A 52,354-nucleotide genomic window follows, 5' to 3' on the forward strand; every position below is an offset into this window, starting at 1 on the left:
GCTGCTTCAGAAGGCTTCTAGACAGTCCAGCAAGTGCTGCTTAGCAAGTTCCCCCTTTTTTCCCCACTGTGTATTGCTTCTACAGACTGTAATGCTACAACATTAATGTAACAGTTTTTCACAGAACTTTTTAATGTTCTTGTCATAATTTCCTCTTGCTGTCTCTTTACACTTGCTTTCTCCTTAACCAGCTTCCAAATGAGTAGCCCTGCTCTCATCATCCAATAAGCAGAAGACAGAATTGAAACCTTAAAAAAAACCATAATAAACTAAATCTGTGAATAGACTTTTTTTTTTCAGGCTATGTTCACATCCAGAAAAATATCAGAGTGCTAGTTTTTACTTGTTTTCTATTGATCAAATGACAAGAAGCCTATAAACTTGTCTTTAAAAGACAGTTTCCGACCGTGCATAATGTCAATGACATGATTACAACCACTACACCAACATGTTACATGTTTGCATTTTCCTTTTTGAAAAAATAGAATACAAGACTTCTAAAATCTCCCATTTTTCTCCTAAAAATAGATTTAGTTTCCTGAAAAAGTAATGCCTTAATCTCTCCATTGCTGAGCAAACCAGCAATTCAGATATGTGTGTGGTATATCTGTAAACCATAAGCAAGCTATCAGTTGATAGGAGGCAATGTCTTGCTTCATGTGACAATTTTTCTTATAATTTTTTGCCCTGTAGATATTACAGATAGGTCTATAACAAATTTTCTTATTGGGGGATGTTACCATTGTCAATGTATGTTCTTACTCCTGCACTTTTCCTATGCAATATTCTCTTTGCTTTTCAATTTGTACTCCAGGTTTGGGGCTCCTTACATTTTAGGTGGTGTTTTGTGGTCCTTGACAGTGGCCTGTGCAGATATTTGGCAGATCCTCCTGATCTAGACTGTCTGTAAAAGCAGGAAGCAGATCCCAATGACATGGATTATCACTTAAAGGTTTATTTGGCTGTGTTGCTTGGCAAGATTTTCTGCAGAATGTAAAATCATCTCTTGCAGAATCTATCAGTATCTTTTTTTTCAAATTAACAATAATCAGAAATTGGTTGCATAACACAAGGTTTCAAATGGATATTAAAAATGAATTATACAGATTTAAGTAGTCTCTCTGGTGACCTTCAATTGTCAGGTGATCTTGCACATTTCCTGTGTTATTAGCAGTGAGTGATAAATCCTTCTTTCTGATAAATTAGGTCAGAATTCACCCAATGTAACCTGCTGTGGAGCAAGCTGCCAGTCTTAGATGGAATTTTTCTATATGCTCTGTTCTGATCCCTGGTCCTCAGGCTTCTTATGTTTCTGTGTGCTTGGGGTGGTCTCATTACTGCAGCAAGGATCCATATTTTAAGTCCATAAACTCTATACTTCACTTTCTGTTGTTTGCATAATGCACAACACACTGCAGGATTTCTTCTTGTCTTTACTGCCCATTTACAGTATCCTCAAGCACCTCCTGATACTTTAGAAAATAGAAACCCTACAGATAACCAGTTTCCAATGTTACAGACTTGCTGGTTTATTTGTGCTAAACAGAGTGGTGACTCACACTTCCTTAACATTGTTCTGCAGTTTTACTTTCCCTAATGCAAATTAGACTGAATGTTATGCTGTTATTCCATTAAATTCCCCACTGGGTCAAAATTACAGCCAAGTTACTGGCGCATTAGGTAATTAAATCCACTTATCAGGATGGTAGTGGAGAACAGCAGAGCTATTACTATGCAGGGGAACATATTTATATGCAAATGACTATTTGTATTTGCAAACAAATGTTTCCAAATTTATTTCGTATGCTCAAAGCAATAAGCTGTAGGCAAGAAGAAACTGACCTCAAGGAATGCATTTTGTGCAATACAGTAAAAAAATTGTAATAGTCTCTAGCTTCAAGACACTGAATCAGGCCCAGTGATTTACAATTTGTTTTTAAAAATATTTTCTTGAATTTCACAAATGTAATAGATGAATTTCTGTCCATAATAGTAATATTTCCACTACTTACATAAAACTTGGCATAATAATTAAATGAAATTGTAAATGTGTAACAACTGTTAAACCTAGTATTTTATTTAGCCAGTTACAGTAAGACACACTTCTCCATTTTTGTGCCCTTGTTCTGGCTAGGAGAAGTAATTGAAGGATATTGTTCCATGTTTTATTTATATATAAAAGTTTTCACATTCTTATTCTTAGATGTTTAAGATGTTTAAACAGATGTTTAAGGTCTGCAGGTGAATTTGTTAATTATCTAACACACAGGGGACTTCATATTTCAATCTAGCAATATTATAGTTAAAGCCTGATTTTTTGCTAGCAGTTATGGTTGACCTTTCTTTTTTTTTTCTTCTCTGTGAATGGTTTTCTAACTCTCTCTGTTCGTCTTGCAAAGAGAGGGCTACAATGGTACTGTAGACAACGGACCTAAAAAAAGCTGTTGATTGGATTCAAATAGCTGTTGTGTTCACTTGGATTCTGAATGAAAAATAGAAATTTTAAACACCTGTAAAACCAAAGTTTTGTTCTAAGAACATAGAATCATGTTACTTCATCCTATACTTACTACTGAGTTCATAATTTTTGTGTTACATTTGTTACATTTAAGGTTACACAGGTCATATTTACCACTACTAAAATAAAATCTAACATGAATGAGGAAGTCCAAATTATTTGATATTTCTTCTTCAAAAACTTTTTCCAAGAAGTTCTTCCTTAGATACCAGAATCTGGTTTTATAAGGACTGTTACAATTTCTTTGGCTATTTTGCTCAGCAATCTCAAACCTGTAACTAAAATTGTATTATGTTGATTTCAGTAGTTAATAGAACGCAAAGTAAACAAAGTTGTATTAGGAGCAATGTGCAAATATCCTTGAATTCTTCACAACAAAACAGAGCATTGCCAAAATCCCACACAGTTAGGTAGAATAGACATAAGTCGAATCATCTCTGTGGAGTCCAAGTAAACAATGATATTTCCAGAAGGCTCACCATCAATATTCACTGCATTTAAAAGCATGGTCATGATTTGATTACTACCTTGTAAGAGAAGTTAGATGTAGCAATTTGTGTATATGGCTGTTGTGATATACTTCAGAAACTTTTTAATACCTGGCAGCTGACAGTGTCTCCTTTCATTGCATTGAAATTTGATAGGGTTTAAAATATACTTATTTTCATGATGAAAAAAACAACCTAAAGAATAACTTATTGCTACTGTTTCCATATTTATATGAGAGACATTAGAAATAAGTGTGGACAAGACTTGTGCTTGGGCCTTTGTAAAGAAGCAATTTTGGATTAGTAGTCAGCTGTCAGCACAGCCAAATATTTCTTGGGGATGAGGAATTACAAAGTGTGGACTATCTGGCTGTTTTCACAGTTATTTACTTCTGTGCATCTTACCTTCTGTGAGCTCAAAGGGAATCTGAGCATTTAGGTCTTTGAAGCCACAGGGATTCCCCAAGAAAAAAAATCAATGAAAAAAGATACAGGACAGAGATTTCAGTAAATTGAAAGCTGAAATACACCTGTGGCTCTTTTAAATACAGGTTACCCTCAGATTCCAGAGATTACATTCCCTTAAAATCACAGTGGGAAATATTTCTAAAAGTGGTAGGCGTGTCCTAATGTTTGCTCTTTGTGTTGCAAGTATGGTTGTAAATCAAATGATGGAATTTCTACTTTATTATTAAAGTTTGCTGTGCTCACAGTGAAACCGCTTGGCATGGGAGCCACTGTACATGACCTGAACTGGGATATAGATTTCTTGTTGGAAATATACTGCAAAAACATGCATGGCAATGTGCCAGAAAAAGGGGGAGCAACAAAAAAAGGAAGGGATTCTGAAACCAGACAATTAAATACTGTGGGGAGATGCTGTTAAATAGAAATTATTTCAAATAAAAAATATTTAATATGCATGCTTAATTGAGAAATCTGGATAAGAACAAGATTTTAGGAAGGCTGTCAACTTTTAGGGAGAGTTCTTGGAGGTACAAAAATATTTCCACTACACAAGAATATCTAAGTCCTAAATTCTAGCTTCTTTACTGCTTCCTTACAAAAAAAGGCTAAAACATTTAAGAGCAATAGTTATATATACATGAATCCAGTGCTGCAAACATGAAACATTGAGGGACCTCTTTTATAAAATGGTGGCATAATGAGGCACAAAAGGTGAAACATTTTGACCTTCTCTAACTCTGTCTAAAAGGTTAACTTAAAAGTTAGTGACTTCTCCTTTTTCTGGTTCCAGGGTCCTCTCTTTGGGATTAGAATTCCCTGGATGAAAAGTAAAGGCATTGACATAATATGTGTGCTAGTATTGATGCATCCTTGCTGGAGCAGTGGAAGATGCAGTGAAAAGGGTTGCAAATGCTGCCTTTGAAATTGTCACAATAAAGAGAGGAGAGGTAGTGTTTGAACAGGAATCCATCCTAGAGCTGAATTCTCAGTTCTCTAATTTGCCTCCTGGCTAGGCTAAATAAAGGAACCTAACTGTAGTGAAATGAACTTTTGTGAATGCTCTTACAAACCAGAATATTTCAGATACCTGTTCTGCTCAGGGAATGTGACCTATCCTGCAGTAGCAATTGATCTTTACAGTCAGTGCAACACATCAGAAAGGTGTCAAAGCTGATGAGTCAAACCTGTACTTTATCTCTGCATATTCACTGGCATTTTGAATGTTACTTCCAGGTGATAAACACTTTAGTCAGAGCCGCTGCTCTTGGCTGGCTACTAGATATCTTAAATCCCAAACAATGGCTGGAGTGCTCAGTTACCTGCCCAGGTCATGTTCCCAAATTTCATTCACTAACACATTTTTTATTCCACAAGAGGAATTAAACAAAGAAATGCATGGAAGTAAATTCCTTTGTCTTTGAGGTTCGGGAGGATGCTAGTGAACATATTCTGCCTGTGAATCCCCATGTACTCTTTGCCACTTTTGTGTCAACAAAAATCTAATGTAATTTAATTTTTACAACTTGTAAATCAGCAGTATTGACTGAGCAGCCTTAGAGGAACTATTGCATCTAAAATTCAGGTGACCTGCTAGATACTTCAACAGCACAGTTAAACTTAGCCAAATTCACGTAATTACAAGAGAAGAAGCATCTATTCTTGTCTCAGGAGGCACATGCAAGCTAACTCGGTCTGCCACACTGTCGTCCCTTCTAGCTGCCTTGGTGTTGCAGGAAATCCCCTGTCAAGACTTGACTCAGATCTTTAGTGTTCAGATCTGCTCTTTCCTGCTTTCTTTCTCCTGGTAGCTGTGCTCACTTCCAGACATCTTTAAATTCTGTTTCCATGAACCTGTCCATTGCTGCATAGGATGTCTGAATCCAACCACAACAAAAGGTGCTTTCACCTTTTGAGTGGCTGATAGTCATTGGAAGTGTCTGCATGCGTTCTTTCAGTTTAGGTCTTCTCCCTGATGCTTGCAGTGTGACTTGCAGTTTACAAAAACACTGAAGTCCCAGTGTATTTAACTTACCTATGTGCTTTTATCTGAAGATCAGGTAAGATCAGTAGACTTCCTTTTTTCCTAGGCTCAATTGTGGTGGCATGTTAGCTCTGGCAGTGTTCTGTGAGATAGTGCATGTACATCCCCACCCTTCTGTGTTTATAGACCAGATAAACTTAAGCTCGGTCTGTGCAGCAGCTGGTTACTTTGCTCTTAAACATTTAAATGAAATGGCTTCATCCCCAGTATTCTGCCTGACTGGGTTTTGTCACCATTCAGAACCACCTCACTCGAGCTTACCCTGACCTCAATGTGAGACCTTGCCTAATTATTGTGCTGCTTTTATTCTAAATTATTCTCTGGACATGTGGATTGCTTAACTATGCCCTCCATTACGTGCTGTCATGTTCTTTCCAGCACTTGAAGTAAGTGTAGGGCAAAGTAGGCCACACAGTGGAGTTATGGCAACTTGGGAACCTGATGAGATTGCACACTGCTGAAGTAAGCACAAATGTATGCTCTTTGTTACCTGCCTCAGAACTTCCAGCCATATGTGCTGAATCTGCACTGGTTCTGTATGCCCTAGAGCGTATCTTGCACAGTACTATCTTGCTGGCTCTTGTAAATTTCACTGCAAAATGTTTACAAGAGCTTCATTGCTTTGAAATTTTCTGTACTAAAATAAATGTTCTTACCCCCAGTGCAAGAGCTCCAAAAGAGTGGAGATTTTGACCACCCATGTGCTGTTGTCTCCCCGAGTCACTGATATTTTCCTAAGGCTAGAGTGTTGAAAAAGCCTTAGTGGAAAAATGAACAGCTTCACCAGCATTAGATGGTTTTTCTCCATTGTGCCTGGGACAATAGCTTCCTAATAGTCTCCTATGTGTACAGGGAAGAGAGGTTTGAGAAGCAGTAAATTGTGAGGTAAGATCAAAGACCACATTTTATCTGTAGTTATGAGTATGGTGTAGGGAGAGATAAAATACCTGAGAGTATTGCTACGCTGGAATAGTGATCTGCAAAGGTTATTAATTATTATGTTTCTTACCATCAGTGTGATCTTCTATGTTCTAAAGCAGCAGAATTACAACACACAAAGCAAAAATCCTCTTCAGATTAACTTAATGTGACTTCAAATGGCTGTCCTTCTGATCAAATGACCTTATCCTGACATGAGCACACTGGACAGCATGGAACAGAAATTTACTCTTCCCACACCAAGAGGAAAGGGAGGATCAAGGTTTAACTGTGAAAAGGGAATGAAAGGCTTTAGAGCTCCAAAGGATCTTGGTTCTGGTCTCAGTTTGTGTCCCAGCTCCAAGAATAAAAATTAATTTCTATTCAGCAATTGCTGAAAGAATTCAAAGAACAGAAGTAGAGGAAGTAAGGGCCTCAACCTCTTTTGTGGGAGGTGTTCCTGCTCTCCCTTGGGAGGCAGCAACAGTTTAGAAAAGGTTGCCAATCAGCTGCTGCTCTCCACCCCAGAAGAGCTGTCCATCAATGTTTAGCATACTCCCCAGTTCCAGAAAGTTCAGTTGTTCTGTTGTCCCCATTGGCTCCTGTTAGAATACCACTCGTCCTCTGTACCCCGATTAGTTCTCTGTATGTCACCCCACTCTGTCTCCCCCCTTTACCCGTTGCCCGTTGGCTGTTCTGTACCCTAACCACTCCCACTCCTTTGCCCTTAATACCCAGCCCCGCCTTTCCTCGGGGCTCCCGGAGTTCGCTCCCTTTTGGGGAGTTCGTGTCCCTCGTTTCACCGTCCTGTTCCTGCGACGCTCCTGCAATAAAGCCTCTAGGAATAAAGCCACTTCGGAGTCCTCTCGTCCTTACGGTGGAGCTATCCGGGTCCCGCCACCTCTTCCCTGCGGACCAGTCCTCTGAGGGTTTTCCCCCGGACAGGCTGGGCACCCGGGTGAAGCCCGGAGGACTTGTATTTTAATACACTCTTTGTTACCCAGCCCATCTCCCAGCCAGCCTCCTCCACAGCAGGTATGTTGGTAGTCCCAGATTTAGAGAAGAAACTAGCACAAGCTCCCTCCCTCCCCCAAGCTCCTGATGGGCAGGCAGTTAACACATTGCTGCAGGTTATAATTTCAAACACTTCCAATGAAGAATTAAAGCCCAACTTTATTATTTTTTGGGTTAGTCTGCAGCTACCCACTCTTCCCCTCCCACTTAAGAGGGGACTGCACAATTACTTAAAAATGTCAAGTGACCTCAGCTGTTGGTGTGTCCTATGTATAGGTGAATCAGGTCTGAAGAATATTTATGAATGCCAATGTAGTTGAAGCAATAGCACTTCTTATCATGTCCAGAAGCTGGTACTGAGAAAGTCCCCTCCAGGATACTGATGGTCAGGTCCTTTGGAAAGCAGGGACACACAGATTCACGAACAGTATGAAGAGGACACACATCTGAAAGCTCTTCCTGAAACTTTAACTTGGACTTTTAAAAACAATTTGTTGGTTTGTTGTTCTTTTTTAAAAACATAAAATATTTTATTTTCTCTCTTAGAAATTACACATATTACTATTTCACATAATCAAATTCCGTTTTAAAGGGACTACTGTACATGGCTCTGTAGGAAACATTGTTGCTGTTTCTACTTTAAAAACTAATACTCCTATGTCAATGAGCTGTTGGTCAGGATATTGGCTTTTGGGATATGTCCTTGAGGATTTTCAGAGACACTGGAAATAGCCAGGGATATATTGTAACTGAGTTTCAAATAGGATCGTGTGATGCTGCTGCTCATTTGCGACAAATCTGTGTGTTTCAATCCCTTTATTTGCGGTCAGCAACCACATGCAGCAGTCCGACTGTGAAGTTAGGAGCTATCTCCACCCTGAGCACCTCTGAAACCCTTCATCTCAGGAGGGTTCGCTGCGGATGGGGGACCCGTGGCTGCCGCTGCCCGGGGATGCTCATCCCGCCGGCTGCCGGAGCCGGCCCCGCCGCTCCCCGCTCCCCTTGCCACGCCTGGCCACGCTTTCGGTTTCACTTCTTCCGGCTCTGGGCAGAGTGTTTCCTCATGGTTTTCGCGTGTTGAGAAACTAGTGCAGAGGTGGGATGTTTGCAGACACAAAGGGATAAAGCCCACAGAGGTGAGTCGGTAAAATTCTTCACTTCCTAGTAATAAATGTGAATATCGAGTTGCAAAGGCAAAGTGGTGCTTAGGAGTTTGGGTGATTTCCTTGATCCTGGATTTCTCTTCACTTGCAAGTTAGCCAAGTCAATGCCAATTTTTAAAGTTCTTGCTTATAATGTTAAAACTGTATTTCTTTCTTTTGCCCACCTGAAACGCTGTCACTGAAATCTGATAATGGGCGTGTGCTTTCTTCTCTGAACCCCTAAAAAAAAAAAAACACAGACAAAGCTAAAACACCTAAAGCTGGTTCCAGATATCTTGCAATGAAAAAACCAGGAAAAGGCAGCCCATTGGGCCTCGCTGGAAGTCAGCTAAAGAAGCTGTTTTGTGATTGCGCAGTACATTTTTCCGCCTTTCAAATTTAAAGGTGAGCTGGCAACAATTTCTGCAGAGCCCAGCAACTACCTGATCACCCTAAAACAAACCCTGAGAATGATGCTGACCAGGATGCAAGCTTCTGTCACAGATAAGCTTCCCTTTTGTTTTCCTTATTGTTTCCAGCGTTTGGGGTGCAGAGGAAAGAGGTAGGACAAGTGGTCCTTTATTTTTCTCAGCTGGGGACATGGGTTCTGTATTTGGCAGCAGCCGTAGCAGGCCAGGCTGTCTGCAGGACCAAGAGTTTGCTGTCCCCTCCTCTTCCCCATTAACCAGTGGCAGATGAGTGGAGAGCCAGGCTATGAGAGCTGCAGCTTGTGGGTCAGCCTGACACGCAGTACCCAGCAGGAAATTGTTTTTTTATTAAGGTTCCTTTTAAACATCTTTTGTAGTCCTTTGTGTGTGCCTTTGCAATATTTTATGTCCTTCTATCCCTTGCTTGTACCCCCACTCTCACTGGGTTATACAACTGTCTCTCCTTAGATGACCAGGTTGCTCCCAAAAAGGCAGCCATGAGGTTCATCTCTGGCCACTATAATGTGACTTCTTGTCACTGGAGCAGTCCTAATGCATGCCCTCTGAAAGGGCAGGTCAGCTATGGAGTCAAAGTCTGCTAGGGTCTGACCTGCTAAGCTCCTGTTTGGCTGCAGGTTGCAGTGTCAACTCCTTAGAGTGTTTTGTTATGCTAGAAAACATCAGTTATGAAGAATTTTTCCATTTTTCTAGACAAATGTGCTGGTTTAATTTCTCTTCTCATTTCTTGTTTCGTTGTTTGCTGAAGTGTGATACTCTAATGTGCTCGAAGCTCAATCATATTAATTAAACACAGGTTCCTGGCAAAGGAAAATGGGAGCTGTAGAAGTAAGAAAGCTCACACTTCCCATATGTTAGTCTTTTGAGAAGCTGTTCTAGTTTCCTGCTAAGTCTAGGCAGGTTTATTCCCATCTATAGCCTGTTCTGTACTGAGGCACTAATAGCTTTCTCTGCCTGGGAGCCCATCCAGCTGAGACTGAACTAATTGGTGAATTGAGGTTGGTAGGTAGGTTCCAAGTTTGTTGGCAGAAGGCCATACAGATATGTGTGTATCAAGACTGTGGAGACAATTAAAGCATTAGGGTTGAAAGTATAAGCTTACTGTCCTCTGCTACAGCATGAAAAAAACATTCTGGCAAGGGCTCACAAAGTATGTTCTTCCTCTATTAAAGATTAATTCTGTAGAGAATAATATGGAAGATACAGAGGACTTTTGATTAGAAGAAATGCCATTTAATTAGACAAGCTCTATGACTCAGAAGGCTAGTCAAACCCTTCTGAGCTCTTACAGCTCTATTCTGGTCAGAATATATATGGAATTAATTTTCTTCCTTGTGCAGTAAAGTTCATTACAAGATCACTAGGTGAATTTAAATCTAATGGATACTAAATGGAAAATGAACAAAATATGAAAAAGTCTAAGATCCACTAGAAATGTAATGATAAAACAGGTGGAGTCATTGAAAATTAGAGATCAATGTTGATATCCTAATCTAAATGACCAAAAATATGGGGTGGAGTATATAAATCCTTAAATGTGCAAATTTTCCTGAAAGTATTTGGATAAATATATTGAATCTATGGGCAGTGTCTCCTCTACACCTTGGCTTTTCTCCATTTCTTATGAGGTTGTTACTGATTTATTCTCCGTGTTCTTACTTTCTCATATATGTTTCTTTAGCCTGGTATTCCTTCTTTCTCTATAAGATTGTATGACAGGTAGAATTTTGTGTGATTGACTTGTAAAATAAAAACTGGCAAGAACAGTAAAAGAAATAAGTGGTATATTATGTATTTTTACTGCATATAACTATAAATATTTTACATGTAATTAAGCTCAGAGATCAGTTACTAACATTGAGAGGCTTATGTACAATTTGTCATATTTATTGTATTTTATGAATGTTAAAGCAATGCAGAATTAATCAGAAAAGAGAAATTTTCATTGATAATAAAGTTGGTAACTTTTTGAACATACCTATTTTTATGCAAGACAATATTATTGCTTTTAAATAAAAGTCTTTATATAGAGAGATTATTAGGCATAACTCTTCTGCAGAAATGAATACAGAAAAAAAATCATGGGTTAAAAACACTGACTGTTTACTCACTATGAAATCACATATTTTTTAAGCCTTGCTTGCTTAGCTTTCAGTTGAAGATGCAAGTCATGTCAAAATGATTGTAATTTGCAGTGTTCATTTTGCCTTTGCAGATAGAATGATACGAAACACTATTCTTTGGTGGAGCAGCTTATATGTCAGACTGATGTTTGTCTTCTGGCTGTGTGCATCAACTGGAAAGCAATGTCATATCCAAAATGAAATGGCTGACTGCAGTCACCTAAAGCTGACTCAAATTCCCTCTGATCTTCCAAACAATATAACAAGTTTGGACATTTCTCATAATCAGCTAAGACAGCTAGGTCCTGCAAATCTGACCAAGTACAGCCAGCTGGTTTACTTGAATGCAGGCTACAACAGCATCTCTAAACTGCAACCAGAATTGTGCCAAAATGTGCCCCAGTTGCAGATTCTGAAGTTAGAACATAATGAATTGTGTAAGCTCCCTGACAGAGTCTTTGCTTCCTGCACCAACCTGACTGAGCTCAATCTGGGATACAACAGACTAAAAATAAAAAATGATCCTTTCATAACCCTGAAGGTAAGAGTTAGAAATGCACCTTTTCATGTAAATAAAGTATAAATGGGCAATTTACTGTATTTTCCAGTGCATATACAGAACTGCTGCCTTGGTATCTCAAAATACCCAAAATAGAATCTTTCACTGATTTTTGCTGAAGAAGAGGCCTTGTGGCTTCTTCTGTTTTAGTATGTTGGAGGTTCAGTCATCTTTGTGAGTCAATGCTCTCCATTCCTTTTTCTTATTGCATCCCTTTGAAGCACCTCTCCATGCAGGATATGTGCTGAGTGAATAGGAGCAGTAGATGATGAGAATAGCGAAGTGGTTGCTGTGGAATCTGAGCTGCCTAAATTCTCTTGACGTTTAAGTATTCAAACCAGGAAGGCCAGTGCTTAGGCTGAATATATTGTCTCAAAGGACTTAAAGAATTGAGAAAGAGTAAAAATGTTTTTATTGTACCTTTGCTTTCTCTGGTAGTTTACCTGTGGTTAAATATTCTTGTCTGTAGCAGAGACTGGGGGACCACCACAGAAAGCAGCTGCCTTTGCACCAGGCAGGACTCAGGCAAAAACAAGAGCCTAAGGACAAAAAAAGTAAAGAAAAGACAATGTGTAGGTACTAATTGTCACTCGGTGATCCAATGAGTACGCATGTGGTTTTGAGTAGGTCTGAATGTTCCTGCTAAACTCAGCATTCCAGTTCAGTTGCATGAAGTGTACTTGCTTGCATTGTAGGACTGCTGACACAACTATATACAAGAGTGCAGCCAGCTTCATGCTGAGAACTTCACCTTCCTCATTCCATTTATGCGCCTGGACCACACTAAAAAAGCATGGAATGCAATGTTTAGTACTGCAATAGTTGTAACTGCAGCCACCTGTAGGCTTTTGCATTTATCACTTTATTTGAGGCAGGAGGGCCTTCAGTGAATTAAGGAACTTTAACCAAATCTGGTTTGCAGTAGATACTTTAGCAGGTTAATACCATTAATACCATTAAAGTTACTAATGTGAAAGATACAGAATACTTCTTCCAGCAGGAGCTTGAAAGCTGCCATTTCTGTATTACAAATTTATTTTAAGTGTAGTGTTGCAACTAATCGGTTATACGCTAATGAAATATTTCTAAATATTTTTGTATATTAATAAAATAAAGATAAAAAAATATTTTTATCCTTTTTTTTTCTTGCATCTTCTCTCCAGAACTTGAATATTTTGGACCTATCTCATAATTCTTTAAAGTCAGCCAATTTAGGATTGGAGCAACAGTTGGAGAAACTCCATGAGCTCATATTGGGTAGCAACCAAATCACTGAGTTGAAAAAAGAAGACTTCAGTTTTCTTAGCAACACCTCATTGAATAGTCTAGATTTGTCATCAAATCCACTAAAAGAGGTAGGAAGCATTTCAACAGAAATTTAACAGGTGTAATTAGAAGATGGAACTATCCTGATTTACCCTTTATGATTGTATGGCATTTACATTACAATTTTGATGCACTGAGGTCCAAAAGCCATTCATTCTATTTTATACAGCATTACTCCTGACCTCCAGAAGTGACTTACAGAATTATTGTTTTGCCACTGAAATTGGCACAGGCTGGTTTCATATAGGATGGTTCCGTGTAGATCAGAGGTCTCAAGCAAGACCTAAATCGAGATGCTCTAAGAATCCTTACCAGGTATTTTCCATGCAGAACTTTTTCTGCACATGCTGAAGGTGAAGGGCTGACACACTTTCTAAGTGGGTAAAAAGTGTGCTATTATTCAAGTCTGGTTATACAATACAGGTTTCACTTCCCAGTTAATCAAAGAGAGCGTTCAGCTTGTGGCTGTGGGAACACCAGAGAAATAATCATTCCAGAAACATATACTCACTCTTAAAAAAAAAACAAACAAAAAAAAAAAACAAAAACAAAAACAAAAAAACCACATGGGTGCTTTGTCTTCCATCTACCTCACTGTTCTCTCTGACCTGCATCTCAGTGTTACGATTCTTTGAAGAGTGATGGTTAAGTGTGGCAATTGTAAACTGGTTCACCCTCAGCATACAAACACTGAATATGCATTCAATTTCCTTGGTTCATTTGGGTTTTGTTTGTTTCTTTTGCTTTGTTTCCAGTTTATTGATCTCTAAAAAATATGTACATTGAATCTACAATAATATTTTAAGGTGGTATAAGTTTGTATCAGTGCTAAGAGTGAATCCCACCATCCTATTTTGCTTGGCCACTTCATCCCTTCCTATTTTTGATACCAGTTTTTATGAGGCTATGCACTGGATCACTGGGGAAACTCTACAGGTGTTTTGGCTTGGTTAGCTTGTAGCCACACTGGTTCCCTACCTGGTTCACTGTGTGACTGCATGTGGGGCAATTTGGCACAAGGCTACAGGGTGTGGATGAGTAAATGGCACAACTCCTTTCTTGGGCACTGCTACTTTGTGCCCCTTTCAGCTGCTCTGGTTTTACAGTACTGCTCTCTAAAAAGCAGCCTTATGTATTTGAATCATTCTGAAAAATGGAGTAATTAATCCATCAGCTGATATCTTAATCAAGATGAGGGGACAGCTCTGTGATGAAAGCTTGTGATCCATATTGTGAAAACAAGTGTGTAGTATTAGATTTCATAGTAGCTTCAGCTTGCACAGAGAAACTGGGTTTCTTCTTGTCTGTCTGCAGACCTAATAACTAGTAAATTAGTATACCTATATCAATAAAAGAAAGATATCAAAAATTTTAAGATACTTCTAGAGAAGGAGTTTTGGTTGTTTGATACAAACTTGCATCTCAGTAAGCCACTTTCTATCTTCTTCTAAAATAATACTACTCAGATTTATGATAATCATGTTATAAATGATAGACATATTGTCACAAGAAGTGTAAACTCCAAAAAGTGTTTGTCTGAGCTTGGCTGTGAAGCAATCTGAGTGTAGGAGTTCTATTCTGCATGAAAATCACATTTAAAAACCTTTCTAAGTTTCTGCTTTATTGGTCAACTCTCTTACATAATTCCCTTGTTTAGCTCAAGAATTTTTTTTTCTTGTCCTTTCAGTTTCATACGGGATGTTTCCATACAATTGGAAATTTGTTTGGCCTCATACTGAACAATGTTGAGCTTGGTGAAAATCGCACAAAGAAACTTTGTACAGAATTATCAAACACAGAGATTCGAAACCTCTCACTGAGCCACGTGAAACTTTCCTACATTGGCAAGTCAACTTTCCAGGGACTACAAGGAACAAATCTTACAATTTTAAACCTTTCCCAAAATTCTCTCTCTCTCATAGAAAATGACTCATTTCAGTGGCTTTCAAGTTTACAATACTTAAACCTGAAGATTAATAATATTCACGTATCTTCACGTTTATTTTATGGATTATCCAGCCTTAAACATTTGAATCTCATAAACTCACTTAGTGGGAAAATTGAAGATTTTTCTTTTCATTGGCTGTACCACCTGGAGTACCTTATAATGGATAATAACAATTTTCCAGGAATTACTGCTAATATGTTCACAGGTCTGAACAACCTGAAATATCTGAGTCTCTGCAACTGCAACATAAACTTACAAAGAATAACTAATAAAACATTTTCATCACTTGCTAATTCTAGCTTACAGGTTCTCAACCTCACCAAAACCAGAATCTCTTCAATAGAAAGTGAGGCATTTTCTTCCCTGGGACACCTGAAAATTCTTGATCTTGGTCTCAATGAAATTAGTCAACAGCTTACAGGTCATGAGTTTAAAGGCCTCAATAATATACAAGATATTTATCTTTCCTATAATAAAAATTTGACTTTGCAAAGTAAATCATTCATTTTTGTCCCAAGCCTTAGAAAACTGATGCTGAGGAAGGTAGGCTGCAGTAATCTGGAACTTTCTCCTTCACCTTTTCATTGTCTACGAAACCTGACTGTCCTGGACATCAGCAATAACAACATAGCAAACATAAAAGCAGACTTGTTTGATGGACTTGACAAACTTGACATCCTGGATTTGCAGCACAATAATTTAGCCCGGCTTTGGAAACATGCAAATCCAGATGGCCCTGTTCTTTTTTTAAAAGGTCTTCCCAATTTGCAAATTCTTAATTTAAAATCAAATGGGCTTGATGAAATTCCAGTTCAGGTTTTCAAGGGTCTGTTTCAATTAAAACACTTGGATTTGGGATCGAATAATTTGAATTTGCTTCCAGCAACTCTGTTTGATGACCAAGCCTCTCTGAATTCATTGAACCTTCAGAAAAATCTGATAACCTCAGTTGAAGAAAAAGTATTTGGCCCACCTTTCAGGAGCTTGAGAAAACTAGAGATGGATTCCAATCCTTTTGATTGTACCTGTGAAAGCATTGCTTGGTTTGCTGATTGGCTTAATGAGACCCAAGTGGATATACCTGGATTGAGGTCCCAGTACATTTGCAACACCCCACCTAAATATCATGGTAGTCTGGTTTTGTATTTTGATAGTTCAGCCTGCAAAGACAGTGCTCCATTTAAACTTCTTTTTGTGATCTCTACCACTATTGTGATGCTGTTTATTTTTATTGTCCTTACCATCCAATTTGAAGGGTGGAGAATAGTTTTCTACTGGAATATTTTAGTCAATCGAATTCTTGGTTTTAAAGAATTTGAGAGACAACAGGAACAGTATGAGTATGATGCCTATGTTATTCATGCAAGAGAGGACAAGAATTGGGTGTCTAAAAATTTCATGTCTCTAGAAAAAAATAACCTCTTTGAAATTAAGTTTTGTTTAGAAGAACGGGATTTTGAAGCAGGTGTATCTGTATTTGAAGCCACAATTAACAGCATAAAAATGAGTAGGAAGATTATTTTTGTTGTGACTGAACACCTTTTACAGGATCCCTGGTGTAAAAAGTGAGTAGGATATATAATTTTATCTGTAAGGGGAAAATTTCTTAAGAGATATTTTAACAAGATAATTTTTTAACTGTAATTTAAAAAAATAGCATTTAATGAACAATACTCACTCAAAATCTACTTCAATATATTTACCTAATATATTGTAACTTCAGAATAATTCCTAAGTTAATAAAGTTAATTGTTTCACACATACGGTAGTGTACATTTGAATGTTTAAGTCAGTATTGTAGGCATTTTCTTGGGGGTTTTTTGTGCTTTTTTTGGTTGTTTGATTTATTTGTTTGGGTTTTTTTTTTTTTGTTTGTTTTTGTTGTGGTTTTTTTGGCTGGTTTTTTTGTTTGGTTGATTTGTTGGTTTTCTTTTTGCTTTCGGGTTTTTTTTGGGGCGGGTCTTTTGTTTGGTTGGGGTTTTTTTCCCAAAAGTCAGGCTGACACCTTTGCAGGTTGCTTTCCTTAAAATTACACATTTGAAGAAGAGCAACAATGAGTGAGACCACTAGCATTGAAAGATGATTTTTGTTTGTCTTTAAATTAGTCTTTTCACCATTCTTATATAGTGGTCTCGTAAAGAAAGGGATTTTGCTAATCAAGGCAGTAGATGTAGGTTATATTTTTAGAGCATTAATTTTTTTTTTTTCATTAGAGGCAACTAATTTAAGAAAAGTAATAATCATTGTATATCACAAAATAGACATTAAGATCCCTGTTAAGAACTGTTTGTCTTTTCTTTTTCTTTCACATAATAGAAAACACTGATTTTTGTCTTATTCTTGCTTCAGTTTCAAGGTGTATCATGCTCTTCAGCAAGCTGTTGAACAAAGTCGGGACTCCATCATACTGATCTTTCTTGATGATATCCAAGATTACAAGTTATATCATGCACTTCACCTGAGAAGAGGAATGTTCAGATCTCGCTGCATCTTGAACTGGCCAGCCCAGAAAGAACGAATCGGTGCATTTCATCAGCAATTAGTGATGGCACTTAAATGTAAAAGTAAAGTGCACTGATTTTTGAACTACAGATTTAAATTATGGGGTCATTTTATGTATATTTTCTACCACTGGAAAACTAGCAAGTCTTCATGAAGGTTTCAAAAAGATTGTCACCCTGTAAATATATGTAAGAGTCATTATAATTTAAATTTATTTGTTTATATTAATATTTTTGCTGATATTTGAATTCAGCTGCACTGAAGTGACATTAAAAGGGATCATGGTGGATAGTCATTTCAATCAGTGTATTAAAAATGTGGTAGAAATTCTGAAAAGCAGTGAGAATCACTGATGTTCTATGAAATGATGTAGGGTAGAAAAGACAAACTCTCTAAGGGGATATACAAAAGAAAATGCATTAATGATAAAACAGTAAATTCTTTGTAGAAGGTAGAGTAGACACTACTTCTTGCTTTTGAAACGTAGGGGATTCAGTGCCTCCAGCTGGAAAGCTTTCCTTGTGAAACACAGTAAGTAACACAGAAAATTACTGCTGTAATTCAAAACAAGAATTTGCAGTTCAAAAGTGAGTTTCAAAGTGAGCGGTTTCAAAGTGAGTTTTAAAACCTTTGTGATTATGCCTTCTGGGGGGTTAATGCTGGTTGCTATCAAAAAGTGACTTTCAGGATGATGAGTCAACTGATTTAATAAATTTGGTATCAGGAAAAATATTTTTGCTCTTCTCTGGTGAAATTCAGAGAGCTAGCAGGACATTAACACTGAGAGATGTCACCTTGCATACAAAACTGTATGTGGGCCTGTACACAGAACTTGAAATCAATGTGAAGCATGGCCAAGGCACAGCTGCTGCACCTATATAACATGAATAAAGGCACAGATATTTTTGTAATATAACCAGAAGCCAACTTCATGGAGAAAGTGCTGCTACTGCAATTTCATTACCAAAAATTTTGTTACTGGTAAAGCAAAAACAACAAAACCAAATAAATTGTTTTAAATAATATCAGAAACATTATCGTGACCACAGTTAGAGGTGGAGTGGGAAAAAATTTTCAAAACTAGATTAATTTTAATTTTTTTTGTTTCCTTTTATACACAGTTTTGCCTTTGATAGTAAAAAAGAAAACCGTAAAAAAAATCAGATAGAATTCTGCAGTTTATTTCTTGAATATTATTCTTGAAGCTAGTTTGATTTTTTCCTGAACATATTTTACAGAAATGTGGGCTAGATGGCAATTGCCAGGGCATTAAGGTTCAAACATATGGGCTAGCAGCTTGATCTTGTTCTTTGCAAGAGAGTGCTTCTAATGTTTAACATTGGCTAAAATTTTATGGTGAGTCTGAGCACAAGTGATTGTAAATTAGACACAAGGCAGTCATTTGTATATTTTTGTTAATATTTAATTGCTGCTGCAAGGACTTTTTAAAACTGTCAGCTTTTAGGAGGTCTGTGATCCTTTAATAGCTCAGGAATATTTTGAAATTGCTTTTTCCCCCTAGCATTTCCCTCATCAACTTCAATACCACTATTGCTACAAGAATGCTGTTTTACTGCTTTAGAAAACAGTTCTATACTTCACATTTTAAACAGCTTTTCTCATTATTTGCTACACGTGTAGATGAAAAATTGGGTTTTAATAGGTTTCCTATGTCTCATGATGATAAAAACTTAAACAAGACAAATAATTAGTGAAATAGGATTTTTCATGCACTGGAATAGTGAAGGGAGTGCAGATGTCTTCACTTCTTGGGCAGTCCTGACTGAAAACAAAAACAGGCTTTGTTTACAGCTGAAGTGATAGATGATGATTCCCTAATTACAGTAACAGGATTATCCCCATTGTGATTCTTTCATCTCATCTTTCTGACCTTCTCAGGCAAAGTGACAAATTCTTTCTTCATGCTTAGGCCATGAAAGTTGAGGAGGCAAGTTGGTAATTATGGTGTGCCAGGTATGCACCATGTCAATTGTTCGTTCTCTTATTTAAAGACTAACATGTGACAGGGTTCCTATCCTAAATCTGCAATGACACATAGCAGCAGAATTTCTCTTTCCACATCAATATAAATTGTTTAGAAAATGCTAGTAGTTCACATTGATATTACTAGTATTCACATGGATATTAGAAATGGCATAAAGATGAAGAGAACGCATGGAGGAATGCTGCGGTGAAATGTGATACAAGAGGTTAGACTAGATTATCTAATGGTCTTTTCTGACCCTTAGAGCCTGACAAATGACAGCATGTCTAAATTCTTGAAGTTGTTTCTATTTACTACAAAAGCCCCCAAAACTGGTTTCAGAACAGTGAAAAAATCTTATAAATTCTTAGTTTTGTAATACAGCTAGGAATACAAACAAGAAGTATGTAGTGATGAATGAAAAATCCCTTTAAATTATAAAAATATGATGAATACATTATTATGTATAATACATAATTATGTACATATCATGTACATAATACATATCATGTATTATTTTTGTACCTAGATTCAGTTTAAAATAATTACCACAGTAAAAGACATTATAAAGGTTTACAATGCATAAAATTAATAAAACGTTCATAATGTATAAAAAAAAGGCACAGAAATCATAATCAAAGGGCCAGTGGTAATCATCAGTTGCACCAGACCTAAAATTTTCCTATAAATTTTCCCTGTTTTTCTGCAAGTTACTTACATCTGGTCTGCTCCTGTAGATTTGTTTGACAATTTTATTGAGAATAAATAAATGGGTTTACCATGGCTAAGAGTTGTAAGTGCTTTCAGGATTCAGTCTGTGTCTGAGCTGGGCAGTCACTTTGCAGTGGGTAGCTTCAGATTATATAATGCTGATTTGCTGATGAGTTGAAAACCAAATAAATGAAAAGTTTGAAGTTACAAACTTGAAATATCAAAGATATTATGTGGGACTAAAGAGGAGCTATTTGTATTGAAAGCAGAATATGTAAAGGACTTGAGTGAGGCAGAATGCTCAAGTCTGGAGATTTGGAGAGGAGCCCAACTGTTTCTGCAGATCTTGACTGATAGGGTGTTATGGTTTAGGAGTAGTATCCCCCAATTTAGTGTCCTAAACTATGTGCTGGCTTGCTCACTCCTCCCTCCCCCTGGCAGGCTGGAGAGCAGAACTAGAGGCACAAAAGGTAAAGATCATGGGTTGGATAAGAACAATTTACTTGAAAAAGCAATGAAATAAAAACCAAACAGTAACATGAAAATATTAAAAATATTAATAACAGAGTGTACAAGAGAGGTGATCGATTCACATGTGAGTTCTTATCACATGGAAATCAAAGGGCCTCTGCCCCTCATGCTTGATGTGAGGTGACATAGAATTACCTTAGGGTCCTAGCCATGTCCCTCCTTGCTACTGCAAACATGAACCTGATCCTGGCCAGAACCAGGACACAGGGAGTAATGAACAAGTTACAGACAGTGATGTTCGTATATATAGCTGAGATAAATATACTACCCACCAATGAGCTCAATTATGCTACTTTCACTGTGGCTCAGTCATGGCTTTTTACCACGGTTGTGCTGGTAAAAAGCACAATTCAGATTGTGCTGCTGTTAGATTTAAGCACACCTATTCCATAAGGTTTTGTCAGAACATATTTATTCTGGTTTGTAAGAAAAAGGCCAGGAATGCCCCAGTTTCAAATCTCAGTCCTGTACTTGGTGTTCTGTGTGCTCTCTCTGCTGGCTCATTGCATTACTTGATGTGTGCTAGGAAGACAAGGCAGGGATAAAATTCCTCACTTTGTACCCTTAGTTGTTGTGGACCAGCAGCTGCCAACTTAAAATCGATAGTACAGCTAGTTGCTTGATGTATAATCCTGGGGCTCATATGTATAAAGCAACAGGTCTAACTTTCAGCCTGTGCTGTTCTTTTGGGCACTCCAAGGGCTACGGGACCTGTCATGTTCTCAGCTGCCACAATGTTTGCCTTGTCCATAATACTAAGCATTACAGTGTTCCCAAACTGCTGCTGGTGTGTTCATAGTTGTCTTCAGCCAGGCAGACAACCCAATGCTGGAAACCTAGGGCAAAGTTAATTATTCCCCACTCGTGTGCCCTCAGCTGTCTGGCTTGTGCCACTGTCACCCTCTACTGCTCTCCGAACTGCCTAGAATGGCTGGGAGCGCCTTTAAAAGCACGCGAGCTGCTGCTCCCACACAGCTCCTTTCTGCCTCTGCCTGGCATGGTGATTAAGATGTGCTGGGTTGGGTCGCTCTCACTCCCCACTTCTGGTTAAGCCGAAGGGCTTAAATGTGTTGAGGGCCCTGCTGCCCTGGCAGGTGGGCTTCGTTTTTGCCCCATAATATTAGGTGGGATTCTACCTGCAGGGTCGGGGCCGCTCCCGGGCCTTCCGCCGGCGCGGTGCTCCCCGCCCAGGGCGGTGCGTGCCCGGCGTGGTTTGTTTCGCTTAGCAACGCCTGCCGGGCCGCAGGCAGCGGGCAGCTCCCGCCGGAGGCTGCCGGCCCCTCGACAGGGCTTGCGGCGCCGGGAAGGGGCTCCCGTCCCAGCCTGCCATGAAGGTGGCGGCCCTGGGGGCGGGCGCCCTTCTTTCCAGGCTGCGCCGCTCTCCGCCGGCCCCTAGCCCGCGACTCCCGTCCGGCGGGGGCCGCGCCGCGGGCAGGGGCGGCCGCACCCCGAGCCCGGCGTCCAGCGAGACGGACAAGGAGCCCGGGGGGCGGGCGGCGGCCAAGGGGCTGCTCATCACCCTGCCCGACATCGGGGAGGAGGCGGCGGCCGAGGGCGATGAGGCGGCCGGCAGCCCACGGCTTCCCACGTGAGTGAGCGCCCCGCAAACCTGGGGGCACGGGGAAGGTGTGCGCCCCTCACTCCTGTAGCTTCCTTCCACTTGGCTTTTTCTGCCTCTGGGTGTCCTGAGCAGTACCGAACATCTCAGTGGGCAGGGTTTGCCTTCCCCCGGCAGTATGCCAGAGGCTGAGAAGCACATCTTCACGGGCAGGAGCGATGGCTCGCACGGACTGTGTGCGGCGCCGTAAGGAACGCGGAGCTGGAAAACGCTCGCGGTTCCGCGTGGAAGGGGATGGGAGTCAGAGCCCGGCCCTGCAAGGCCGGAGGAAAATTGTCCCGTCCCCACCTCGGGATGCGCAGGGAGAGAAGCCGAGGTCCAGAGGGCGTGCAGGGGATGGTGAGCTTGAGTAGGTATCGTAAAGGTCCCTCACGTAGGTGTGCGGGTTGTATCGAGTTCTGTCCCGAAGTTGCTACTGCGCATCAAAGCAGACATTTCAGTCACTGCCTAGTGAGGTTCTAAAGTGTCAACAACAGGTGTGAAACTTGGTTTGGATGCTTCTGTGTTTAATTTTCAAGTGTCACCTTGAAACGTTTAGGGTTTGCTGCATATAAAAGAAGCTTGTTAAATATGTGTGCTTCCATTTGGTGATATTTTGCTATAGCAGAGGTATAGTGCAGTGGTTTCTTAGTGTATTTAAAACAAGAGTTTATAAAAGTGAGCAACAGTTGCATTACTGTATTGGTGGAATTTTTCATACTATCACAAAAAAAAAGGGAAGCTACTGTATATATTTTATGGACATCTATAATTGCTGCTTCTGTAGTACTAAACTGTGCTAATATTCGCAACGGACAATCAGAAGAACAGTAAAGTTTTGTTAGGTGTTGATAGGAATGAATGTATATTTAAGTTTTTAACTCTAAAGGACTGGAATCTTTTAGTACACTTAAATCTTCAGATGGATTTTGGAAGCTCTAAGTTCGGTTTCCACGTAGCATAATATTTATAAAGTAGGAACACAAATCCTCCCTGACATACTTCTTTTATTTCCCCCTACTCCAATCCCCCTGCCTTTTATTAATAGGGAGGCTAATCTGGTTTTATGTGTAGTAACAGAGCTCTGTTTATAAGACATTTGGTGCTTTATATAAACAATGCCAGAACAAATCAGTGTTATGTCCCTGTAATTTCCCCCCAGCTACTTCTTTTTTTAATACCAAAAATAAAGCCAAGAAAAATGTCTATGACTTTTATCATTAAAAAAATTGAAGAATGGAATCCACTCTTAAAACAAACTGATTTTATTGGGATGAAGAATAAACCCTATTATTTTAAAACTGATTATATCCAGCAAATTACTCATTTTGACTTGCTATTGAAGCACATCTAATTGATATCACCTAATTATCCCCTAACTTATGCCTTTGTATGCATGGTGGCATTTCAAATATTTTATTAATAGCAGTAAAGGTTATACTGATAAGGTATTGTCTGTCTTCAAAAAACCAAAACCAAACCAGAAAGAGGTAGAAGAAGGAAAAAGATACATCACTTTGACAAGGAAAGTCTATACCTCCACATTAGCATTTTTTTAATTAGGTGGTTTCACTTAAGCTTTTAGAAGAAGCATCTTAATTAAATATTGAAAAACTTAGTATTCCTTGCTTAGAGTTGAGATTAGAATTTGTGAGTTACAGAATATGATAATATATTATTGATAGTTATACACAGGAAGCTTTTGCTTATGTAAATAAAGTTCCTTTATTACAAGTTTTATTGCTATTTAAAATTATTTAGAAGACATCGATGGCCAATGTATTTTCATTGATAGCAATCTACAATGAGTAATTGGTTAATAAAGGAAAGGAACCATTTTATGTCTTAGTATTTTTTTCTTAAGTATGGACGAGCTGATAGCAATGACAGTGCATAGTGCAAAATAGTGAAAATCTGGCACTGATTTCTTACTGTCTTTCTCAGACATGCTACATTTTCTGATTTCCACAACTAACAACTACTTGTCCTAATAGTGTATAGGGCTAAACTATGGCAGTACTTTGTGAGATTTAACGTTTACTATTTACTTACATAGCAATTTCATGTTCTTTTAACCAAACTGAAGGAGGATTTATAATGAATAAATATTTGTTTTTATAATGGAGGAAAAAATTCATAGTTTTTTACTCTTATTTGAAAGAAAATATATTCTGCTATAAAAGACTATGACATTTCTTCAGAGAATATGAAGACGCTTTATGCTACACTTACAACAATATGTTAATGTACCAAGATACATAGATTCTTTTTTAAAGAAACATTATTATTGCTATCCTAACATGTTGCAATAGGTAGGCGAGATAACAACCCCTCCCTAATCTAAATTGGGCAAAGCTTAAATTATATTGTTTAGAGATTTAGAGATTCTATTTTGTAGAAACTAATTTTGCTGCTTCCTATTTTCAGAATGCTTCTGACACATGGAAAAAAATGTTTGTGAACTTGATATGAGAAGTGTAGCTTTATCCGTGATGTACAAATAACAAACTTTTATTCCTCGAGGCTCAAGCTTTGGGTTTAGAAATTATTAACTTTGAGAATGTGGATATAAGTAACCTGATGAGCTGTAGAAGAGAGTGGGAACTCTGACTTCCTGTCTTCTGTTTTACCCACTAAAAGCAATAGAGCTCTTTCACACTGTATAATGCATACTAACCTAGATAGGGCATTGTAGTGTTACTAAGCTGGTCACTTCCCTTATTGTACTGATCTAAAAGAGTAAATACAGTAATGTGGTGGTTTGCCACGGTCTATTTTTTCATTGCAATTAAGTGTACAAGAACTCAGAAGCAAATTTTAATTTCACATGGCGCTACACATTCATCTACACTCTCTAGATGGATGCTACTAAAAATAATTTATAACATTTAGTAATATTGTATATAAAGTTCAGTTTTTGGAAAATGTTATGGACTTCCAACAATGGTTTGGGTTGCAAGGGACCTTAAAGATCATCTAGTTCCAATCTCCCTCCCATGGGCAGGGTCATCATCTACTAGACCAGATTGCTCAAAGCCCTGTCCAATCTGGTCTTGAACACTTCCAGGGATGGGTCATCCACAGCTTGTCTGGGCAACCTGCTCCAGTGCCTCATCATCTTCGCAGTAAAGAATTTCTTCCTGGTATCTAATCTAAACCTGCCCTCTTTCAATTTAAAGCCTTTCTCCCTTGCCCTACATGTCTTTGTAAAAAGTCCCTCTCCAGCTGTCCTGCAGGTCCCCTTTAGGTAATAGAAGTCTTCTCTAAGGTCTCCCCTTTTCTTCTCCAGGCTGAACAATCCCTGCACTCTCAGCCTGTCCTCAGGGGAGAGGTGTTCTGGATCTCTGATCATCTTCATGGCCTTCCTCTGAGATCCCTCCAAGGGGTTGACATCCTTCTTATGCTGGGGGTCCAAGGGCTAGATGCAGTACAAGCTAATCAACTAGAGAATAAATGTAAAAAACAAGCAACCACAAAGCCCTTAAACACAAAGAATCTCATGTTAGCTCTAAGTACTTTAATTTTTCTTAGATGGAGAGGACTTGTTTGTTGGAAACTAAGATGATATGTTTACAACCAGGCATTTTGTTTCTGATCCAGTGCTCAATAAACAGGATTATTAAGACAACTATGAAAAGAAGAGGAAGTACCCTCAGCCTTTGTTGTTACTCTTAACTGTCATAAAGTCCTCTAAAATGTTTTGAGTTAGTGGACTATTTATTTTTAATTGTTCATTAATGTAGAGTTCAGCGTGCATTGTTCATGGGGGCCACACTTTTAGTTAAGGTTTGGGCCTATAATGGGCATTTTTTATTCTTCATCAATATTTTCGGTAAGGAAGAAGATTCTTGGATACTGCAGTAGTTTGGTGAAAATTTGTAGTCTTTTCAGTGGTGAGATTATTCCTGTCAGCTTTGTCAAGTGCTAAAGGAATTAGAGATTTCTTGTCTTACAAAATACTTGGGACTGAATCAGTCAGTCTTTTTTCACTGTTGCTAAAGTCTTGTTGGGAAAAGTTTTGATGTGGTGTGAATGTGTACTTGTGCATGTATGTACATCATATGGATAACAGTGTGGGGATTTCTGTGCTGTTTTGAGTCTTTCACTTGAAAACATATGTTCATAATGTTCACAAGTTGGCATGTGATAGTTTTTACATTCTTGCTCTGATGACTTCTGTCTCCTGAGTAGATGCTGTGTTTTTAATTCAGTATGAGAATGATGCTGATAACACACTGATGTTTGGTTGTTGCCAATCAGTGCTTACCCCAAGTCAAGGGCTTTTCAGTGTCCCAGGCTCTGCCACTGATGAAGTGCACAAAAAGCTGCAAAGGAGCATGGCCAGGACAGCTGACCTGAACTGGCCAAAGGGATATTCCACACAGGTGGTGAGCAGTGGTATTGTGCAATTGCTTATTTCTGATTTGCATTTTATTGCTCCGTCTCTCTCTCTCTCTCTCTCTGGTTTTTAGGAAAGGAGTGGTTGTGGGATGAATAAAGGATCGTTACTTTGTTTTTCAGAAGTGCCTTTCTTCTAGTACACCACTATGTAAGTCACACTATAGCAAGAACAGAGGAAAACTTTCAGGTCCTCAAATCTGTTTGGCTACATAATGTTTTAGAATATGACGTCTTGATATCTCAAGCCAGGGGTGTTTGTGGTTACAGAGGAAGGAGAAAAGTATTTAGTATGCCTGAGCATATGCAGACTAAGGTCTCCCCACAATTACATTGCTTCACTCTGTGCTATAGAACTGTCACATTTCTTTTTTTTTTTTTTTTTTTTTTTTAAATTCTGAGAGGATAAATTTTGCACCTGTTCTCAGTGATTCATTATATGTGCAATTTTCTTCAGAGATCAAAGAACAGAAGGGAAAACATGATCCAATCTGTTATGCTGCTGAAAGAAGTCTGATTTAAAAAAAAAAATATTTACTGGATTTCCAAATTTACTTAAAAAGAATACATGGGGAAAGTCTTGTGGATCACTTCCAAGTGTTTTGTTAGGGTGCTACTCTGTCCCTGTCTCTTCAGACACTTGATCCTGCAGCAGTAAATGCCTCCTATCAGGTCCAAAGAAATAAAACACCTTCTCTAAGACACTAATTAGCATTCTATATTATTGCAGTTAATTAAGATGATAGTATTTTTCTCAGTGTTGATTCATAATTTATATTAAAAAGTCAGATTTACTTCTATAGTATCTTGCACTCAGAAATTGTTTGTATTTCCTATAACCAAGAATTATACTTGCAGTTACATTTTTATATAGAATCAAAATTACAAATAGATTTAAAATTATATATATAATACCTTGCAAGCTCATGCCATCTTGAATGCATTTCAAAATTACAAAGCCTTTAAAATTTGCAGAAGAATAAAATTACTATATACAAATAAGCCTGTCTTAAAAATTGGAGCAGTTTATTCTTACTTAGTTTTATAAAGATAGGAACAGAACTCAACACAGATCATGGTTGGAAAAGCTTTACATCTGTTTCAGAATTCAATATGAAAATGTCTAATAGGAGGCATTACACTTAAGTGTATGTACTGCAAATAGCTGCCTGAGATGCACACAGATTGAGATTGTATTAAAAATGATGGCCTGCTTTTAGTGTTATCAGTGATTTAAGAAAATAATGACATTTGCTTCTTTATTATTTTTCTTCACTCCAGATGAAATAACAAGTGAAAACCTTGACCCTTAGGGGAAACAGATCTTGGGTAGAAGAGGTGATTTTGAGTGCATCTAGTGTGCATTCTGTGCAGGAGGTAGCCACAGAGGACTGACAAACTGTAGATGGTGATGCAGGCAAACACAGGGAAACCTTCATGCTCTCATTCCAATGCTACCTACTTTTTGAACCAAAAGAGGCTTTTATGTTTATTTACAAATAGAATTTTAGCAACACATGAAGAAAATTGGCATTGTGGCTAATTATGGTAATTTGTGCTGAGCAAAAAGATAGTCACCTGAAAAATTCACCAGGAGTTCAACTGTACAAATCCTCCCAAAGTAGTTGAATCCTCAAAGCATCAGTAACCCATGCATAGCTTCAAAGACAGTAAGTGACATTTTTCTAAGAGGAAAGGGCCAATCAGGTGGTATGATTAAACACTATCAGTGGAAAAACTCTGATAATGATGCTTTATATATAGTCAGTACTTCATTCATTGACCAAAACCAGATGACTGAAAATACTAAAACACTTCTGGCAGTGCTCATTAATAAAGATGAGAACAAAATGAAAATTATCTCCAAGCCTGGAGTGACACTCTCAAATGGAGACATGCTATAATTTTTGGAGTGTATTTTTGCTAGCTGTCAAGCCTCTGGCATGTTCAGTAACAGTAATGATAAAGTAGTGTTGCTAGAAGCTAAGAAGGTCATAATTTACTATATTACCTTTCAAGGTAGGTTTCTTTTTTCCTTCTCCTTAATAAGCTATGTCATTTCTAAACTAACAAGCCAAACATATTATAGCTGCCTTAAAATAATTTTCTGCAGAAGGCTAGATGAATGTTCTATTAAATTTCTCATAATTCTGTTTCATTTACGTGCACCTACTGGAGTTACGTCAGCTAAACTATTCCTGGGATGCTTTTTCAAGATATGCCACAAGAAGTCTGATTTTGAGAAAGCTGAGGCACAGGGATTGTAAGCAGGGATGGGCATTGTTGTCATATACCTGGATTTTCTTTGTATTGCTGCAATAAGTGATTAAATGCTGAGCCAAACTGACTGCTTTTTATATGAGCTATAAAAGTCACTGGATATGTCTCATAAAAGGTCCAGAGTACTGAAGGAAGAATTTGGTGCTGCTGTATTAACCAAGTGTAAGAATGCTCAGCCCTGGCACAGTTGTTACAGCAGTCTTCAGATAGTACGACCTCCTCTGGGGACTGCCAATGACATTCAATACTGTCTGCTATACCTGGCAGTTTGTGGTCACTGAAGTTGTTACAAGAGGGTGACAGTGCTTTTCCTAAAGGTCCTCTCAATATTGAAAAAGATGTGTTTTGTCATCAAACAATACATGGAAGAGCTTACCATGGCTGACTGCAACCAAGTTGATCAGATGACTGCCTGACCTAGAAGGAAAAGGATGTGTGTATTTCTTATGAATTTAGTATTTTCTGTGATATAAATATTCAACTACAATACTGTGATGCATGCCTGGAATGTTGTACATTATCGATGTGGAAAAGTAGTCATGTCATGTCTGTTTCTTGCTTGCTCCAAATATGGAGCAGCATTAGCTGGTGAACATGTGGAAGCACCATTTTGTGCAGTGACAGATTTTCAGTGTTGTTTGCAACAAAGTCTGTACGTTCTGCTTAGTGAACAAGATACTGACCAGGAGTGTCTATTCACTTCCAAGAAAATGCCCCTGACAGGCAGGTACTGTGTTGAGAGTGACCCTTTACAGAGGAATATTTGAGCAAGCCAGATTTCTGGAGTTACAGCTTCTGTTTGCTATATCACGTCAAAGAAGTATAAGAAATAGACTTCCATGCTAATTGTCCCAGACCAGTTTAAGAAAGATTGGTGTAATTCCAAAATCTGTTTTTCCCAACAGAGGTGTTTTCACATTTATGCTATAGAGAGCTTATAGTTTAATTTCTTTTATACTCTCACATCAAAGTTTTACAGAAATCTGGCATATAAATAATAATCTCTTGGTTTTACAAACCAAGTGTGGGATAGACAAACAAGCAGAAAGTGAGAATATGAGTGAAATGAATAAAGAGAATTATTAAGGTTGGAAAAGACCCCTAAATCATTAAGTCCAACCATTAACCCAGCACTGACGTGTTCACCGTTAAACCATGTCCCCACGTGCCACACCTACACTCCAGGGTTGGTGAGTCCACCACTTTCCTGGCCACCCTGTCAGTGAAGAATATTTTTCTCATATCCAATCCAAACCTCCTCTGGCACAACTTGAGGCTACTTCTGCTCATCCTGCCTCTTGCTACTTAGGAGGAGAGAACAACCCCTACCTGGCTGCAAACTCCTTCCTTTTAGGTAGTTGTAAAAAGTGATAAGGTCCCCCTGAGCCTTCTTTCTCTCCAGGTTTAACTGCCCCAGCTGTAAATGGTAGGTTAAAAGATAAAGCATGTATTGTTATGAGAGCATGATGTGGTCAGTATGTTTACATTTGTTACAAATCATGCTTCCAAAATAGTAAAGAACATGTAACTATGTGAAATCTAAGAAAATTAATTATTTCAGACAACAAGGCAGCAGCTTAATTAGAAATTAGGATATTATACATTGTTGGCAAGGGAGCAATGCATAATAAATATTTTCTATTGGGCTGTGGCTACAAAGCAGACTTTGAATCATCTGTTAAAGAGGTCTTATAGCATGTGTGACAGATACTAAAGTTAGCATTTTTCTCTGTTAATTGACTTTTCTAAACTCCTCTGGTTGAATGCCTTTCGGCATGTCCTTTGTTAGTTCTCCCCAGTTCCAAATTAGAGTGATGGAAGTAGTATTAGTACTAATAATATCCTCCTTCACAATTATTTTTCCATATAATTATCATTGTGTTGGTTGGAAAGGAAGGAGGGGCTTGGTTTAGAGAAATGCAAATGGTATTGTGGGGTTTTGTGGTGGTAAGGTGTGGGGGTGACCAATGGCTGAATCTTGTTGCTGCAATAACAAAAAAGCCTTCCAGAACAGTTGCACAAAATTTAACTCTTGCTCTTAGTCTCTACACTGTGGAAATGTAGGAGAAGGTGGAAGGTCAAAATTGCATTTTCTTAACCAGGACATAATTTGCTATTCTAGATTTCATCTGCTTGGATAAGTTTTTCTTGACAAAGGACTCTATTTTCGTGTGTGTGCATGTGTCTGAAGTGTTGGACAAACCTGCTCCTATAGAAGAATGATTGCTAAGGACAAGGAAAGTTGTTATTACACACACAGTTTCTTAATGATTTACTGACACGGAAGAATGGGGCTTTGAAGAATGCGGAACTTTCCTTACTGAACAGGCTAAAAGAAAATATTTTATCATCAGAGAACAAATGCTAGGCATTTTCTATACGCCTATCTTAGTGAGTAATACTTTGTTTGGTTATGAAACTTCAAATGCCATTTAAATGCTGCTGTTTGTTTTCCTGTAAGGTGAGGCTTCATATGCCTTGCTTTTTCTATCTTAATTTTCATATTTAATGAGTATTTAATACTGCCTTTATTTTATTTTCTCTTTCTTGTATTTTCTTCTTGTTTATGAGCAGATCTGCTTTCTCCTTTAAGAGACGCTTTATGCAAAATATATAGACGCCAGAGTTTTTATGTCCTGGAGCTAGAGATGAATGGAGCTAGTGGATTACTGGAGCTGGTGTAAATCTGCAGCTGACAGTCTATGCTCTGCCCTGGCACCCGTGCTGAAGAAGATCGGTGACGTGCATAGGGGTAGTTCAGAGGAGAACTCAATTAACAAGAGAAAATCTGTATGTAGTTGGCTAGCATCGCATAACCCTTGTTCATCTAAGAAGGCCAGGGAAGCCTCCTCTGGTCAGAAAGACCAAGCTCGGCGTTCTTTGGCTGCGTGTTGCGAGGCGAGAGATGGGGAGATTGCACCGCTCCCGCCCAGGCTGAGGCTTTAGCTTTTCGTGGGGAGGCCCGCAGGGGTGCGAGGCCTTGCCGCGGGGCGTGGCGCGGCGCGGGGAGCCCGCGGGCGGTGCGGGCGCTGGCAGCGGGCGGTGCGGGCGGCGCGGCGCTGCCGCCGCCGGGGCGCTGCGAGGGGCGCCCGCCGCGCCCCCATGCGCAGGGCGCGGGGCGCCGGCCCGCCGGGCGGCTGCGGCCGGGGGCTGCTCGTCCTGGGGTGAGTGTGGCGGCGGGGCCGGGGGCCGCCGGTCCCGGGGTGAGTGTGGCGGCGGGGCCGGGGGCCGCGGCCCGTGGCGGGGCGGTGTCCGCGGCCCGCCCGCCGTCCTGCCGGGGCGGCGGGAGCGCTGCCGCTGTATTGCTGTCCCCATGTAATGCCCGTCGCTGCGGAGCTTTCGCTGAGCAGCCGGGAGCTGCTCCAGCTTCTGGTGTTCGCTTGCTAGCGCAGGGGAAGTGATGCTATAGATGTGCTGGGAGGGGGTTTTCCTATCGTTTTATTTTATTGCAACAATTTCCTGGCACATATAATGGCATGTGATCCAAGGAGTCGGGAAACGTAGTACAACAACATGCAGTGGAAAAATGTGGCAGAAACACTACTTTGCTCCACCTCACAACAAGACAAGAGGACGCAGCCTGAAGTTGTGCCAGGGGAGGTTTAGCTTGGATATTAGTGAGCAGAAGTTAACAGTAAGTGGTTTCCTCCTCCAGTGGTGTTTCCTGGGAATCCGACCTGGGCAGTTTGAGCAGGTAAAGAGCAGTGAAGTGTTAAACCTTGGTGATGTATTAAGTTGTAGAAAAATTCTAAGAACAAGGGTCAGCTATGAGAAAAAAAAAATGAAAGGCCTTATAAGGCTGCTTGAGCAATAAATAATATGGCAAATATTAGGCAGAGAGGGATGTATGGGAACAGAAGGAAACAGCATTCCATGTAGAAGATGGACTGTGAGCTCACTGTTACTTCTTGGGAGATAGATCTTGGTGTTAGGACAAAATGAGACTCAAGTCATGGGATTGCACTTTATGAATATTCATAGAGCCTCCTGGTGCTTACTGACCAAAAGCAGAGGCGTAGGGAAGAGATAGGATATGAAGTGCAAACACATGGAAATGCTTTCCACTGCTGTTTTACCAGACTTAAAGAATTTTAAATTTAAGGTCTTCCCTGATGAGAAGTTCAAACTTATGGTTGGTTTTGCTGTTTTCTTAACCAGGACATAGCAGTAGGATGTGTGATGTGGTCCATTTGAGTGGGGAATTAGATTTTGACATATGTGTCTTTGTAATATGTGTAATGGAAAGATAAATATCGGAAAGGATAGAAAGAAGACAAAGCAATCCTAACTGCTGCAGGGCCAATCTACAGTTCTTGTCTAAAAAAATGAAGAAAATTCTTGGAACTGTGAGCTATTTTCTTATAGTTACTCATTCACAAATCTACTTTGATGCAATCATGCCGCTGTGAGGCTTCTATGGCATGAAAATAGGTGAAGCAATCAGTTGTTGTGTTTCCAAGGAACACTTTCACACGTCTGTGTATGTTCTGAAGAGGTGGGTTTAGCATATTAATGACCCAACTTCATGCATCAAACGTAATATGTAATTATGAACAGTTGTGTAATTATAAGCAGCTTCCATCTAAGAAAACAAACCAAAAAAAAAAAAAAAAAAAAAAAATCAACAAAAAGCCCTACCCTCCCAAACAAAGGAAAAAACATTCCTTCATTAAACTGCTGTATGGGCAATTACTGGTTTGTGCCTTTGGTCTGTTGTTGCAATAGTGAGGTGCTGCTTCATTTGTATGTACTTCTTGCAAGTTTTGAAGTACAAAATCCAAGGAGGATTCCAGTGGAGTAAAGCAAGTCTCAGAGTAAAAGTACATGCTTTTTAAACATACCTTTGGAAATTAGACAAATAAAAGCTATTTTAAAACAAAGTAGTTTGTTTTAAGCAAATGTTTGTATTGATGGATAGGACTGAAAAATTGAAAAATTCAACAGAGTAGTTGTCTTCCTCCTCTTCTCCTTTCCCCTGCCCTCCTCACCCCCCCTTCCAGTGGAGATGTGAATTAACTTTATTTAAAATTGTGGAATGTTATGTTTCTCTCTTTATAGGAAGGGACTGTCCAGAGGTTCTCCAAATCAAAGTCTCTCTGGAAAAAGTGGAGTATCTCTTCCATTAGTTTTTGCAAGAAATGTTCAAGAAGCCATTGACAATTATACCTGGTATACATGTACTTCTGAAATAATACTTTTAACTCACTTCTGACTTAGATATTTTCAGATTGGAGTTTATTTTCACTAATCATTCTTCCAGTAATTCTCATGGATAATAACTATTGCACAATATAATGCAGGATACAAATTGACCTAACTTTCTGTTTAAAGGGTTTGAACTTTATTCCTGGTTTGTGATATGGATTTAAGTATTTTAACATCACAGTAGAGGGTACTGATTAGGTCTGGAAGGGAAATCAGACTTCATGATTAAATTGAAATAATGCTCACCAATGTTGCAGGTTAGTTAACTTTCAAGAAATTTTATTCCAGATGACACGGGTTAGGATTTGCCTGCACATCCAATTACTACTGCTTTCCCTGCATCCTGGGGTTGGGTGGTAGCTGGCAGGGACCAGCTAGAACTCTGGGGGCTTGAGTTGCTCTGGATCAAATTTTAAAGTGCACCAGATTTAGCAACATAAATAACACCTCATAGAGACAAGTAACTCAGTGCTATTTGAAACATCTGTAGAGATCTTGTGCTTAGTTTTGCAAAAGTTTTCTTGTGGTAGCTTCTAATGTGAAAGTGTTAAAGAAAGCTTATATTATCTTTCATCTATTTTTAATGTGATCACTAGCTGACATGGAGAAACCAAAATAATTATTCGAGCTGGAAATATAGATACATGCATATAATTATATTCAAATACATACACACATATATATGCATATTTTAGAGTGCCATACAGTTGCAATGGTGTATATACATGCAAAAACTTAATAGTGTAGAAGGAATTGCCTTTAAGGCAGTAAGTAGTACTAATAGGAGCATGTATTCACTCTAAAATATCTGCTTGCACCATTTACTTGATTAGTTGCTCTATTTAAAAGATGTTTATACAGAAAATAATTGTGTTCTTCATTTTAATTTGTCTTCTTTTCAGTGAGACACTTTCATCACTTTCACCTAGTGGTTGTGCAACACCCACGGAGTTGAATAATTCTTGGTCTGGAATAAACAGCTATACTACTAGTTTGTCTACTGAAAGAAGTTCAGTTTACTCCTGGAGGGATGATGTATGTCACAGAAATTTTTACAGTACCCCTTTCCCTAAATATTGTAGAAAATATTAGTTTTTTTACTGATGTTGGACATGCAGCACCTCATCCATAACAGCCTCATGAATAAGTGTATTAATTGAATATTTAAAAAATAGTTTTGGTTGCACATTGGTATTGGTGCAGCTAATGTGTAACAAAGGGAAATGGAATAAAATGATAAATGATGAAGTCTGGGGAAAACAAAACTGTTTTACTGAAGAAGATAGGCTTAGGTTTCTGAGTCCAAGTGAATGATAAAACATGTCTTTTCAAACACCGCATTGTGCAGGCAATGTGTAAATGGAACTGTTCTCAATGTTTTCAGTTACGAAGTACATTCATAAACATGCATATAAATTTCCCAGTTTTGGTAAATACTAAGCTCTTACATTAACTCAGTTATTTTTTGTAAATGATGCAGAGAGAAGTCCTACTGTTACAAAGGCTGACCTCTGAAGCATACCTGGTGCAGGCTGGAAGTGTTAAATAAATCCAAAAGTGTTGCAGTTGCTGCCAGTTTCATTTCAGAAGGCCTTCTGTGGCTGGTATTCTTTTTGCATAATGCCCTAATCTTTAGGGTACTGACCCCATCTGTCGCAGCCAGCCCTTCAGGAGAGAGCCTCACTCTGGATATTACAGTAACCTGTGTGAGAGTTATTTTCTCATTCCTTTTCAGTGTGATCCCTCCTGTACCCTGAAGTGCTTTGAGGCATTCAGCTGGAAGTAAACAAGCATGATTTGGGCCTCATTATTAGTGTATCCGTTTTTTTAGTGTATCAAAGTATCTAATGTAAGTGGCAAATGTCATTACAAACAGTGCCCAGCTGAGGAACCCTCAGCCAAGTGCTTGTCTCCATATCACTGGATAAAATCAGACATTTCTCTAATATTTTCATTTGCCTCTGTGTTAACTCAGTCTTCAGTAGCACTGATTTGTAGGTTCAGTGAAGAAATATGGAAGGGCATTTCTCACACTGACAGCTGTATCCTAAGCCCTAAACTAGGTCACACAGGCGTAAGGTGCTCCCTCTTTACCCTCTTAGCTCTTGTACTTAGGAAGAAGAAGAGCACTTCTTGAAAGAGCAAAGTGCCCTGGGTGCCAGAGATGCAGTGTGTGTGCTTCACATTAGCACTGGGAGCAACCTGGGAGTCCAAACCAAAGAACTTATAACTGGTTTTTTCTTGTGGGTTTGTTTTTTTTTTTTCTTTTTAATATGGGCTAATTCTAGGCAGCTTTATGTTATATGTTAATGTCAAAGAAATACAGTCTAGTAGTTCCTTTTTGCTAAATCAACTTGTACCAGCCAGCTATCTGGGATTTTTTGGGTTTTTTTTGTGTTGTTTCTTTGTTGTGTTTTTTTTGTTTTTGTTTTTTTTTTTTTTTTCATTGTGGTATATAAATTGTGTCCAAAATACATAGTCTGAACATGCATTCTGACATGCACATCCAAGTTGATTCCTGTTGTTCTATTCTTTAAATATCATGGAAATTTTAGTATACAAGCATATTTGCTAACAACTATTAACTTTATAATATATAGGAATTTGATAAAGCCAACACACAGAGAGTGCATCAGTTATTTTTGGAGATTGATGAAATGCTCTTTGAAGGAAAAGTGACCTCCCAAACAGAGAACCTGAAGGCAGAATGTGCAGATTGGGTTGAACAATTTCCTCATATAAGGTGAGGAAATTCTTGCTAGTAGTAGTTTTAAACAGTTTGAATTTTGAATTTGAATTTTTGGGGTACCCTCTTATGGTTTGGGCATCAGCAACACTTGTGCATTCAAATCTGTATCTTTGGAACTGAGCTGTGCCATAGCTGCTCAGTAAATCTGGGCAGTGGTGCTTTAGCAACTGATGCCTTTTATTTTGATTAATAAAATGGTTGCAGGCAAAGTTGTTCAGAAATTATTTTATTATATAATTTAATGTATATTTATTAGAGTTGATTTCACCTTTACTCTCTTCCTCTCTACATTGTGCATGTTGGAGTTCGTGCATTTTCTGAACTTTAACAGTAGCCTTAACTTTCCATGTAAACAGTTTTGATTAGCACTTTTACTCACATTGGTGGATACTGGAGTTGCATAAGTGAAGTCACAGCAGATGTTATTTGTCTTCTGCATCCAGTTTTAAATGTATCTTGCAGAGTTTTTTTCATAAGAAAGGAAGTGTGTTTACTTTTGTCTGGCTTTAGAACAATCTAACAAGTTTTACTATTTGCTCTTAAAATTTTTCAACTAGATTCTCATCTTGTGTAAATCAGCTTAACTTTAATGACTTAAATAATAGGCAATATTAAGGTAATACACAAGGCTCTGGCCCCTCAAAGCAGATGTAAGTTGTGCTTTTGCATTGCCTACTGTTTGCAGGTGCTTGTATTCTGGATATTTGCATATGGCTAAGGTTTCCATCTATGACACTGCTTGTTCTCTCCTTTTTATTCAGGGTTCTAGGAAAGCAACTCCTAGTGCCAAAGGATGAAGGATTTCAGCATTTTCAGAGCAGAAATGATGCCCATGTAGATACTAAGTGTGTGCCTGGCCTCCTTGACTGTACTGGTCATACAAAAGAGTATGTTAATTTTTTAAAGTTTTTGTTTTGGTCTTCCCTCTTCAGAAACACGTACAAATATTACTTCTGTATTACTGAATCATGTCAGTATAATTAAATATGCACTTTCTTTCTTCTCTGAATCTTTAATTCTGATTTTCTTGGTATTTTTTTCAGACTCTGCATCTCAGGCTCTAAACTGATGCCAACAGTATCTCCAATACATACGTCACTGGATTCAAGTTCCACTAGGATTTCTGCTTCAGACTCAGCCATGTATTCCTTCCTGGAAGAAGAAATTTACGATGAGGATGGAAAAATAGAGGAATATCTTGCCTTTGACAACAAGGAACTGTAAATAACAGATATATGTATTTTTGAAGAATGTAATGAAAAATTATCAATGAACTGAGTCAGGGTTCCTAAATGGTGTTTCTCTTCTGTAAGATATAGTTCCTTCTGTCCCTGTGTTCAGTAGCAGAGTGGTCAGAACACTCACTGGGCATGTGGAAGATTAGGTATATTGCCTTTCTAGTGGTTTAAAGCTCACATCTCCCATTTCAGAGGAGTTTCTTGACCACTGGTTATTTTGAGGTATTTGATGCATGGATATTCAATAAAACAAATATTTAATTTTGAGATGGGGTAGAATGAAGGCATCCCTTCTCCCCAAATGAGTGCCTTGAGCATCAGGTTGTTTAGTGTCATTACACTGTTTGTGCTGTCATTATCTGCCCTGATGAGTCTTTATTCTTTCTGTGCAGAGTATAACAGCTTTGTGAGGAGACCTGCAGGTTACACCCTGCATTTAGAGCACTCTTGTGAGCAACAAGTCATTCAGTCATCTTCTTGAAAGTGCAGCCTAGGTTTCCTGCGAGCCAGTTGAATGTTCCAGCAGCTAGGCTACTGGGTGGATGAAAGATCATCACGTGCTTTTTTCTAAGAGGCCTCTAAAAGGGGAAGGCTTTGGTAGGACTCATTGGGCACAAAGCACAGCTTTTTGTGCTAAGGCCTTACGCACACTCAGAACAAAGACATGGTTGTTCTGAAAACCTGAGGAACCTTTCAGAGACCCTTTCAGTGCTCTTTTTTAAAGAGAAGGCTGGGATTGCTGCCTTTTTAGGAAGCGTTTAGGTTTAAGAATACTCCCAGTAGTTTTTGCTGTTTTAATAAGTAAGCAAACTTAATTTGGGAGGGAGACTTGTCTGAAGGTATGTTTCTCTCTTTTGTCTCCTTCATATGCTTCTTGTTTCCTTCAGTTCTGAAATGCCTTTTTCTCCATAACTAAAACATCTGTTATAAAGCCTGACATGAGAATAGCTTGGTCATTTTGTGAGCTGGACCAATCAGCCACATCTCACATACAGTTAAGAATTATGCAGTATGGCTTGAGGAAGAAGCGAAGAAGTGTCAGAGAAGAGAAAGGGAGGTAGTAGAAACCACTAGGAATTTGGAGGCATCTTTTTGACCTCAAAAAAAACCCCAAAAAACCCCATTCCTTAGGAAAAAACACAATGGTATAAAAAAAAAAAAAGAAAAAAGTTAAAACTTTCTTCCTGAGAGGGTGTATTAGAAGAGCAGGTTAGGAGATGTAGCTGAAACATGTTTCCCTGGAAACAGAAGAAACAGAAAAAAAATTAAAAAGCATAACTGTTCTTACTGTAGTGTATAGGAAAGAAGGGATGTGTAAGGCTATGGGCTCTACTATTCTTGTCATACTGCAGAAATCCTTTAAAGTTGTTTCATCTTTGATCAATGGTGGGAAATTGGAGATGTGTGCAGATACACAGGGCATGCTGAGAAAGAAATTTTCATGTGAGAGTCCTCTTGACAAATACAACAGATGTTGTTGCCTATGTTATTGTAAAAAGCATAGGATTTAGTCTCAAATGACTATGTGCCACATATAAAACTTTCTCCTAGACCTGTAGATCTTTCTGTTGTGATGCCATAATGGGATTTTAAAATTTTTCAATGGCAAGCAAATGAAAGAGAAATCAGTATATATGTATTTAATAGGTTCTCTTCCCTTAGGTGAATTTGAGTTTCAATGTTTTGGTTATCTCCAGCTGAATTCCTTTTCTTCCATATGTACATTTCTCTGTTGAAGGAGGGGGTGGGGTGGAAGTTAATTCCCATGGGAATTCTTTTGAATTTGTTTCCTTTATTAGTGAGGATGAGATTTGGGAACAACAGAAAATGCATCTTTCTGAGAAGAGGTGTAAGCGTGGCATTCCCCCTGTTTCTCCCAATGCCTGTATCAAAGATGCTGTGGCTTCTGAAGTGTTTGATCATATCTGGAGCAATGTCATTGGAATATTGGAGGAACTGATTAAAAAAAATTGGGAAACTAGTATCCCAGGTATTTGATAATTTCATTTGAAAATATGGTATTTGTTGAATCTAATTCAGAAAAGTCATCCTTCCCTCTCTGCTTAAATTAAGCAAATATTCCAGGCTTTAGTTAAGATAACCAGTGCTGTACAATAGTAATATATGTAATGCCTTGCCATGAGAATGTGTGCGCGCACACACACCTAAAATAAAACTTTCTTCCTAATTTTCAGGGAGTTTTGTATGAGAGGTGTAAAAAGAAAAATAGTGACTGAAATATACTGACTGAAATAGCTTCATTGCAAGAGAGCATGTTTAAAAAAATAAAAATATTAATCACTTCTTGAAGATGTAAATTGATGCTGTTAGTCATCATTAGTCAGGGGACCAGTGACAATGTGATCTGGAACCTAGGAATCATAGTCCTCATTGCTTAGGCTTTATTAATAGAAAGAACCCTTGGGCAGTCAGAATGTTAAAGTGAGATAGAGAGTCTTGCTGATGTGCGGGAGTTCAAGACTTCACTATAGGATGAAGAAAAGGTGATGCATGTAATTTTATGCTTTTGTATTCTAACAGACTTCAGTGAGAAAAGGAAAAGCTAGGAAAAATAAATAGAAGTGAAAATCTATTTAGTGTGCATATGTTACCTCTGGAGGCTGAGGGAAATTTCAGTTCTTTCAATGTATTTTAAAAGAACAGAAGCAACAGAAGAATACCTGAGGGGGGTCTTGGAAGTTACCTCTAATGTAAGGTACACTCGACCTCAAATATAAGAATACAACAAAGTAAGAAATGGCAAAATTTCTCTGAATGCTTGCAGCATCGGAACTTCAGGCTTTACTGTAATTTAAAAGTTCTTTTGACAGCACAGGTGGATTGTTTAGCTCTCTGTATTATAGTTTAGGGAGGATAATTTAGCAGTATTATGATAGGTTTGCCCTTTTATATTTTTAAAGGTCATATGGCTAGTACTTAAATTAGGAAGGAAAATAATTTGGGTTTATAATAGAAATAAGGTGGTAGCTTATACCCAAAATGAAACAGTGTATAGCTGCTGTCAGATGATGCTGGTATCAATAGGCTTTTGATTTTATATATATATATGGTTGGGGTTTTTTTACTACTTAAAAAAGAAAAGCTCTGGGGATTTTCTTAAACAACCCCCTCCAAATCTACCTGTATAGGCCAGCTTGTATGTCAGTGTCAGAGAAAGCATAGACAAATGGAAATGCTTTCAAAAACCCATAATTTATATTAGATTTTTAAATAGCATGGAAACATAAAGCTATGTGCAAGTCTTTATTTACTATGTAATATTGTTTGAACCCCAAGAAATGATGGCTGGTAAACATTCTTATTTCCTTTACTTTTTTTGCTGTTGTGCAGAGTGTGACCAACAAATGGAAAAACTGAAAACTGTTACAGCAAAACTGCCACGTTTGCCAGTCATTCATATTACAGCTGATGCTGGGACCATTCCCCTTTCCAGAGGCTCTGAAGCACAAAGTGTATCTTTTGGGGCTCATTCTGTTTCATCACAGGTAAGAATAAAACAAACCTTTCTGTCAAATGTTTGTTTTTTCTTCCTTGGACACCTTTTTTTCAACCTTGGACAGTCTTGATCAAAACTTGAAAAGGCTCTTTTTCTTTATTTTCTCTTTTTTTTTTTTTTCTTTATACCAATTTTAGGCATACTTGAAGTCATCTGATTTAAAATGAGGTTTAATTCAATGTTGATTTTTTGTTTATTGTCAGTTATTTTTCTTTGGTGGTCCTTAAAGGTACAATTTATCACTAAGGTATTGCTGCCATTGATTGGCAAAGTCTTGTTAAATTCTATTCTCTCCTTAAAAACTAATTCTGCTTTTATTGTGATCCAGAAATTTCTTCATGGTAGAATTAAGAACACAAACTGGGATGTGAAGTTGCAACTTGAAGTGCTTTTCTCACAACACTGCGAGTTTCAGACTCTCCCGTTCCTTCACTTTTTCTTTGCCTCTGAAAGGAGATTCTGCAGTACATCCACCAGCACACTGGCACTAGGCCTTACCTGTCTTTGTAGAAGCTCATGCTTATACTGATAAAATGTCCTAATTTGTCGTGCTTGCTGTTTCCTCCCTCTGTTTCTGGATTTCTTGATTCATGTTTTGTGCATTTGTTTCCTTTTTCAGCCACTGTTTCTGTTCTTTTTTTTTTTTTCTCCTGTCTCTCACTACTGAATTCAAGTGACTTAATTTTCTTCCATTGGCTCTTTTTCCATGCTTGCTAAACAGTGAGATAAGGAACACAGGAAAGATAGCACAGCAGTCTTGGTTCTCCCCATAGATGTGCTTTGTTCTGTAGCAGTCCCAGCAGCCAGGAGAAGTAAAATGCTTTGATAAATCATGCCCCTGTGCTGAGGGAAAATGGAAAGTTTGAAGAATCAAACTCTGGCTTCAACTGAAATCTATATTGTAAATCAAATTGCAATTCAGTAACTACATTACACAAGTTGTGTTTATAAAATTCTGTTCAAGATAAGCAAGAGAAAAAAGCAGAGTTGCCCCATCTACTCCTGAGAATTGTACTGAACCATCTTAAAAGAAACTTTTGTAAAAAACAAGTAAAATACCTCTTAACTATGTGCTTTTTAAGATCTTCCTTCTAAAAAAGGAAATGTTAACACAGAGTTGTTGCTTTTAATAGGTTTACCGTTTCTCCAGCAATTTCTATAGTGATCTGAGTGGTGTGATGACAATTCAAGCAAAACCGCTCCAACAGAGGCATGCTGCCACAGCAGAAAAAACACAGTAGGTGACATAAAAATATGACATAATTCACATCATGTAAAAATGTCTTGCAATTAAAAAAAAAAATATATATATATATAAAAAAGGCAGTGATCTTGTGTGATCTTGTGATCACTGATATGCTAGTAATTTGCAGAGGTAGAAATGATGCACTGTTAAACCCTTGTTTTTCTTGATCCTAATTCCTTTTTTTTTTCTCTTTCCCTAGGAATGATCAAGAAGACAAACAGCATAGCAGTGCCTCCAGCACTCCAAATTCAGCACATCCTAGGTTGGGGAGAATTTCTGATAACAGTGTTCTGTCATCATCTCTGACTCTGCTGGCATCTTCTAGGAAAGTACCAAGGTTACCTGCTCTCACCTCTGACCAACCATGCTCAGAAGTTCCTAATATGTACAATGATGAAATCCTTAAAGGGACAAAATTGTGAGTTTTTCATTTTATTCTTTTCTCAGAATTTTACTGAAATTTCACCACTGAAGGATTTTGCAAACTACTTGAGAACTAACCCACAATTTATTATTAATTGTAGAATTCAGAGGGAAGAAGAAAGCAAGCAGAGCCATGATTTTTTTAAGGAGAGCCATTTGTTTTACTTCTTTATTGCTGTATTAGGTGCTGTTACTTTCTGTAGCTGAGCTTTATAAAGAAATGTACTACTTAATAATTTTATATTATTTCAATGAAGTCTGTAATGTAAATACTCCTAAAAGAGGAACCCTTATGATTCTGTAGGGTTTGCAGCAGTTTATCTTCTGCTCGTGTGCCTGCAACCCGGAACAAGTTACCACCAATAAACTCTGAGCCTGTTGAACAACACATTTCAGTACCTCGAATGCAACAGAGCCCTGTAAGTTGTGTTCATGATTTTACTGGTGAAGAACTTCAAGATATTTAGAATTAAATTATTCTATATCACTGGTTGAAGTAAGTAATTTTACAGCTGGTGTTGGTTTGTATTTAATACATAGTTTTAGCATGCTAATGTGTGTTACATTGGGGTGCAATTACAATGTAAGAGAAGGCAGTTCAAAACCTTAGGTCATAGACAAATTATAGTGGAAGGACTTGTCTGACAACAGAAAAACCTGTTTAAAAAAAATAGCTAAAAAGAACCAACCAACAAGATAACAAGATAGTAACCTTGCTGTTCTATGCATCTGGATTTAAATCGCTCTTTTCAGTGTTTTATTCACTAATGTTAGGTTGTAAGAATTAGAAAACTATGCTGACTGAAGTAGAAAATGATAACAACTGAAAAAAGCCAGATCTAATATTGGCCAATTTTGAAGGTTTGGGAAGTAATCAATCACCAGAAGTAAATTAGCATGTTGATATATCAACATGCCAACATAGAAACAGTCTTGCATCTGTTTAAAAAACAGGCACATAAATTGATGCTTTTGGTTATTGAAAACATATTTTTCTTATCTTCTTGTGAACTTCTGTATGTCAACAGAAAAAAAATTTAACTTATTCAATTGCTGCATTCTCTTAATGCTCTTTTTAATTCTCTCAGCATCAAGAACGATATGCTCATAGCAGAGTGTCAAGTGCAGTAGCTGACAGGACAGAGCAACAGCCACTCAGAGAAAGAAGTGTTACTGTTGATCAATTTTCAAGACCCAACACAACTCATACATTCAGGGTACGTTACAGTGTAAGTGGAGACTTGGAAAAAGGGAAGAGGTTTTCTTTCATGCCTGCTGTTGGTTTACAGAAGGTCTCGTTTCTGAGTCTCTCCTGACTTCTGATGTACAAGGATTACCACTACCTGAGGAATCCCTGAGAAGAGAGGAGGATGCTAAAAGTCTTGGGGAGGGTGTGGGACTGTTGTATGAGAAAGAATTTTTTTTCAGGTTTTGAAAGGGGTGTGTGTGCTAGAAGTGTGCAGTTTTAGTGCTGTTTTGAGCTTTGCACTTTGGTAGGATCCAGTCTGCGAGACTAGATCATAAAACCATAATCAAACCCTTTCTGTAGATAAGTGTATCTCACTAGGTAAGAGTATATATTTCCTTTTTACAGAGAGACACACCTCAGAAGAAGTCACTGACTCCCGTGGATTTTGCTAACTACAGAAGGACCGGTCAAGGATTTTTGATAACAGGTAGGCAAAGGAGAATGACTTGAAATGTAAAAGGCCAACAAAACCTACTAACCCATCATACTGTCAGAAAGTATAGTGCTTAGGGAGAGCCATCTCAGCATAAAAGAAGAACAGGTTTTCTTGGCAGGATTTTTGAGTTTAGATTGAAGCTTCTTCTCACTTGTTCTGAGGGAGTCCTAACTCTTATGGTTAGGAATCCTGTGAAGCTTCTTTTTCTTGTTATGACGTGGTAGGAAAAGGATTCTATCTCATCATCTCATCTCATAATTTCTTTCTTTTTTTTTTTTTTTTTTTTTTTTAGTATTTTGACATATTTACAACTATAGCAAGAGGCTGTAGTGTGCAGGCTAGATATTTTTGCAGCTGCTAGAGTAGTAACACAGTTGCATGCTTGTGAACTGCTTATGACAAATTTTATTTTAGGTCTGAAATTAATAAACTTTTTGTGTGAAGAAAAAGAAGATTTGAAAATGTGCACTTTTAACAAAATTATAAAGCTCTCATAAAACAAAAAAATCAGTATTGATTTGCAGCTCTGTCTTGAATTTACAACCCCAAAAAAGAGAACAACCCTGTGTAGCTCATTTTGTTTCATTTTTACGATAAAGCTGACTAGCTGGTTCCTGGTGTATTTGAGTTGTTAGAAGTAATCTTTACTCGTTTAGAAGTTCCTTGAGTTTAAATAATTATATCATTGACAAAATTATATAACAGGTGGTGTAAGAATAAGGGCAGGTTAGCAAATATTGATCTGAGTACATTGGTGGAAGTAACTCATATATAATCTTGGAGTGTCTTTGAGAAACTACAACAATTAGCAATCTTTTATATTTTCCAGGTTCACAGAATTACTCCAGATCCTTTCAGAGAAATCCTCCAACCTCAAAGAAGAGATTTCAGATTGCTTCTTAACCTGTTTTAGGAAGAAACAGAAACCCTCTGCACTGATTGAAAGACTGAAGCACTAAATTTGCCACTTAGTATCTTGTGTAACAAAGAAGGTGTCTGCTGAGCCTTGCAATCCTCAGGATGCCTGCATTACCTTCTTTTAAAATTATTTGACCAGAGCTTAGAGTTGAAATTATAGCAAAATGAAATAAATGGTTGAGGTATCTGCTCTGTTTGCAATATCAAGAGATTGCGGCTGCACTTTCTTCTCAGGCATTCCTCCTTTTTATGCCTTTCCTAGGGAATTGTTTTTCTACCTATCAAATAAGGTGCATTTAGAACATAAAGTGCTGTCCCTACTTATTTTTGCTTCCTTAAAGATGTTCTAGTCTATCTAAATATTAGTCATATATAAAATTTATACTTTTAAACAGAAGTTTGCAGTACTTCCTCTTTAACTGCTATGTTAACATTTCTTCATGTTTCAGTCTGTCTGCTTATTATTATATTATTATATTTTATCTCTTAAAAGTATTATGTGTACCAACCTTTTCTTCTTCCTTTAATTCTTTTGAAATCTCATTTATTGCTGTTCTAGGCATCAGTAACTATGGGAACTGCTGGGATAAACTTGTTTACACCAAGTAATGTTTTCCCTGCCAAGCCAAATGTTTATAAATGCTGAGCAATTGAACCACATGCTGACAAATCTGTAAGACCATTCCCACTTTTTGAGATTTCTTGCACAAATGAAGAGAAGAGCAGAACAACAAGCTTCTGTGGCTTAAAAAGAAAGATTTGCTAATTACTAGAGCAGCAATGGACTGCTCTCAGGTGGCAAGAGAGAGGAAGAGGGATGTTTGCTGTCTACCAGAAGTATTTTAACACTTCTCCCTTTTGGTCAGTTTTTGGGCACCTGAAAATTGCTGGTTATCCTGATAATCATTATAGACTCATTCCAGGTTGGAAGGGACCTCAAGGATCATCTGGCCCAATCTTTGCTGGCAAAAGCATAGTCTAGATGAGATGGCCCATCACCCTGTCCAGCTGAATCTTAAGTCTTCAATGCTGGGGAATCCACCACTTGCCACATAATGGAGAGATTATTCCAATGGCTGATTATTCTCATTGTGAAAAGTTTTCCTCTTGTGTCCAGTTGGAATTTTCCCAGGTGTAATTTGCATGTATCACTCCTCACTTTTCCATAAGACTTCTTATGAAAAGGGAATCTCCGTCATCTTAGTAGACACCCTTTAAATACAGGAACGTGGTGATAAGATGTGCCTAGGCTTATTTTCTCCAAGTTGGACAAATCCAGTTTTCTCAGCCTCTCCTCACATGACAGGCTACCCAGTAATTTGGTCATCTTTGTTGCCCTTTAGTACACCTTCTCTACCCTGTCCACATCTTGTACAGCAGGGACAAAATTGAACACAATATTCAGGTGTGGCCTGACCAGAACTGAGTAGAATGGCACAGTTACTTTATCTCTCCTGGCATTGATGCAGCCAAGTCTTGTATTGGCTTTCTTTGCTGCAGCAACAAACTGTTCACTCACACTGATGTGCTTGTCCACCAGCACCCCCAGGTCCCTTTCCATAGAGCTGTTCTCTAGCCAGGTAGATCCCCAGCCTGTGCTGCTCTCCTGGATTATGTTTTTCCATGTGCAGGACCTAAGGATATTTGTCCTTACTGAACTTCATAAGGTTCTTGTTAGCCCAATTTTTCAGCCTGTCCAGGTCTTCCTGCAGGGTAGCTCTCCCTTCCAAAGTGTCCATTGCCTCACTCAGTTTGATATCACTGACAAACTTCATCTGGGTACACTTGATCCCATAATCCAAACCACTGATGAAGATACTAAACAGCGTTGGGCCCAGTATCATTCCCTGGACAACTCCACTTGTGGCAGGGTGAGAGGGAGCAATTTCCCACCCTCCAGGTGTGGCTGGGCAGCCAATTCCTCACCCACCACATGGATCACACATCCACACTATCACATACACATTTCTGTAGGAGGAGGCCATGAGAAACCATATCAAAAGCCTTGGAGATATCCAGGTAGACAATGTTCAAGCAGGTTCATTTGTTGTAAGAGGCAATCAGGTTTGTCAAGCACAATTTGTCCTTGGTCAATCTGTGCTGGCTTTTCCTAATCATGGGGTCCATTTGCCTTGTAACAGCACCCAGGAAAATTTGTTCCGTAAGTTTCCCAGGGACTGAAGTAAGACAGGTGGGCCTGTAATTTTCTGGATCCTCTCTGAAGTCCTTCTTGTAGACAGGAATGACATTAGCGTTCTTTAAGTCTTCTTGGATGTCCCCCAAAATTCCACAACTTAAAAATTATGGAGGGTGGCCTCACGGCTATATTGGCCATCTTTCCTTGGTTGGATACTGTCAGATCACATCAATGCCTAGAGGACAAGCTCCTGTAATAGTTCACATACCAACCCTTCCTTCTCAGATAGTGGGTCTGTGTTTGCATCAGCCAGGATTTTTTTCCCAAGGCCTGGTGCTGATGAAAGGATAGGGGTGAAGAAAGTGTTGAGTATCGATGCCTTTTCAGTCTTGTTGGTGACTAATTAATCTCTCCTATTAAACAGCAGGCAAACACTTACCTTCTGTTTCTGCTTGTTTACATAGCTGTCCTGCTTTCAGCTGGCATAGAATTTATTTTCATCCTAGTAGCTGGCACAGTGCTATGTTTTAAATTGTTATGAGAATAATGTTGATTACACTGTAATGTTTTAGTTCTTGCTAAGTTGCGTTTGCCCAACATCAAAGACTTTTCAGTGCTCCATACTCTGCCAGTGGGAGGGTCACAAGAAGTGAGGGAGCATGGCCAGGACAGCTGACCCCAACTGGTCATACCATAAAGTCCATACCACAGAAGGCCCTGCTCAGTACATGAACTGGGGTTGGGGGTGGGGAGGTGGAGGTTGCTGCTTGGGGGTGGACTGAAGTCAGTGGATGGTAAGCAATTGTTTTGTGTAATTGCTTGTGTTTCTTGGGTTTTGTTCCTCTCTCCTATTTTCCTGTTTTCATTTTACTTTATTATATTTCAATCAGTAAACTTTTCTTATCTCAATCCATAGCTTTTAGTTTATTATTTTTTCTGATACTCTTCTTTGTTCCACTGGGGTGGGTTGTATGCATGGTACTTCATCATGGTCTAAGCCATGATAGTACTTGAAGGACTCTTTCTTGTAGTTTTTGACATCTCTGACAAATTTCCATTTGAACTGAGGTTTTACTTTTCTAACTTCATCTCTGCACACCCTCGCAATGTAAGCCTTGTGCTTACTTGGATGTAATCCTGAAGCCCAGAAGAAGATTCACAGAGAATTGGACAATGTGGTAAATTTTCCATTCCTCTTTTATCAAGATTGAAGAAATTGAGATAGGAATGCACCATGTGGCCATTCTAGGGTTTTAAGTAGCTAGAGGTGGCTGGGATGAGTGCTGAAATACCTGCAGCAGAGAGTACTGAGAAAGTTTTCCAGGTAAAGGGTAGGGTTTTTCTCTTTTTTATTTTATAAGCAGTTTTAGACAGCCACCAGTTTGCTGTTGCTTTGATCCTTCTTCCTTTCCCTTTTCTCCTAGGTGAAGGATATCAAGTATTGAATGGTACAAATACTCCTGTTATAATTTTTCCCCTACCAAGATTTTCTCTGACCTGGAGAAGTTTAGTCCTGAGGGATTTTTCCCTGAACATTATAAGGAAAAGTACCTGTATGGTTTCTAAATATTAAATATTGTTAACAGTTTGCATGCATCCATCACTTTGTAACTGACATTTCTGGTCTCACTAGGGGGTGATGTGAAGGATATTTCACCCCTATTTTCCCCTTCAGTCTTGTGATTTTTTCATGGTAGGCTTTTCAGCTGAGTGTAGGTGTCATGGTGTCAGTAGCAGGGCTGCTACTGGGGTGGCCTCTCTGAGAAAAGGCTAGAGAAGAGAAACAGTTCCTGCTGGCTCCACTCTGGATCCCCTGCAGGACATAGTGCAGGACATAGCTGAGCTCAGCAGCCAAGCCAGTGGCACCTCTGTGAAAAAGTATTTACAAGTGTACAAAAAAATCCTAAACAGACAGAGGAGTGTGGGGAGGGAAAAGAGAGAGAAACAGCAGTGCAAACACCAAGGTCGTTGAAGGAGAAGGAGGCAGTGCTCCAGGCTTCAGAGCAGAGATTCCTCAGCAGCATGTGGAGAAACTATGCTGGAGCAGGAGAAAAGAGTGATGAGGAAGCAGCAGAGAAGAACTTTTGTCTTTGTTTCTATTTTCCTCATTATCTGTTTTTGTCTATAAATTAAATTGAATGTCTGAAGTTGGGTCTGTTTTGCCCATGATGGTAACCAATAAGCAATCTTCCAGTCTATTTTGACCCATAAGATTTTGTGTCCTGTTGAGGGACAGGAGTGAATGGAGGGTTTGTTAATTTGCTAAAAATGCTTTTGCAGTCAGTGCAGTCATTTTTGGTATAAACCTGACTGCTGGCCAAGGCTAATCCAGCACAGCTTCTAAGAGGATGTACAGCTATGACTGTGTTATGTGCAGGCACATCAAATGTGGACAAAGAACTTCCTAGAGCAAATACCGATACCAAATCTTCCATGCTGCAAGAATGCAGGTAGCAGATCTGCAGTGCTGTGCTTCTGTGACCCACAAGTTTTTCCTGGTCTTAAATTGACCTCTTTATTCGTTCTTCATGACCTCAGGCTCACTTCATGTAGTGTGTTGCACAGTGCTAAATGCTTTCTTTAAACTTGCTGGAGTTTAGCAAGGAGGAGGCAATCAAGCCTGTACAATTTAGCCAAATCACAGAGAAGTGGGCGGAATCTTCACTTGTGACCTTGGATGAGTTGTGATCATCCAGCTTGGGAGCATGCACTTTCCTGGAAACCTTGATGAATAAACACAGATGCAGTGCTTTGGTAGCTACTTAGTGTTAATTGTCTATTAGTTATAGCCAACATAACTAACGCCTTACCAGAATTGCTTTGCAACAGTAGTCTGTGTTCTAGGGCATGAGTGGTGGTCTCTGTTATCGTATGTCATCCTGGTAGGGAAGATTATGATTTCTTAGGAGGCAGTCTTTTGTATTCTGTTGGGGATAATCTATTAATGCAAAATGTCTTCTAGTGAAGGAACAAAGCAGTTGCTGCTGTACAGTGAACACCAGGTTGCAGAAATAAAGCAAGGTATGTTTGATGGAGGTGGCATCAAACCAATAGGTGTCCCTGAAAACAGCTGTGGTCTTTGTCTCACAAATGCTGTTAATGTCCTTTACCTGTGAGAAAGGGTCTACAGAAGGATTTGAAGCTGGAATCTTCCTCAGGATTTGTTCTTGGAAGTCTATATTTTGGATATGAAGCTTTAGTAGCCTTGTTTGGGCATGCAATTTAGTATCAGGCCCTAAAATTCCTCTCTGAGGACTGGGGAGATCTCTCAGCTCTCCAGCTGTCCTCAGTATGGAGACATACTGTGGTGTTTTTTTTTTTGTTTTTTTTTTGTTTTTTTTTTCTTGTCTAGATGATGGCTATTGTGGACTACAAATAGCCTGTTTATTTCAGAGTAGCTTTCTGCATAAGGGTTAATCATGTTGTGGTGATGTGTGTTTAGAAAGAGAGAAGCTCTTGCTAAGAAAGTCTTTCTCAAGAAAAAAAATTTAGTTTTTAAAATAATTTTTTGAATCAGAAAACATTCTTAGTTTTTCAGAATGAGTTGTGTACTTCTCTATTCAGCTTGGCTACTGAGCTCAACTATGTTCTGCAGTGGATCCAGAGTGGAGCCAGCAGGAGCCCCACTCTGTTGTATCAGATCTGCTTTAGACTTACTTTGCTTTGTTTTTGTTTTGTTTTGTCTTGGTTTTTTTTTTGTTTTGTTTTTTTTTTTTTTTTTTTTTTTTTTTTTTTTTTTTTGTTTTGTTTTTGTTTTTTTTTTTTGTCTTGCTGGTAATGATGATTTTATTAGTTTTCCCTAGTGAAGAGTCCAGGCTTCATTCTAGGGACCAGCAGAAGCCTGTGTTATCATTGTGTTTCGTGGCTGACACAGCTGCCTAACAGGTTGCTTGTCTTCTGCCAGCACAGGTAGATAGATAGGCTTCCACTTAGACAAGAGACTGATGAAGAGCAGGTTTGCACTGTTACAAGCATTTATAAAAGCAAAAATTCACTAAGCAGTGGAGTGCTCACAGTATTCCAACACTGAGCAATAGTTCTCTGGGTAAAAAAGAAATGCTGATCACAATCTGGTAGAAAATTCATTTCCTACAGAACATCCTCCAAGTTTTGTTATGATTCCAAGTCTTGGTGACATAATTAGGCCTCAAAGATGCTAGACCTCTCATTTCTTGTTCCTTGGGTATATATCTTTTATGTCTCATTCCAGTATTTCTGCTGCCTTTTATTAACATAATCACC

At 38.6% G+C, this 52,354-nt stretch overlaps 2 protein-coding genes and 1 long non-coding RNA gene across 4 annotated transcripts; 2 read left to right on the forward strand and 1 right to left on the reverse strand.

Moving 5' to 3' along the window:
• Window positions 1-8,538: 8,538 nt before the first annotated feature.
• TLR3 (toll like receptor 3) lies at window positions 8,539-18,214 on the forward strand. Its single transcript, XM_053975057.1, has 5 exons — window positions 8,539-8,583; window positions 11,251-11,699; window positions 12,881-13,072; window positions 14,731-16,556; window positions 17,341-18,214. The coding sequence occupies exons 2-5, from the start codon at window positions 11,256-11,258 to the stop codon at window positions 17,567-17,569; spliced, it is 2,691 nt and encodes an 896-aa protein (XP_053831032.1). The 5' UTR covers window positions 8,539-8,583; window positions 11,251-11,255; the 3' UTR covers window positions 17,570-18,214.
• LOC128805987 (uncharacterized) lies at window positions 8,576-21,941 on the reverse strand. The gene is made up of 3 exons (XR_008436676.1): window positions 21,856-21,941; window positions 12,161-12,256; window positions 8,576-8,829 (listed from the first exon to the last, which is right to left on the reverse strand). It is a non-coding gene; the product is annotated as an uncharacterized LOC128805987 (long non-coding RNA).
• Window positions 21,923-46,470, forward strand: FAM149A (family with sequence similarity 149 member A). Of its 2 annotated transcripts, none has more exons than XM_053975058.1 (14): window positions 21,923-22,307; window positions 34,053-34,163; window positions 35,102-35,234; window positions 36,800-36,942; window positions 37,710-37,835; window positions 37,992-38,168; window positions 39,986-40,176; window positions 41,538-41,692; window positions 42,837-42,940; window positions 43,149-43,367; window positions 43,677-43,791; window positions 44,461-44,589; window positions 44,967-45,048; window positions 45,887-46,470. In XM_053975058.1, the coding sequence occupies exons 1-14, from the start codon at window positions 22,048-22,050 to the stop codon at window positions 45,958-45,960; spliced, it is 2,019 nt and encodes a 672-aa protein (XP_053831033.1). In that variant the 5' UTR covers window positions 21,923-22,047; the 3' UTR covers window positions 45,961-46,470. The 2 variants fall into 2 exon arrangements, with proteins under 2 accessions (XP_053831033.1, XP_053831034.1); XM_053975059.1 differs by lacking the exon at window positions 21,923-22,307 and adding an exon at window positions 32,096-32,158.
• Window positions 46,471-52,354: the final 5,884 nt, after the last annotated feature.

The sequence above is a fragment of the Vidua macroura genome, chromosome 4 (assembly GCF_024509145.1).
Source record: "Vidua macroura isolate BioBank_ID:100142 chromosome 4, ASM2450914v1, whole genome shotgun sequence".
Classification (NCBI taxonomy): Eukaryota; Metazoa; Chordata; class Aves; order Passeriformes; family Viduidae; genus Vidua; species Vidua macroura.

Bases quoted from the DNA above. Each gene is read 5' to 3' on its own strand.
- FAM149A (XM_053975058.1), top strand. From the start codon at position 22,048: ATGAAGGTGGCGGCCCTGGGGGCGGGCGCCCTTCTTTCCAGGCTGCGC. The intron at 40,177-41,537 runs GTATTTGATAAT...GCTGTTGTGCAG, and splicing joins TTGGGAAACTAGTATCCCAG to AGTGTGACCAACAAATGGAA. The intron at 45,049-45,886 runs GTAGGCAAAGGA...TATATTTTCCAG, and splicing joins TCAAGGATTTTTGATAACAG to GTTCACAGAATTACTCCAGA.
- TLR3 (XM_053975057.1), top strand. From the start codon at position 11,256: ATGATACGAAACACTATTCTTTGGTGGAGCAGCTTATATGTCAGACTG. The intron at 11,700-12,880 runs GTAAGAGTTAGA...TCTTCTCTCCAG, and splicing joins ATCCTTTCATAACCCTGAAG to AACTTGAATATTTTGGACCT. The intron at 16,557-17,340 runs GTGAGTAGGATA...TTCTTGCTTCAG, and splicing joins CAGGATCCCTGGTGTAAAAA to TTTCAAGGTGTATCATGCTC.